The sequence below is a fragment of the Urocampus carinirostris genome, chromosome 2 (assembly GCF_059441175.1).
Source record: "Urocampus carinirostris isolate Australia breed hairy pipefish chromosome 2, RoL_Ucar_1.0, whole genome shotgun sequence".
In the NCBI taxonomy this organism is placed as follows: Eukaryota; Metazoa; Chordata; class Actinopteri; order Syngnathiformes; family Syngnathidae; genus Urocampus; species Urocampus carinirostris.
In genome coordinates this window covers 3,069,616-3,136,280 of record NC_142350.1, presented here as the reverse complement: position 1 = coordinate 3,136,280, position 66,665 = coordinate 3,069,616, and the positions used below count along the sequence as shown (strand labels likewise).

Sequence of the window (66,665 nt, the reverse complement as noted above, 5' to 3'; positions counted from 1 at the left end):
ATAAAAAGCTAATTCTGCAGGTTTTGAACCAGAAAATTGTTCGGAAAAATATGGTGAGCCATGTCGTTAGCATTTAGCACGCCTTGTTCAAACTGAGGAATAGAAAAGACTGCCAAACAATATGCATTGCTGGGAAATATTACACACAAAATGTAACAATCATATATATATATATATTAGCTAAAATGTATTTAAAAAGGATATTTTTTGTCTTGTAGCACTGGTAGCATCTAGCATGTCTTGCTCAAACGGCAGAATGCAAATAATTGCCAAATAATTAGCCAAAAAGTGGAGATTCTATTGGCTAGCAAGTATAAAAAACAAAGGGTTTAGCTTGTGATTCAGCATTTCAGGAAGGTTTTGAACCAGACAATTATTGCCAGGAGAGATATGATGTGACATGTCGTTAGCATTTAGCTTGCCTTGTTCAAATTTAGGAATTTGTATGGTTGTCCAAGAGTTTAGTTTGCATTGCTGGATAATAACTTTACCCAAGTACCAATGCTAATCATAGATATTAGCTAGCAAGTATAAAAAGAAAATATTTTAGCTTGCAGTAAAATAACAGTATGTATTTTAGTATGTATAATGTATTTATACATTATAATTATCTGCTGGTTCTGTTTGACAGCATTGAATATTAGCATACGGCTAAGATAGCTAACAACTACCGTGGCAAACACTGGGGACTTTCTTTTTTTTTTGTTTTGTTGTTACTAAATTGTTAAAACGCCAACAAATCTCCTGGAATTTCAATTTGAATTTATTTTTAATTTAATTCAATCTCACATTTGGTGCAGTCTGAAAAAAAAGAGTGTTCTGTTGGTTTTGTCTGACAACAAAGGATTTTAGCATGTGGCTAACTTATCTAGCAGAGTCGTCGTTTTAAAGTCGCTGTTGTTTTTTTTAATTTTGGGTTTAATTCAATGTGACGTTTTGTGCAGTCTAGAAAAAAACACGAGATATCTGTTGATTTTGTCTGATAACATTGATGTTTGAACGCAGCTAACTAGGCTATCAAGGTAATAGAGTTTTGTCATTTTTGTTTTTTGTTAATGAAAATTGTTTAAATGCCAACAAATCTCACATAATTTCAATTCAAATTCAATGTTATATGTTGGTTTTGTCTTAAGGTTTTTGATGTTAGCATGCGTCTATTAAAGCTAGAAGAGCTTTCATTCTGGTGGTTATTTCATATTATGTGTTTAATTAAATCTCTCTCTTAGTGCAGACTGAAAAAAGTATACATTATCTATTGATTTTGTCTGATGGCATTCGTGTTAGCACGTGTCTTACATAGCTAACAGAAATGTCAGGCTAATGGGGATTTTAAATTTTTAGTTGATGAAAAGTGTTAAAATCGCAACAAATCTTCCGTAACTTAAATTCAAATTGAATTTTAGTTTTATTGAAATTCACCTTTTGTGTAGTCTCAAAAAATATGAGTTATCTCTTGCTTTTGTCTGACAGCATTTGTTGCTAGCATGCGGCTAGCATTGTCAAGTCAAGTCAAGTCATGTTTATTTTGTATAGCCCTCAATCACTGAGTCTCAAAGGGCTGCACGGACCACAGATTATTGCAAACAACAGACTATTATGACCCCATCCCCTGATCTAAAACCTAAATGAGGGCAAATAATACACAGATATTGTCAACATAAAATATAGGTTATTCATATGATATAGAACAGAAGTTTGTTTTTAGCTTAGATTTAAACATTTCCACTGAGGTTGCAGATCGAATCTCAGGGGAAAAAGCATCCCACAGCACCGGGGCCCGAATGGAGAATGCTATTGAACCTGCAGACCTCTTCTTGGCTCTTGGGATCACTAGTAGATCGGCATTTTCAGAGCGAAGGCTCCGGACCGGAACTTAGGGGGAGAATAAATCTGATCAATATGAGGGAGCAAGTCTCTGCAGGATTTTGTATACTACCAACAAAACCCTAAAATCACATCTTAAGCTAACAGGTAGCCAATGCAGGTTAGCTAAAATCGGAGTAATGTGCTCAAACTTTCTTGTCTTCGTTAAAAGCCTCGCTGCAGCATTTTGTACCAGCTGAAGGCTCTTGATTTTTGACTTCGGGAGACCGGAGAGTAGTGCATTACAGTAATCGAGACGGGAGGTGACAAACGCATGAATTATAATCTCTGCATCTGACTGAGACAACATAGGGCTCATATTAGCAATGTTGCGAAGATGGAAAAAAACGGTTCTAGTAATATTCTTAATGTGTGTTTGGAAAGACGGATTGGGTGTCAGAACCAGAACAGACACAGGACCCAATCGCGTGACGTCCTCACACAAGGCTTTTATTTTACGGGAAATGGGGAGTCATGCACGTTAGGAAGCTGGTCTGCCGTGGAAGGACAGGAAGCCAGAGACCGACGAGAACGATTCCAATTGCCCGAGTGATATAGGACAGATGGGGTCGATACAGGACAGGAAGGTACAGACAGGATTGACAACAATTTAGGATATTGATAACTAACAGGAGAAACTAGACGGGAACGAAAGCTGGAGAAAATAACAAACAGGACCAAAATAGACGGAAACAAAACTGGAACCAGAAATTAAACAGGACAAAAATAAACGGGAAGGATACCAGACTGAAGATATCAACAGGAAAACAAGACCAAGTCCGAACCCACGTCTTGTGGGGCAGAAGTTCGTTTGATGGGCTGACAAACTAGCAAGAGAGCGCTGAGCTTAATATAGAAAGAAAGCCAATCCCTCAACGAGCTGCAGCTGGCACCACATGGGTGGGGCCAATTGGGCCCTATGGCAAACGTGACACACATGGGCGCGGCCAATTGGGCGCCATGGCAACCATGACTTTGGGGTCAAATGTGGCACCTAAATTTTGGACTTAGTCACCCTGGGTGATATTACACCTGTCAATATTCAGAGCAGTTTTCAAGAACAAGTCACGGCATTTAAATGGACCAATAACTAACATTTCGGTCTTTTCAGAGTTAAGGCACAAGAAGTTGAGTAACATCCATTCTTTTATCCCAGTGAGGCAGGCCTCCAAATTTCCACAGTTTTGTGTGGCAGATTCCTCCATCGGAAGATATAGTTGAGTGTCATCTGCGTAGCAATGGAAACTGATATTCTACTTGCGAATACTATCACCTAATAGAAGCATGTATATGCTGAAAAGAAGGGGGCCAAGTACCGAACCCTGCGGAACACCACAGGTAACACTAAAGGGCTCAGATGTCATTTTACCATATTTAACACAGTGCGTCCTATCTGAGAGGAAGGATCTGAACCATAAGAAGACGGTTCCTGAGAGACCAATCAATTTTTCCAACCGTTCTAGTAAGATATTACGGTCCACAGTGTCAAAAGCAGCACTAAGGTCCAGCAGCAGCAAAAGTGATGAAGCGCCAGAGTCCATTGCCAGTAGGAGATCATTGGTTACCTTAATCAGGGCAGTCTCAGTAGAGTGGTTAGCCCTGAATCCTGATTACATAGCTAGCAGAGCTGTTATTTTGATAGTGATTTTGTATTTTGTGTTTAACTCAATCTCACTTTTTGTGCAGTCGGTAAAAATATATACATTATTAGTTGGTTTTGTCTGATTGCATTGGACGTTAGCATGCAGCTAACATATCTAGCTGAGCTGACATGCTTTAGGGGATTTTTGGGGGGAGATGAAAATCGGTAAAATGCCAACTAGTCTCATGCAATTGCAATTAAAATTGTTTTTAATTGAATTCAATCTCATTTTCTACTGCAGTATTGAAAAAATACGAGTTATCTGTTAGTTTGTCTGACAGCATTGGACTTGGCTACCTAGCTAGCAGAGTAATTTTTTTTTAGAATTTTGGTTTAATTCAAATTTACTTTCTATGCAGTCTGTAAAAAAATTAGTGTTCTGTTTGTTCTGTCCAATGGCATTGAGTGTTGGCATATGTCTAACCTGGATAGCAGAGCCATCACTCAAACAGGGATATTTGAGACAAGAGATGAATGAGACGTGATGTAATGAGTTTCGGAACCTGAGGTTAAGCCATTTTCCAAGAACAACAACAACGGCTGCAGACATTTTGTTAGCTTGTTGTCAACAATTATTGACGGCACAGTTGATCATACGGAACATCGGTCAGTGGCCGACTTTCTTCAGTAATTTTATCTTCAAGTGAACAATTAACACAAAGATCGTAAATCAAAGTTCGGCCACCTCGTAAATCAAGTGAATCGTTTGAAGACACCCACTTTCAAAACTTTACTAAGCAATGTTTGTTTTTCTAATATTGTTTGTTTGGAGATGGACATTTAGACATGGTTGAATTCTATGTATTTGTCTTTATTTAATCTATTTTTTTTTATTTGCAATTGTATTCGTTTATTCATATCTATGTGTATCTACTTTCAATTTTATTTATTTTTAATTTCATTTAATTGTATGTATTTTCAAACACCATGTTTTTATTTTCGTTTGTATTATTTGTGGTTTTATGTCTGTATCTTATTTGTAATTCTATGTTTATTCCATTTTTATCTATTTTCTACTTATATGCATGTAGGTACATTTGAATATAATAATATAGATATTTGTTATGTATATATTTGTTTATTTTTAATTGTATCAATTTATTTTATTTGTTTTCAATTATTTAATTATTTCATATGTAATTTGTGTAATTGTCTGTATTTATTTTCTTATTTTAATTCATGTATTATTTGTTACATTATTAGTTATTTTTTATTTATATTTTTGTATTCAGCATTTATTTTTTGTAAATTTTCGTTTGTATTTATTTTCAAATTATTTATATTTATTTTATTATGTTTATTATTTGTAATTCTATGTGTTTATTTTACATTGTGTTTATGATTTTTAATTGTATTTAATCATTTTTAACGTATTTTTTTTAATTGTATGTGTTTATTTATTCATTATGTATTTTTGTATGTATATTTTAAATTTGTATTTTTCTTTTTGGGGTTTTCGTTGTGCAATGAGACACAAGGAAGATCAAGGAAACCCTCTAAGTTAAACTTGATGCAACTTGTTATGCATTATATAATATAATAATAATAATTTACTTGTATTGTCATTCTTTGTAACAATGCACACAGAACGAAATGTCGATACACCTGACCCGTACAGTTAAACTGTAGCGAGCCGATGCATATATAATTTTAATCACATTTAAGTCATTCAGCATTTATCATTCTAACGTCATGTACTGGTACAAATCACAATCATAGTTTTATTTTTGTGTAATGATCATTTGTTTGTTTGAAACAAGCATATATTGTATTTACATTTTTACTGAAAAAATAAACTTCAATTATTATTATCCTAATGCATTTATTTTGAAAGGTTCAACCTCCATTTGTGCCTACGTTTTGGTACGTTTTCCTGCGGGAATTTACGTTCATGCGTTTACGTCCATTTTTGTGTGTATTTACGTACGTTTTTGTGAGTGTTTCCGTACGTTTTTGTCTGTGTTTACGTTCATTTTTGTGCGTGTTTACATATGTTTTTGTGCCTGTTACGTCCGTTTTTAGGGCCTGCCTCTTCCATACCTGTCAACCTCCACGGCTCCATGCCCTTACTAAATGTTTTCCCTTACAAAATACAAAAAAATCTTACACCATATTTTTTTTTCCAAACGTGTTTATTTATGTAGTTTAACATGCTATATTGTACATGTGTTTCGTTATATAATTCTGTACACATTCTTTATAATAAAAAATAAAAATAAAATAAAAAAATCAGGAATAACTGTTATCAGCGTAACTAAATTATCCATTAATAACACTTTAAATTTAAATTTGTAAAGATAATTTTTGGAGGAAAAAATGAGTTTGCATTTCTATTTTGAAAACCAAACCACATTATCAACCATTGATGCTTGTATTCTAAATTTCAAACAGACTTTTTAACAGGGACAGAAAATACAAACCTTTGCAGCCTTGTGACTGGGAAACATGTTTTTCATAAGCCTTGTGAAGTGATCGGCAACTGTTGAAGTTATTTATGTTGTGCTCTACAGTGAAATGGCAAAACATCAAGCAATCGTATTCTATATAATAAGCCTATTAAAACAATAAAGCTATTGTCGGAAGTGCAGCAGAATGCGCGTTCACGCGAGGGTGGGAGGATTTTGCAAGGGAGTCGAAATTAGGCACTACAGCGGCAGACGCATGCGCACAGTGGCATCAAATGCTCGTTTCGTTTGCAACTAAAAAAATGATACTGAGATAGAGGCTACCGCGGCGAACTCGTTTGACTTGATTGATTTGCTGTTTCGTGATAGTCGGTGTATACCGGATGGTACCCATAATTGACAAATTTGCGTTTTTCCGTACAGATTTTCTTGTACGTCGTACACGTCTTAAAATGCATAATAAACGTACTTTGTACGGCAAAAACGTACAGGTTGACAGGTATGCTCTTCGTGCCTCCATTTTTGTGCATTTTTGTGCGTGCACATCTGTTCATGTGTTTATGCACATTTCTTGTGTGTGTCTACGCAGGCTTTTGTGCATGTTTACAAACGTTTTTGCGTGTGTTTACATACGTTTTTGTGCGTGTTTATGTTGGTTTTTGTCAGTGTTTACGTTTGTTTTTGTGTGTGTTTACATATGTTTTAGTGCCTGTTTACGTAAGTTTTTGTAAATTTCCACACACGTTTTTGTGCGTGTTTATGTACGTTTTTCTGTGTTTTTACGTACGTTTTTGTCCGTTTTTACGTCCATTTTTGAACGTGTTTACATATATTTTTGTACGTTTTTACATACGTTTTCCTACGTGTTTACGTAGGCTTTGTTTGTGCTTACGTTTGTTTTTTGAGCGTATTTACATAAGTTTTTGAGCGTGTTTACATACGTTTTTGTGCGTGTTTACGTATGTTTTTGTGCGTGTTTTCATGTTTCGTGCGTTTGCACGTACATTTTTGTGCATGTTTACGGACACTTTGTCTGTGTTAATGATCGTTTTTGAGCGTGTTTAGGTTTGTTTTTGATCGTTGATGTTTACATACATTTTATTGCATGTTTATGTATGTTTACGTAAGGTTTTGTGTACGTTTTTGTGCATGTTTACCCATGTGTTTGTGCATATTTACAGGTTTTTGCTCGTGTTTATGTATGTCTCTGTGTGTGTTTTCATACGTTTACGAGTGTTCATGCACATGCTGCCTATTATTTCATGATATTTTTTAATGTTTATTTCTGTTGCACTTCAAGTGTAGGGTAACTCTGTTGCTGCTGAGGTGCAATACACTAAATGTTACAAGGTTCCATAACATAACTACCTCTGTGTTGTTCTCTACTCAACTGACTTGAATACTGCTGAGAATGTTTCAAATTATTTGACTTACAAGTTTTTAAAAGTCTTTTTAAGTAACAGAAATAGTTACTTTCCCTGGTAACTACTTACTTTTACTATAGAGTAATTCAGTCACTAACTCTTTGGAAGAAGTAGTAAGTAAGTTTAACTAACTATTTTTTTTAAAGATTAACGTGCCCAAAACTGGTCACTGATTTGATTTTTGTGTGTGTGTTTTGTCTTATTTGATCTTCTGGGTTTTATTTTTCCATTTTCTTGTATGTTATTCACAGTGAAACAAATTGCTTTAGTCATTCACTTTTTTTGTATTAATCATAATTTATGGCCCTGAACTCGTGACTATTTGTTGTTCTGATGACCTTGTAAACTTTAACACATGCTTTTGGTGAATAATTATTGACGATAAGGAGCGCAGCCTAGTTTGACCCCGCCTCCAATGGATTTTGTGGGCGTGGCTAACAACCCAGGAGGACGTGAGGGACGTGACTGGACCACCCGGAATCTTGGAGTAGAGGCAGCGACTTTGTGTGGCTAGATGGAGAAGTGCAATTTAAAATGGGCTGATAATGTAAAATTTTCTGTTGCTTTGCCATTTTTACGTAGGAGAGCAATTTTACAACTTAATATAATTGATTTTAATATAAAAATATTTAAAAGTATTTTAACGTCATTTTTTGCAGAGTAAACATTTTTTTATTCGTAAAAAACAATGTAAATAATGCAAAAATCAGCAGCCTTTTTTGTTGTATTAAAACAGGGCTAGGTTAAATAGGGTCCATGGGCCATAACCAGTCTGGCATGCTTTTTTAAACCGGCCAACCGAACGAAACATTTTAAAATTATGACATAATGGTAAATCAAAGTTCCACTAATACAACTAATTTATTTTTTGGGGCGTAGGCTATCTCTGCATTGTCCATTTGTGTGGATACGACAAAAATATGACAACAAAAATGATACAGAAATACTACAAAATCACCAGAAAAACAGAATATCAAAATTAGTGCGTAAACAGGGACCTAATATACTATTTTGGTTTCATTCGGAAAAAAAATATCACAGGATTATGACAAAAATACTACTACACTAATACTATAATACCGTAATGATACAATATTACCGGAAAATTTAATATTAAATGTTGTGCTTTAACAGGGTCGTGCAGTTTCATACTAATCAGAAATTATTTTATAGATACATACTACAGAAATACTATAAAAATACTTCTACAGGTATTATGCACAAATACTACAATACTACAACAAAATTAGATAACAAATGTTGTGCTTCATAATTTATTTTTATAAATGCTACAGAAATACTGCAAAATTATTACTGCAGAGATTCTACACAAATACAACCATCCATCCATTCATTTTCTGCGTCCCTTATCCTCACTAGGGTTGCTGGAGCCCATCCCAGCCATCTTCAGGCAGTAGGCAGGGGACACCCTGAACTGGTTGCCAGTTGCAGGGCACACAGGGGAACAGACAACTCACTCGCTCATTCACACCTAGGGACAATTTGAACCGGCCAATTAACCGGACATGCATGTTTCTGGAATGTGGGCAGAAACCCACGGAAGCACGGGGAGAACATGCAAGCAACACACGGGAGGCAGGGTGCTCTGGTCGCTTGAATTGAATCCTGGCTCTCCGCACCGTGGGGCTGCACGCTAACCACCCAGCTGTCAAGCTGCCCAAAATCACAACAAAATTAGATTAAATAAATCTGTGTTTAAACAGGGACCTATTACTTCATACACTATATTCACAAATACATCCTACATAAACACTACTAAAGGTATACGGATACAGTAATACAACAGACATACCACTAAAATACTACTACAGAAAAACATCTACGGTAATACAGTACTACAAAATACTACAAAAATACTACGACAGTAAAAATATAACACGGAGCTAGTTCTGCAGAAATACTACCACAAAAAAAAAAAAAAAAACAACTACAGAAATACAAAAAGTACAGCCTTTTATTAAAGGGTTCTGGTGACATGGAAGTTCTTTCCCACAATGCATTGCAGAGCTGGCTTAAAGCACTTGGAGAGAGTTTGCAGCATCTGACACTGAAGTTAATCCCAGCAAAACATGTCAACAAACAGATTGTTAACTCCGAAAGGGATTCTTTTCGAAAGATAAATGTTTTCTACTTTTCCCAAGCAATCAGTACATTTTCAACAAAATTTAAATAGGAATTTATAACATTTGTTGTGCTTTATTAATGTGTATTAACATTATTACATGTAATATGTATCAAATAAATACAGAGTATTTGTTTTAATTGATTTTAAAGCCTCTATATTTGATTGTCTGACACAGAAAAATGTAAAGAAATACCATGACGGTTCCTTTTCGTAGGGTTTCGATCAGAGGATGGTGTAAAAATGGTCTGTCGTTTGCAATAATCTGTGGTCTGTGCAGCCCTTTGAGACTCCTTGTGATTAAGGGCGTCGCAAATAAACATGACTTGACTCTTCTCGACGGTTCTCAATCTGGGTCGCTGGCATAATCTGTCGACGCCCCCACTCCTTCTGGTTCCCAAGACAACAGGAGTCACATGGTGAGCGTTATTAGTGTGACCCCGATGGCCGTGTCATGAATTTTGACCACAAAAAAGGGAGTCAAAAATGTGCCTAGTCACTTACTGTCTTGTGCAAAAATTATGGGTCAAAAAAGAGAGTAAAGTAATGTTTTTTTAGTGAGTTGGTTGATTCCAGCTTGAAATCAACCAATCACAGCTTCTCTAGTACATTTTTAAATTAAGCGAAACATTATATTAAGAGGGCAGCACGGCGGCGCAGTGGTTAGCGCGTGTGCGGCACAGTTCTAAGGCCCCGGGAACCTCCTGTGTGGGTTCAAATCCAGCTACTGGACTTCCTGTGCAGAGTTTGTATGTTCTCCCCGTGATTCCGTGGGTTTCCTCCGGGCACTCCGGTTTACACCCACATTCCAAAGACATGCATTTCAGGTGGATTGGCCGGTCCAAATTGTCCATAGGTGTGAATGAGCGAGCGAGTTGTCTGTCCCTGTGTGCCCTGTGATTGGCAGGCAACCAGTTCAGGGTGTCCCCTGCCCACTGCCCGATGATTGCTGGGATGGGCTCCAGCACCCCGCGACCCTACTGAGGATGAGCGGTGCAGCTAATGAGATGAGATTATATTAAGAACAATTGCCATGAAGACTGGATCTATGCCCTGTAAATTTATTTTGATTTTTTTTGTATCAAGCAACACAAACTTGTTCTTGGTTTCATATTAAATGACTGTTGTGATCGTGTTGCAATTAGACTTAAAAAAGTAAATATAGAAAAGGGAGGGAAAATAAAACATGAGAATAACTCAACAAAAATAAAAAAGGTCAGAAATAGTACCAAAAATATTTGTAAAAAACACACAAAAAATAAATAAAGGACGAAAAACTGAAAAACACATTAAATACTTAAAAAGGAAGATGAATGGAAAAGATAAAAATAAAATGAATAAATAATTATAAGTAAAAAGGGAGGAACAAAGAACATGAATAAGATGAATAAATAACAAAATATAAAAAACACACACTGAAATTAAATGGAAAAAAAGAGAAAGGAAATCCCCAAAAAGGGGGTGGGGGTGAAAAAAATATACACACTAAAAATGAGCAAAATAATTCAACATAGCCGAAGTTAGATAAATATATCCAACAATTTTGACTCAGCAAAATAATACAGTTTTTATGTTGCTGATTAAATATTAAAATTGAATGGGAAAAATAGACAAGCGCAACTCACAAACACGCAATTACACTTAATGGCCACATAAAGCGCTGGCTTTTCCGAGTTGTCACAGGTGTACAGTTTTGTCCAGCGAAGAAGTCAGAAGTAAACATTGAACACAGAAAATGACGGACATAAATTAACATGTAGCAGTCGCTTGTAGTTTAAGTTGGATTAAGCTATCAAATAGAATAACTCGAAAAAGTCGTACATCTTTATTTTAGTGGTTTTATAGTAAAATTACCTGGAAAAATAACAATTAGACTAAAACATAATCGTTTCCTGTTGCCTAATAAACGCTGCTGAATTCAAGAAGCCAGTTGCGTACGGAAAATAAAGACGGTAGTAAACAAAGTACAAACCGAATCTTTGCTGAAGTGGTTTAAATTCTTGCACAATGACAGCCACCGTTTAAGATGACCCAGTCCGTCATAGTTCAGGTGGGCCAGTGTGGGAACCAAATAGGTTGTCGTTTTTGGGACCTGGCCTTGCGAGAGCAAGCCCATTACAACAAAAAGGGTAAATACGACGACAGCATCGGAACCTTTTTTCACAATCCTGCGGACGGCGACCGAATCCGCCAGCTGAAAGCTCGAGCGGTTCTGTTGGATATGGAGGAAGGTGTGATCGGCGAGCTCCTTAAAGGTCCTTTGCGGGAGGTGTTCGACAGCGCCCGGGTGCTCACTGGAGTGTCCGGTGCCGGCAACAACTGGGCCGTGGGACACTTCCTTTACGGTTCGGCCTACAGTGATCGGATCTTGGAGCAAGTGAGAAAATCTGCAGAACAATGCTCCTGTCTCCAATCTTTTTTTCTCATTCATTCCATGGGAGGAGGCACCGGCTCGGGGCTCGGGACCAAAGTTCTGTGTCTTCTCAAGGAAGAATTTCCGGAGGTGTGTCGCATTGTGGTACCTGTGTGCCCGTCGGGAGATGATGACGTCATAGTTTCGCCTTACAACAGTGTGCTAGCCATGAGAGAGCTTACAGAGAATGCAGATTGTGCTCTGATGGTGGAGAACCAGTCCCTTGTGGAGATTTTGAAGAGAAGGGTCTCAATAAAAAAAAAAGGCAATGGTGGTTGCATTGTCTCGGAGAAACCTTTCGACGCCATGAACGACATTGTAGCGAACATGTTGCTCAATCTCACCAGTTCCGCCCGTTTTGAGGGCTCCCTTAATATGGATCTGAACGAAATTGCCATGAACTTAGTTCCCTTCCCTCGATTGCACTACTTGGTTCCGAGTCTCAGTCCCGTACAGGTGCCGGTTTGGATCAGCGAGCCCAGCAGACGACTGGATTCCCTTTTCAGTGACGTTTTTAGCAGAACTCACCAGTTGATCAAAGCCGACCCAAGGCAAAATCTCTACCTGGGTTGTGCGCTAATGCTTAGGGGGAAAGTTCACATTTCGGACCTTCGCAGGAACATTGAAAGGTTGAGGGTGCCCTTTGTATCATGGAACCCGGAAGGCTGGAAGACCAGCGTTTGTTCGGTCCCGCCACTCGGGCACACGCAATCCCTTTTAGCCTTGGCCAACACCACCGCCATTAAACCGGCATTGGTAGAGATGAAAGCACGCTTTAACAAACTTTACAAAAAGAAGGCACACTTGCATCATTACCTGCAAGTGGATGGGATGGAAGATAGTTTTTTCTCTGAAGCCATAACGTCCCTCGACTCTTTGATTGAGGAGTATCGGCATCTGGAGGCTGAAGCCGAAACGTTTTTAACCCCCGCCAGATTAAAAATTGCCCAATAAAGTGCTGACTTCTACAACACGGTGTGTGTGTGTGTGATTGTTCAAAAATAAAATATAATTAGAGTACACTTTATTGTCATTGATAACAAGTTACGTGCGGTGAATTGTATGTCTGGTTGAGGCACAGTCACAGATTTACAAATAAATTAACCTACATATTATTCACGAGTTAATTGGCAGAGCAAGATAGCAACAAATAAACTGTAGCATAAAAAAACTTTCATTGTCGTACCTTAACTTCTAAATGAAATCTGAGCTGCTCCATTTGAATAAAAGCATCAATATATATGAAAAATATCCACCAGCAAGTAAAAGAATTACTGGATGGCTTGACTTGTTGTTGGCTTGATAATACTACATCTAATTTTATTGTTAGCGACCGAAACACAAGCATGAAATGAACCCAAAACGACCAAACAAAAGATCAAAAAAGCGACTTTAAAAACCAATGAAAAAGAACCAACAAACAACGTTAAAACAAACAAAAAATATGACCTAAAACTGAAAAATGACTAAAAAATACCAAAAAACAATGCAATATTCCAAAATAAAAAGGAGAATAAAATTCACCGAAAAATGACCACAAAAGAAACCCATCCATCCATTATCTGCACTGCTTATCCTCAGTAGGGTCGCGGGGGTGCTGGAGCCCATCCCAGCTATTTTCGGGCAGTGGGCAGGGTACACCCTGAACTGGTTGCCAGCCAGTCGCAGGGCACACAGGGACAGACAACTCACTCGCTCATTCTCACCTAGGGACAATTAGGACCGCCCAATTAACCTGATAATGCATGTTTTTGGAATGTGGGAGGAAAACGGAGTGCCCGGAGGAAACCCACGCAAGCACGGGGAGAACATGCAAACTCCACACAGGAAGGCTGGTAGCTGAATTTGAACCCATAACCTCAGAACTCTCCTGCACATGCGCTAACCACTGCCCCGCCGTGCTGTTCACAAAAGAAACAAAAAAAAAATAAAAATACGTCATTCACCATTATGGCCTTTTTTTCTCCATCAAACGCTAATCCCAGTTAGAGATAGATCAAATTAGTAATCCTGATGATTATAAAATTGTGAAATATATCTGTCAATTTCCCCAATCATTAATATTCCTTAGTTTTTTAATTAAATAGACTACAAGTACGGAACTTATAAATAGAAATAATAATATACTTGCGTTTTCAGGAACGGACCACCGGCTTGAGTTACACATTCTACCTTCCGATAAGAAACAAGCAGTTTCACATTCAACTAAAGTAGCTGTGGCATTTTTATTTTGTATTCATTTTATGGACAACGACGAGGAGCAAAAGGACGGCAAAGCTGCTGCGCCTTCGGTCATCGAACGATACTTCACAAGATGGTACAGAGCCGGTAAATACAATAATTCCACGGTCCTCGTGTTAGTTTGTTAGCTAGCCGGCCTCTTAAATTAAACCTCATCCGAAAAAACACCCACGTTACAAACAATAAATGACCAAAAACTGCTTTAAAATTACCTCCGCCGTCATAATTGGAGTTAAAGTGCTACTAACTACTAGAGCTCAAATTTGTTTTACATGTTAACGTGTTGAAAACCGCTAATTTGGGGAAAGGAGAAAAATATTCAACCCAAAGCCATAATTAGACTTTTATGTCTGGTGGATTTAGTAATTGGAGTAATCACCTAATTAAGCTCCACGATTTGCGGGTAGCTTATCAGAAAAAACAATAATCACCAAAACAAAAACCTGGTTGTCAAGTCAAGTCATTTTTGTTTGTATAGCCCTTAATCACAAAGAGTCTCAAAGGGCATCACAGGTTATTACACAGACTATTTTTTTCAGACTATTATTACACCATCCCCTGATCTGGAACCAACATGAGGGCAAGGAAATACTTAAAAACCTCAACATGAGGAAAATGAAGAAATCTTGAGAAGGGACCGCACATGTGGCATCCCCCTTTCAGGATTACCAGACAGCAAAGGTTGTTGCAATCACAAATAATACAGAGATATTGTCCAAGAAAAGTATAGGTTATTCACATGCTAGAGTCGAAGTGTGTTTTAAGCTTAGATTTAAACATTTCCACTGAGGTTGCAGAACGGGTCTTAGGGGGGAAGAGCATTCCACGGCACCAGTGCCCGGACGGAGAACGCTCTCGAACCAGCGGAACACTTCTTTGCTCTTGGGATCACCAGAAGACCGGCGCTCTCAGAACGAAGGCTTCGGACCGGAACATAGGGGGAAATCAGATCTGAAAGATATGAGGGAGCAAGTCCATGTATGATTTTGTATAATCCTAAGAGAACCTTGAAATCACATCTTAGGCTAACAGGGAGCCAATGCAGGTTAGCCAAAATCGTCGTGATGTGATCGGACTTTTTTGTCCTAGTTAATAGCCTCGCTGCAGCATTTTGTACCAGCTGAAGACTCTCGATTCTGGACTTCGGGAGACCGGAGAGTAGTGCATTACAGTAATCGAGACGGGAGGTAACAAACGCGTGAATTATAGTCTCCGCATCCGACTGAGACAGTATAGGACGAGTTTTAGCAATGTTGCGAAGACGGAAGAAAGCGGTTCTAGTAATTTTCTTCACATGTGTTTGAAAGGACAGATCGTGGTCAAATATGACACCTAAATTTTTAACTGAGTCACTCTGTGTGATGTGACATTTGTCAATGTTCACAACAGTTTTTGAGAGTAAGTCATGGCATTTAGATGGACCAATAACTAACATTTCGGTCTTTTCAGAGTTAAGACGCAAGAAATTGAGTGACATCCACTCTTTTATCTCAGTGAGGCAGGCCTCCAAATTTCCACAATTTAGTGTGGCAGATTCCTCCAACGGAAGATACAGTTGAGTGTCATCTGCGTAGCAGTGGAAATTGATAGATAGATAGATAGATAGATAGATACTTTGTTCATCCCCGAAGGGAAATTCACATTTCCAGCAGCATCCCTGAGCTGAGAACAATCGAAAATAACACGGGAGCTGCTGGAGTGGCTGCCATTCGTGACGGCGCCGGAAGAAAAGATTCAATTTGAATCATGTACAAACAAACAAACAATGATATTATACTTGCGAATAATATCACCTAATGGAAGCTTGTAAATGCTGAAAAGAAGGGGGCCAAGCACTGAACCCTGCGGAACACCACAGGTAACACTAACACGCTCAGATGTCATTTCGCCATATTTAACACAGTGCGTCCTATCTGAGAGTTAGGATCTGAACCATGAGAGGACGGCTCCTGAGACACCACTCAATTTTTCCAGCCATTCTAGTAGGATATTATGGTCCACTGTGTCAAAAGCAGCACTAAGGTCCAGCAGCAGCAAAAGTGATGAAGCGCCAGAGTCCATTGCCAGAAGGAGATCATTGGTTACCTTAATCCATCAACGGTGTAGAATTTGTCCAGACCTACAAATACCTGGGTGTGCAGCTGGACAACAAACTGGACTGGACTGCCAGCACAGAAGCTCTATGTAGGAAAGGTCAAAGCCGACTTTACTTCCTCAGAAGGCTGGCCTCCTTCAACATCTGCAAAAAGCTCCTGAAAATATTCTATGAGACAGTTGTGGCAAGCGCCCTCTTCTATGCGACAGCGTGTTGGGAAGGCAGCGTCATGAAGAAGGATTCCTCTCGTCTCAATAAACTGGCGAGGAAAGCAAGCTCTGATGTGGGCACAGAGCTGGAAAGCCTGACAACAGTACTTGAGAGACGGGCACTGAAAAAGCTGCGGTCAATCATGGACAATTCATCACATCCACTACACAGCATTATATCCAGACAGAAGAGCAGCTTCAGCGACAGACTGCTGTCACTGTCTTGTACCACGGACAGACTGAAGAGATCTTTTCTTCCTCATGCCATGAGGCTCTTTAACTCCAGCCGGCAGAGTAAAGGCCCACATTAAACCACACCCCCTACATTGCATATTACCATACTTTTATTGCAGTGTGTATTTTATGTAGCACTATTTAAATACTCTATACAACACGCTACAGTGGGTATTTGTATATTGTATTCCTTTTGCTTTATTGTTGTATTGGTCTCAGCGAAGGGATGCTGCTGGAAATGTGAATTTCCCTGCGGGGATGAATAAAGTATCTATCTGTCTAATCAGAGCTGTCTCAGTAGAGTGGTTAGCCCTGAATCCTGATTGCATTGATTCAAAAAGATTGTTCTCGGATATGAAATTATTCAGCTGCTGTGCCACTACTTTTTCAAGTACTTTAGAAAGAAACGGTAGGTTTGACACAGGTCTATAATTACATAAGCTTTCTAGATCAAAGTTGTCAATGCCCATGAAACCTCAATGAAGGCTTAATTGAATTTAAGCAGTCATGATTGAATTTATTGCATCTATTTAGTAACACAGTTTTTGTAACAGACATGAAAGGAAAGCCATGTGAAGACCATTGCATCCTTCAGCATTCAAACAGGTAATTGATGATTATTCTTTTTGTGAATATTCATTGTTTCCTTTTGAGAAAAATGTTTTTCCTTAGAATCTGCGTCATCACCTTGGCAGAAAGTCACCCGTTGCTGCAGAAAGATCGATGTATCGCCAAGATTGATTATCAGATCAGCAACGGCTGTAGCCGCCTGCACAACAAAGTGTCTGGAAAGTTTAAACGGGTGATTGTGCTTCAGTTTCTACTACTTAAAATTTAATGGAGGTTGGCACCATCATTCTGGTGCGTTACCCCCTCAACAGATGATTGTATTGCACAAACGTCATGTATGCCGCCTTGACGTTTTATAGTGTAAAATACAATGTTTTTGGGGCCCTCTTTATTGCATTTTCCCCATTATACTACTGTAAAACGAAATTACTTCACGTGACTAAAACTTACTCAATTTAAAACTTAGTCACTTCTCTAAGATGCCCGTCTGCTATTAGGTGACGTCATATGAAATGATGGTCTGCTTTTGGTTTGCAGAAAAGGCAGAGGGACTATTGGCTGATCCACTTCCAACAATGCCTTTATCTTCATTCAGTTGAGAATCTTGTTGCGAGTTAGTGTGATCACAAACTGTGTGTTTTTTTGTACTGTATTTATTGACTACGGGTCCCAAGACCTGGAGTGATGCTAAAAGGGAAGCAAAAACATGATAACCATGGAAACAAAGCTTATGATGTTCAAGAAATGAAAAGGGGGCATGTGCATCGATACCCTTGCTAAGAAATATGGCCGTAGCCAATTCACGAATGGGACTGTCATTAGAAATAAGAAGGCACTTAAATTTGATAAATAAAAAAAAAAATCTTCCTATTTTTGGTTTAAAATTAGTTTCATTTTGAATCCATCCACCCGCTACTCCACTGTACCAGCTCAAGTCACGTCACCTAAGTGAAATACAATTTCATTTTTTCTTTTATACCATATCTTATATACACGTATATTACATAGGAATTACTTATTATGGATTTTGCTGTTACCTCAATGTTTTTATCTGGGGATTCTGAAGGCATTAGCTAATTAGCATAGGCTTCTATTCTCATTTTATGTTTTTTTTTTTTTCCACTTAAAGATCCTTACCTCAATATCGATTCATGATCTATCCCGGCCGGGGTTGTACTTTATATTACAGTGCGACCAAATATTACGAATCTTCGGTGGTTTACTACCCCAGTTTATAGAAAATTATGATACCTGTATTATCTTTGAAAATACCTGAATTGGAGAGAAAATGAATCAAGCAATTCTCGTTTCGTATTAAAAAAGGTGGTCGTTCCTTGGTTTATAAGCATAAGTGCTGTCTGCTGGGCACTTGCAGTAACACAACTCTTGTGTGATTTATTTAGTTTTAAGAACCACTTTCCATTTTAAAAGAACGCTCATAAACGCCACTCAGAAAAAAAATTCAAAATCCGAAAATTCTATCTGTTTAAAATCTTTTACTGCTCTGATTTTATTTTAGCCAGTCTTTCAACAAATCTTGTGTCCTCCAGGGAGGTCAGTTCCTGACTGAATTTGCGCCACTGTGCCGGGTAACGTGCATGGATGAAAGCGAATTCACCATCTACAGGTTAGTCCTACCATCTTCTTGTGAATAAGGATAAAGTATAATTTACTTTTTTTCTAGCTGTATCAGGGGACGTCTTTTGGAGGTCAACGAGAATATTCTCGAAAGACCTGCACTTTTACAGGAGAAAGTAAGTCCAATTTCGGAATGTTTTCATAATAATTTAAAGCAGGGGATTCAAACTTGCTGCCCTCAGGATGATAGTTTGAGGCACCAGCCCCAAAATTAAAGTTAAAGGGCACAGTGTGTGTATTATTTGACCCCTATATGTCACTGTATTCTGTTGTGTAACCCCAAAACGAGTGCTAAAAATCACTAGTAAGATTAAAAACTATGAAGTCTCAAAGTGACCAAAAGACATAATATTTGTTACCTATTTTTTTGCCCAGCGTTTGAGAGAAAACACGGGCGGGAAAAAAAAAACAAAGAATAAAAAGGCAGAGGAAAAAAGAAAAGAAGCAAGAAAAAGTGGGAAAAAACGGGAAAAAGAGAATAAAAGAAAAAGGAAAGATGAAAAACAGGAAAAAATATTTAGAAATAATGAGGGAAAAGGGAAGAAAAGACGGAAATTGAGAATATAACAAACAAAAGGAAAAGAATGAAAGAAGCAGACCCCTGATTTAAAACGATAATCTTTTTCTTTTTTTTCTTTTTCTTTTTGCACACAGCCATCCACAGATGGTTACATTGCCGTCATCCTGCCCAAATTCGAGGAATGCAAAAGCATCACGGAGAATCTTCTGAGCAGAGACGACTTTGAGAAGCTAATCGCAAAACGAGATGTAGAAAAGATGACTTCGTAACGATAATTCTTATTCAGGAGAAAGGAAACTCAGGATTGACTGCGCCATGCGTGGGAATAATGTGCTCCTTTGTTGCACAGGATGATCTCATGCTTGTATGGTGGACCATCACGCCTTCTAATAGAAGTCCAATTTTGAGGGATTTCTAGAAATAGGAAAGAAAAGATTGGAGATCATTCTAGACCTTTTACACCAGCGTTCCCTTTTACATTGTTTCAATTTTATTTATTTGGGAAAGTCCATTTTTTTGTATTACAGTATGAAAATGATAATCTGTCCTTGTTTTTCTAATTTTATTTATGAACTGTTTTTGGTTTTTATATTACAAGATTATTGCTAAAAATGCCAAATCAAAGATTGTTATGGTTCCTCATTTACAGTATCTTCCGGACTATAAGGCGCTCCAAGAAATAACACAGGAATTAGGGAAGTGCACGGATAAATGTTTATAAACATTGTCATTGTACAGGATTCTTGCTTAAAAATGAAATGTATTTTCTAAAATGTACCGGTAACTGGATAAATGTTTTTGTTTCATATTACAGAATTCTTGCTAAAAATGAAAAAAAATAATTGCACCGTTTACACCGGAAAAGCATCATGGAAATACTGTAACAGTTTGAGTCAATTTTGTTTTAATTTTCATTTATTTTACTGAAACTAGATTTCATCGTACCAGCTTAGGTTCTAGGTTTCGGTCCAATGTATTTTTTTAAACCAGTCATTAGTTTTCTGTGCAGCGTACAGGAATTTTCATTGCTGGCTGTATGAAAATTGTGAGAAAATATTTTGTTATTTTTCCGCCAAAACATTTGTATTTGGATCTGAAAGGTTGCTAATCAACAGTTTTTTTGTTGTTCCTTTTGCACAATAGAAAATGACAACAATCCAATAAAAAAATGTATTTATCCACCACGTCATGGATCCAAAACAAAAGCTAAGATTTCATCAGGTCTGCTCACAAAAGAAAACATGTACCATTGCCAGTAATTGCATTGCACCGCACCAGATCAGAGTAGACGCCCACAGTTCTCATCATATGTGGCAATTCATTGTTTGCTGTATATCAATGGCACAATATGATTGATGTCATAAAACAGACACATCACAAATACAATTGCGTAATTTATGTTTAATGGCAGTAGCTAATAACCTCTTTGTGTAGACTTTTTCCTATTCACCTGACAAAATAACCATTGTTTACGATTCCATGCAGGCATTATTCTAGTTTCTGGCCTGCCTAGATGGTAAGGCGCCCGCTTTGAGACTGGGAGGTTCGGGTTCGCGCCCCGGCCGAGTCATTCCTAAGACTTAAAAAGTGGTCGGCGGCGCCCTCTCTTGGCTGCGGCTGCATCGGGTCAGATGCAATCGACATTTCGTTCTGTGTACATTGTTACACAGAATGACAATACAAGGAAATTATTATTATTATTATTATTATTATTATTGTCTGCTTTATCGCTACTCCGTGGCTGTCGTGGTAACAACACACTGTTAGCTTCTAAGCTTTTTTTTTTAGTTGCTCTCAAGGAGGTTGAGGCTAGCCAGATGTTGCTCCAAAGGCTTGACAGCAAAGTTGTCCTCTTTGTTGTTGTTGTTTGGCGAGATATCCTGTACGGGCGGGGTGGCGCCCCCAACAGGTGTGGAGGTGTCCCTGCGCCAGTCTGGCGAGGAGCTTCGGCTGCTCCGCTCCGACTTGGACTGGCAGGATAAAATTAGAAATTTAGACAAAATATGAAATATAGTAATTCCATTTTTATTTTTATTTTTTTAAATCAACCTTCAATTTGACCTTGTTGCACAACGAAAGAATGTTGAGGACCAGGGTCAGCATGTCCCTTGTTGTCTGAATGCATGAGTCCACCTTAAAAAATAATTATAATAAATACACGAGAAAAATCAGCATCTAAACCAGGGATGAAGCAAAAACATTTTTCACCTTCTGAAAGGTGGCGCTCTTGCCTTGGGCGGGAGTCCTGGCTCCCGCCTGTAGCTGCTGGCACAACACCGCAAGTTTCTCCACTTCCGACCGCAGCGCAGTTTTTTCCTGGAACACGGATTCAAAATGTCAATTTCATTGCAGTTGTGGTGCCATTTAACAGCGGCTGCTAACAAATACCTGTGTGCAGAAAGTGTGCAGAGAAGAACACAGCTGGAATCCTTCATTTGACAGAACCTGGAGTAACACAAAAAGGGCGATTGAGAAAGAGAAAAGAGTGAAATGTCAAGAAAGGACCAGCAAGAGATATAGAGAGACATGTTCAGAGTCACGATATTGAGAAGGTTCGAGTGATTGAGATCAATCAAGATCAATGGAGTGATCGACCTATTCCTCTTGATCAATCGAGAGGGATAAGTCGAGAGAGAGGAGGGTTCGAGAGAAAGGGGGATAAGTCGAGAGAGAGGGATAGATGGAGTTAGAGGGAGTGAAAGGGAGATCGGGAAAGATCGATCAATCATGAGATGAAGAGGTCGATATATCAATCGAGAGATATCGATCAAGAGAAAAGGTGGGGCAAGGTAAGTAGGAGCACACACCTCAATTACTTTATTCAAAAGAAGGCAAGTGAAAGAAGACACGAACTAATATTCTCAATATATTCTACATGATCCCTTTCCATTCTTAATTTGCTTTATCCGTAAATTCACACAACTTTACAGCTGTGAGTGGGAATTTAATTTTTCCTTCCTGAAGAAAAAAAAAAGCAAACCTCTGCTTGATGAAACAAATCCAGTGTGGTCTTGAGAAGCCCCTCCCCTCTGGGAAATGAGAGCACAGATGGGGAAAAAAATAAAATAATAAGATCCGCACACAGAAAGTTTACCCTGCCCCCAAAGAAGATATTGACTCACCTGGTGAACAGGTACATGCTATACGCCATGCTTGCCACGCCTTGACTGTGTCTGACCACGCCCATTTCTTGTTGCCCCTCCCACTTTTCCAATTCAGCGTCCACATCGGACGACAACAAACGAAGCTCCAGAGCCACTTTGGCGACGCCGCTCTGCTCCTAAAAAGAAATTAATAAAAAATAAAGTTTGGAAAACGGATTTCTTTTTTGGGGCGAATCACAATCAAGCTCACCTCAGCGTCCAGCTTGACAGGTTTGGCGTTTTTCAGGTTAGTAGAAAGTTTCTGAAAGGAGGAAAAAGAATAAAAAAGACTTGACAGAGGATAAAGTGGGCGGAGTAATGGTGGCAAGGGGAGTGAAAGGTTACTCACGCTGGGTCTGGGAAGGGACAAATACGATCGTTTTTCTCCTGCAAACAGAAAAGAAAAATATGTTTTGTTTTTGTATTCAGTTAAAGTGTGAAGTTCCACTTTGATCCACAAGTGGTAGTGGTGAGCAACAAAAGTATCTTCTGCATGTTCTACCTAAAACATCTAAATTGTTTTTTTTGTTTTTTTTAAATATGAAAAAAATGTCCCATCGGCAGAATATTTCAACCTTTTCCGTAGTGCAGTGTTTAGCACATTCGCCTAACATGAGATCTTTTTGTGTCAATGGGCTGCCATAAACTGACATAAATTCTTCCATTATGCTTAAAAAAATGCACCGCTTGGCTACGTCACACTTCTTTACAAAGGGCTCTATAGATGTCGCGTAATAATGGAGTCCAATACAGAAGACAAAGAATATGAACCGTATGTATAAAAAGCTGAAAAATGAGCCAAATTTGGTCTCATTGTAATGACATTGATTTCTCCAAAGCAGAGTGCCTTTAATCTTTCAATCTTAGAAATTGCTGATCTTTTGCTTTTGTTTTAAAACATTTAATTTATATTTATCGTTTTGCATTTTCAGGGATTTTGAGTTGTTGTTTGACTTTAAATCTGTTCAGCGTAAAAAGCTAAATAATGTTGTAATTTACCATTTTTTTTGTAGATCTGTGAATATTTTCATTTGTTTTCAGGGATTCCTCAAACTTAAGAATTGACTAAGTACAAAACATTTGGTGCATAATGTTTTATTATTATTGATAATATATCAATAAAATAACACAAAAATCAGAGCAGCCGTTTCAGAGCTGAAAGACCAAGCTCCTCTCTGCGAGCCAAGCCAAAAGAGCCGATTTTCTAAATAGAGCCCCTTGGGTGCGACCGGTAAGGGGCAGCGGCACTTTAAATGACCCCATTATGTGTAAGCGTCACTGTCACGCACTTTTTTTAAATCTATTTATTGGATGATATATTGCAGGGGTGGCGAACAAGTTTGACACAAAGAGCCGAAATTTTTAACTGTGAGAGTCAAAGAGCCACCCCACGCACTGACCTGCCCGGACAGACAGACACACACAAACACACACAATTAAAAACTTATTATTTCCCATAACACACTCCTCTTCTTTTAATACAACAAGTATTGTTCTTGTGTTGATTTCAAGGAAAGTGTCCACCCTCAATACACACAAAAAAAACTACACATGAAACAAGGCAAAGAGCCACAGTATATAGAAAATATGATGAGGCAAAGAGGCGCATTCTTATTGGCCAAGAGCCGCATGTTCGCCACCCCTGATCTATAGAGTAAGACATGAAGATTGCAACAAGTTCAAGCACTTTTAAGCACTTCACCCAAAATTCAAACATTTTCCTGACCTTGAAAACACCACGTTAAAATTCAAGCTATACGTTAAAAATCACCCATATGAACCTGCATTTGCCGTTTATTGTCTGCTCATAGAACAATATTGGATCTGATTTTTGCAGCGTGCACATTTTTTATGTGAATCCAACTGTGATATCGGCGTACCCGTCTTGCCCTCGGTGATGGCGTCGATTTCTGGCAGCAGCAATGATATGTCGGCCATTTGCGACTCCCAAGCCTCGCAAAACACGTCCAGGTTCTCTTTGGCAATCTTGCTAGATGGGTGCAGCGCCAACGTTTGCGCTGCCGACATAATCTGCAATCACAAAACTCCATCTTAAAGCGACAGTTTTGGCCTAGAGAGGGATGGGCGCCGCCACGCTTTACTTGCCTAAGACACACCACAGGAAATGGTGCCCTTAAGACCCTAGTGGTTAAGGCATTCTCTCTTTTCTATTTCTTACTCGTTTTCTCTCTTGTTTCTCTCATTCTCTTCTCTCTTTCTCCTTCTATATGTCTTTCTCTGTCACCTTTTTTCTCTCTTCTTTCTTTGTATTTCTTTCTCTACTTCTATTCTCTCCTCTCTGTCTTTTTCTTTATCCCTGTCTTTCCTCCCATTCTTTCTCTCACTCTCTTCCTCACTTTCTTTCTATTTTTCTCCACTTTTCTGCCTCTTTCTTTTTTCTGCCTTCCTTTTTGGCTTTAAACTTCTTTTTCCCACTGTTTCCTTCTCTAGCTACTCATTCTAGGTACTTGGCTGCAGCTTATAGCCCACCACTCAGCAATTTTGTTAGCTGCTCCCTGTCAATTAAAGCTTGCTTTGGCCATCCACAGCTGCTCGTGATTTTTCCTGTGATTCAAGCATCTTCAACATTGTTCCGTCTGTTTCTTTCTCTAACCACTCAAAATACTTGGCTACAAGCTATGGTTCACCATTAGCCTTCCACAACTGGTCGTGCAAGCAAACATTGCAGAGTCCCGGAATTCAGACATCTTTCCACTTTTTTAGCTCTTTGTTTTCTTCTCTAGCCACACATTGTAGCCACTTGGGTGCAGGCTACAGCTTACTGCTAGTGTTTTTGTTAGCTCCTCCATGCAAATTAAATTTGCTTATTCTACACATAAAAACTCTGATTCAGGCATCTTCAATGTTTTTTTCCACCATTTCCTTCTCTAACCACTCATGTTAGCCACTTGGCTGCAAGTTATGGCTCACCACTAGCTGCTCTTGTTAGCTACTCAGTCTAAATAAAGCTTGAATAATCAGTCCACTGCTGCTCATGCAAGCAATCGTCACAGAATCCTGCGATTCGTGCGCCTCAACATTTTTTCCCCCCTGTTTCCTTTTCAAGCCACTTATGTGAGCTACTTGGCTGCAGGCTATGGTTCGTCGCTAGCCGCTATTGTTATTGTGAGCAGCATGGAGTAAACAAAACTTGCAATTTGTTCCACAGGAAACAAGGTTATCTTTCAGAGCTGTTGTCATTAAGAGCCAATTAGCCTGGCAAGCTAACGGCATTATCGACTGCCTGACTTTGCCCTTTCAGCTTTACCGCTGGATAATTAGCGCCGTGGACAATTTCCCAGCGCAAACCTGATTAGCCGAGGAGGTGTGTGTTTTTCCCGCCCATTCACCTGTGGTCCAATCACGTGAAAGGTGTCCTCGGCGTGCAGACAGGTGATTTCTAGTGGTTCCGTTCCGGACACATGGCACAGCAATCGGCAATTCTGTGGGCGGGGGCACCTTCAATGCCATTGTGGCCACGTCCACCACAACGTCATCAACATCAACGCCACGCCCACACACTCGTACCTCAACCAATTGCTCTTTCTGTTCCGTTAGCTCCCGGCAGTATAGGGCCACCGCCTCCAGGTTTCCTTCCACGCCAGCAGACTTCAGCGCCCCCAGTGGCGAGTTTTCAGCGTGCACCCTCAGCAGCTCCGAGGCACGACCCACAGCCACTTTGTGAAGCTAGCGGACCAAAAAGTCAGGATAAGGGATTACCACGCTTTTAAATCCAGGTTGTAATATAATATTCTATATCATCTGCAAAGAGACACCAATGATTGAGAGAGACAGACAGACAGACAGATAGATAGATAGATACTTTATTCATCCCCGTAGGGAAATTCACACTAATGCAGTTGTAGATCATTGATTGCTTTTATACAGGGGTGTCATACAATCAAATAAGATACATAATGTCCCTTAAAACATGACCTGTAGCTTGAAATATGTCCACTGGGTAACGCAAAAGTATTCCCACATTATTCCAAGGCTTTCCACTACATTTTTGCGCTTATTAGTACAGTTTCATACTTTTCAGTACTTTTTCATACTATTTAGCCCTTTTTTATTTTCATACTTTTCAATAGTTGTTTTACTTTTGTTTTATTGACTTCTATTCAGTTCTTTTTTTGTACTTTCATACTTTTCAGTACTTATACTATTCAAAACTTTGTCATGCTTTTCAGTATGTTTTTCAAGTTTTAGATTTGTTTGATTCATTTTTCAGTACTTTTAATTACTAATTAATGTATAACTTTTTCATGTTTTTCAGTACCATTTCATGTTCTTCAGTACCTTTTCTATATTTTCATACTTTTTAGTACTTTTTGATACTATTTAAAAAGTTTTACCAATTTACAGTGCATTTTTAACTTTTTTACATTTCTTTTAAAACACAATTTTCAGTACTTTTGCTATATTTTCATACTTTCCAGTAATTCTTTCACTATTTTTCATGTGTTTTTTGACAGCCTTTCTGTACTTTTAAAAAATATTTAGCAAATTTTCATACTTTTGCAGTATTTTTTCATATATTTCCATACAATTGTCACCCTTCTATGTTTAAAATTTTAGTATTTTAAGTGTTTTTTTATACTAATTGATTTTTCCACTACTTCTCAGTACTTTTTTATATTATTCAATACTTGTTCTGTATTATACCTTTCAGTACTTTTCAATACTATTTAGAATGTACTTTCAAGTTTTTCTGTATTTTTTAAACTTGTCTCAATACTTTTTTTCATACTTTTCAGTACCTTCTCATACTTAACCAGTTTTTGTACATTTTCCATGCTTTTCAACACTTTAGTATATTTTGATACTTTAAAGTACTTCCCCAGTATTTGTTGTAATTGTGTTTGACTTTTCAATGACTTCTTTTTTTTTAGTATATGGCCCTTGACGAAAAATGAGTTTGACACCCCTGCTTTACTACCATTTGATACTAGTAAATCTGAATTACACTAGTATTGGCTGTCCCCTTGTGGTCATTTTAGTAATAGAATTGTGTTATTCATATGCATTTAATTAGGGAAAATGAAATTTTGGGATACAAGGGCAGATTTTGAAAATCATTTTAAAAAATTGTGAACTATTTTTTTTTAACTCTTGTTTTTGAAATATGTTGCTGCTAATGTCATTGCAGTTTGTGGCTCGTGGACCGCAAATAATAGAAAATTAAAACACTGTGTTGTGAATTTTCAAAATTATTTGATTACCATTTCTCCCTTAGAAGGTGCTAACCTGGGGGGACCGGCTGGAGAATGCCCATCTGTCGCTACATCTGAAGTTCATTATTCAAGCTCTTTACTACTACTTTTTGGTATGGGTGACGTAATATTGTTTACTCATTCTGGTCTCTACGTATCAAACATCTGCAGGTTAAAATACAAAATTTAGTAATATATTATTTCATATATAGATATATATTAACAAAATAACTAGAATGAGCGGTTAGCGCGTAAACGGGACAGTTCTGAGATCGAATCCTCCTGTGAGGAGTTTGCATGTTCTCCCCATGCTTTCATGCGTTTCCTCCGGGCACTCCGGGTTCCTCCGGTATTCCAAACACATGCATGTCAGGTTAATTGTCCAGTCCAAATTGTCCCCAGATATGAATGAGCGAGTGAGTTGTCTGTCTCTGTGAGCCCTGCGACTGGCTGGCAACCGGTTCAGGGTGTCCCCTGCCCACTGCCTGAAAATATTTGGGTTCCATCACTCTCGCGACCCTAATGAGGATAAGCGGTGCACAGAATGGATGGATGGATAAACAAAACTGAGCATCTTACCTCACGTCTGAGGTCATCAATACTGTGGCAAGATTTGGCGATAGCTACCTCCAACTCCTCGCTGGTCTCAGAATGCTGTCCAAAGACACATTATATTCCATCAAAATTAAAAATTAAAACACAAAAGTATAGCAATGTCATGCACATACAGATAGTGCCCAGACATGCAGCAGCTGCTGGGCGTCCTGACGGGCCACTTGACACAAGCCTAGAATGGCCAGGCGCTGCTCGTGGCCTGTATAAGGCGAATCGGTGAAGTCCTCAGTGCGTTCCAATAGCACCTCCAGCTGGTGGACAAGGGTATCTGCCGGCCAATCAGACGGGTCGGAGCGTAGACACTCAATGCTGGTCTACGCCAGAAAGAGGAAACAAGTAACATTCGTTTCAGAATAGAGCTTCAAAAATTGTTGAAAGGTGCTCAGATGAAATGTATTAAAGGGAAAGTGTGTATGATTTAACCATTAGTGGCTGTATTGTGTAGTGCAACGGAAATCATGCTCAAAGCACAAGAATATAAAACTACGGAGACTCAAAGTGGACCAAAAGCATGTTTTTTTTATTTTAATTTTTATTACCAAATTTGACAAATTATGAATATATATTTATTTTGATTATTATTTAAAACAACATCAATTATTTTTAACAATAGAAGCTACTAAATAATACGCTGTCCCTTTAACCATAAACAGGATACAGTTATTTTAGAATGCCATACACAGAATTTCCTTTTTGTGTTTTTGTTTATAAATGTGATCAGTTCAGGATTACTGTCATTTGTATTTTTATTTCATTTTTTACATGTTCTGTGTTCCTCTGATACAAATGAGCTTGTAGCTAATACATTTTCAGGCATTAAATTAAGACATAAAAATGTTTTATTTATTTTTACAAAAACGTCATTTTGATGTAAAAACTTTATATTATAAGTTTTTTTGTGGGTTTTCCAAATTCGAGATTATTTATTTATGTTAATATAATTTCACTTAACTATCATAAACATAGCTACTCATTTTTGCTATTAATAAATAAAAACAATTACACTGATTAAATAGTTTACAAACATTTGTAACTTTTCTGTGACAATTCTAATTTCAACTACAATATTTAATTCAAAGAAGGTCAGAATTTTAGATCCATAACAGTAAATGTCGGATCTCTCCGGCTCTCATGGACAACAAATTGAAAGTTCTGTACACTCAAATTGTTTCAATTTGGTTATGCTGATGATAATGATATGCCCAGGGTTGGGTAGGGTTACTTTAACTTGATTACTTTCAATTACTTTTGGATTACTCCAATACCAAATATGCTAATAAAAAACAAAAGAAACTAAATATGAATAAAATTACTACATTTTGTGCAGGCTTGGGGAGTAACGGAATACATGGAACGGCAAAAATGATGTTGGCAAGCTGTTTCATTTTGTTCCTGTCGCATTTTGTTAGTTTTGCCGGAGATCAAAGCCAGGAGAAAAAGCTTACCACGTGTTGTGAGTCATAATTTTATTCAAAGAGAAATGGGCTTATAGAGTAAGAGAATCAACTCTGCAGGACACATCTGGATGTGTTTGTAACTGACTTAACGAAACTTAACGTCACTAAGAATTTTGTGGAAATATTGTGGAGAAACATTCAGCAATTTTTCAGGACACTTCTTGTGTTACATAACTGACCTGAGGAACGGCGAGAGAGAAGCCCGACCGGCCCAACTTAATGACTGACCTTTTTAGCCCAAATTTAGAGCCGGGTAGGGTTCGGGCCCAACATCTTAACCCTCGTATAAGCGTTATGTAGCCAAATAAACACTAGACTAATTCAAATAAACATTTTCATTTGGCTTTGAGGACATGCCTATTTTCTGACCCAATACAGGTCTTCAATTTCGCTTCAATTTTGTAGCGATCCTGCACAACGTTCCCTCTAATCTTTCACGGGTCTGAGCGTTCACACAAAGTCAGTGAGCAACGCTTGAAACAACAGTGAGCAACAGCAATCCCAAGTGTGGCAACTAAATCAATATCAAACATGTCCAAAACTGGACATCAATTTATATTTTTTTTTATTTTGAGTTTCCGGCAATGCAAAATTATTTTTCACTTTTGAATGAATTGACTAATGTACAATTGCAAAGATTGTAGGGCCTACAAAAGTCATTTGTTTTTACAATTCTTTCACAAGATTTAAATTTTTTTTTCCTAGTATCTTTTGTCGCATAATACTAACATTTTGGGGGGCTTATTTAGTCTGTTGCACGATACAAAACTGTATTTGATCACATTTTGTAGTGGAAGTACAATGTTGGCAACAAGATTGACTTGATAGAATTGGAAATTATTTTAATGCAACACAAACTTTATTTTTACCTGTTTTTTTCTCCTTTTTTAAAAAATTCCTTTTTAAAAAAATCTCATTTTCCTAACTGTTACTTTTTCTTGCTTTTTTTGTTCTTTATTACCTTTTTTCCTGTATTTGTTTCTTTTTTTCATTTTTTTTTCTGAAATTTTCCTGCTCTTTTTCTCTCATTTTGTTTCTTCTCAGCTTTTCACTACTTTTTCATTTTGGTATGTTTTTTTTTTTGCTCTATTTCCCCCCCTTCCTTTGTCATTTTGTGCATAATTTTTACATATTATTTGGTCAAGTAGAGGTTAAAGAAGCAAAAACAACCTGAAGAGCTTTTGGGACCCGAAAGAGACGGTCCTTTTCAGTGAGCCGAGCTGAAGAAGCCGGTTCCCGAAAAACTCTACTGACTTTACTCAACTTAGTTTTACTTTGACATTGACTTCAAAATACCGCATTTAGAACACAGCGTCAGGGCAACCCGTGTATTTTTACCTACTTGCACCGTAACTTTGACTTAATTTGTTTCTTAATTAGTAATTTCGAACCCTGATTTTTGTGAGCTGGCAAGATTTTCTTGTGCGCAGAAAAGCTCTGGGTAGTGCGCAATTGCGCACACACGCAGCTTAGAGGGAACATTGGTCCTGCACCTTATAGTCCCTGACTGCATTGTAGACCGCAGCAGGCAGCACAGCATCGGCACCGCCGCGAGCTTCGGTAACGATGTCCACGACTTGCTCAAGGGCACAACGCATCCGATGGAAGACGGTGTCCTTGTTGGTGCAGGCCGATGGGCAGTCCGGGTGGCGCAGGCATGTCTGCGGACGCCAATGTGAAGTATATGAAACGTATAACAATTGCGACCCTTAGCGGTTTTACCTTGGAGGCTGTTAGCAGCATCATGGTGCACTTTTCTAGAACAGCGCGAGCGGCGGCCATGCGGGCTTTCTTCTTCTCATCTTTCAGGTCCTGGAAGAAGATCAAAACGACAAAGCAGATGGGAAAAGTGGCTGGGCTCCAGAAATAAAAGGGATTGTCACAAAAATAGAAAGAAACCCCAATAAGCGAACAAGAACGTTTGGATGAAGGGCAAAAGAGTCAGTGGGCTCTCTCATAATTTAGCAAATAGACAAGGTAATTTCCCAGGAAGTTAGAGTGCCCCTTCAAAGTAACGACACTAAAAAGTGGTTTAGATTTCATATGTGATGGTTACGAATCCAAAAGTGAGGGTTGAGGTGAAAATAAGACATTGCTGACACTGGTGCTTGAAGCCGAGAGCTTTCCCCCATTCTCGGAGTTAAAAATATTTAATCTCCTTTCGACCCATTTGAACTGAGTCAATGAAGTCTTCACTCATCTCCAGTGAGTATATATTTTGTCCATCCAGAGGGCAACAAACCAACTTTTGAGCAGTGCCTCAATTAGCACTACAGTAGCAAAATATATTAAATATCCTGCCACTAGCTAGCTCGGCCAACTCACTTTTTGTACGTTCCCGGTAGGTTGGCAAAGTCCACCATCTCGCTTTCAGAGAGAAAATGAGTCTGTTGACTGGCTGTACGATGACGAATAATAAAATCTCTCTCCAACCCATTTGAGCTGAGTCAATGGGTTCATTCATCTCCAGCCAGCATCTTCGATTTCCAAATTTTTAAATTTTTCGCCATGGCTCATGATACACTATAAAGGCAAAAAATGTCAAAAACGCAGCTACTAGCTAGCTCGGACAATTCACATTCTGCCCGTTTTCGGACAGGTGGGAAAACTCCACCATCTCGCTTTCTGAGAGAAAATTAGTTTGTTGATAGGCTGCAGGAGATATAATGATACAATCTCCTTTCCACCTGGTTTAGTTTAGTCGATTAAGTCTTCTTTCATCTCCAACCAGAATGTACTATTTCCTTTTGCAATGTCCCACTTTACAGTAGCAAAAATGAACTCACATTCTGTCTGTCTCCTGTCAGGTGGGCAAAATCCACCATCTCGTTGCCAAACTGACTGAAGATCTGCACAAAATCCTGGAAGCTGTTTACACGTTCCAAATGCTCCAGCGTCAACAGAACCTGCGGACAGGTACCAAAAATATCCGTTCACACCCGCTACATGAGGTATGTTCTCTGGAATCAGGGTTTAGGAGGGTTACTCTAAAATGTAATCCGTTACAGTTACCCGTTTAAAACTGTACTGTAATTAGAATACCATAATATTAAAGTAATGTAACTTGATTACTTTTGATCACTCAAATATCAAAATATGTTGATAAAATATGTTGTTTGATATAAATGAGCACTGTAACCATGAAATAGAAAATAGAGGAAACCAAGATAATGTCGTTGTTTGTAGTCCACCAAAAAATGTGCTCATATTTTAACCACGTAGTAGTGTTTTGAGCAAAAATAAAACTTTTTCTTTTGCCTGGCAGACAAAATATGCTCTGTATTAGTTCACATTGAGAACCCAAATTGTTTTGAACACACCAGCAGTTCACTTTCTAAATTGCCCGAAAAATCTGGGATCTCTCCCTGTCAGTCTAGTGTTAGTGATTAAAATGATGATGGACACAATATGTCTATTAGCACATTATGTACTGTATAGGTAAATGTGAGAAGTGAATAATTGGATGATGTGGAAAAGGGCATTAACTTGCATTAATCATTTCATTTCATGTTATTGCATTTAAATGTTCATAATCGTTTGTTGATGTTTTCTTGTTCGTTGCACTTTACTTATATGGCACTCTTCTGTTGGTAAGTTTATAGTAATATATTCATATTTTGTACTCAGGCGAGCGCATCAGTGTGTGTGAATGTGTGTGAGTGGAATAAATCAGACTGCAGAGAGCGAGAGGAGCGAACGAACATGGTGATGTTAACAAAACTAATGCGAATGAGTAAACGCATAGAAAGTTAAAACCAACGCACACCGGATTTCATCAATGTTCCCTGACGTGTGCTACATGAATATACTTTTAAATACAATTGTAATCCTACAAAGTATTTGTATTTACTAAATGTGTCTTTTTCTGTAACTGCGGAATAAAATATAATATTTTGGGGTATTCTGATTATGTGAAGTCGTTACATGTATTTCGTTACTTCCCAAGTCTGTCCATAATTTATCCTACAAAAAAACATATGATTTAGTATCCCCTATATTCCAGTAGTGACCTTGTTTCGCGATGCCACGATCTGTTTAACGACGACACGGTCGGCCAACACCAAAACTTTGGTGACTGCCGAAAGGAGAAGACGGGCGGCCTTCACCATGCCCGTCCGGTCGCCCAATGGCGTCTTCGAGGGCGAGGAGGTGGGGAAGGACGGGCACACGTCGGTTAAATGGGCAATGGCGTCTCCTGCAGGACAATTACATCATTAGAATACAGGGAACCCTCGCTATAAAGCAGTTTTGCAAATTGACTTATTTGCATTAGGCATTGTTTTTGCATTCTGATTGGCTAAACAGTCTCTGCAGATATAATAATAATAACGTTGCTATTTAATAAGTACAGTAGACCTCCAGGATACGTCAGATTAAAATAATAAACGACTTAAAACTTCCTGATGTAAGGACCCTTAGGGACTTTGGTTAATCGCCTACTTATTTTTAACAGTCGCAATCTTTGATTGCTTAAGGCTATAGTCAATAATAAGCGTAGGGATTTTTTTGGTTTAAGATCAGGGGATGGTGTAATTGTAACTTGTGCAGTCCTTTGATACCTTTAGTCATTAAGGGCTTTACAAAACAATGAAACTTGACTTTAATTTGTGTGCCATTATCGTATTTTCTTGATCATCGCAAGCTTTGTTTCCAAAGTTAGCATCTTTTTCCCCCCTAAAGCTTCATAGCGAGAGTAACGTTTACTCACTTCATATTTCCTAATCATCACAAACTTTGTTTTCATGATCATCCTGATTTTGATTAACCCTTTAACATTACACAGGGTTCATACACCTTATTTATGGGCAAATTCAAGCACTAGGACTTTCAAAGCCAATTTTAAAAAAATCCCAGTACCATTAAACGAAGAAATCCACTGTTAATCGAAAGAAGAGGAGCCTAAGACTTAGTTTCAAACCCTAATATGGAGCTCAAACTCCAGTTCATAACCCTAAACCTACAACTGATCTTAGCTCTAACCGAGGCCAAAACCCGGTTTCCAAACGTATCCCTAGCTCAAAACGTGTTTTGGAGTGCTACATTCATTTTTGAACCCTAATATGGATCTCAAACTCTAGTTACTAACCCTAAACCTACACCTAACTCAAGTTGTAATACTAAATCCAACCCTATTACATACTCTAAATTCAGTTTAATACAGTACCGTAATAAGGAGCCTAACCCTTAGTTTATAAATCTAGCCCCCATCCTTTTTTGGAACCATAAAATAAGTTTAAAACCCCTTATTTGAACACCTTACATAAGTAATATGGCAAACATTTCAATCATTTGAAAGCACATAATCTAAAATTCAAGCACTTTTCGAAGCTTGAAAACACGATATTAAAAATTCAAGGATTTCAAGCACCCGTACGAACCCTGATTATAGCAAGGGTAGCGATTCCTGTGCCTTCTTAGTGTTTCCTGTTGATTGCAAGCTTCATTTCCATGGTTATCATGTTTTTTGCTTCTCCCTTTACCATCACTGCACAACCTTTGGCTGGATGCAGTATTGTAATGCCAACTTTATGAAGTTATTCTTAACTTATTTAATGGGGAGGAATACATTGTGGGGGGAGGAAGGTATTGTGGGAGGGAGTTAAGCCAATAGCATGACGCAAACCAATACCAGAACCGCATTTTATATAACATTGATAAATAGCAGACAGGCCCGTTAGACATAACTTGTCATCAGCACAAACACTGTTGAGTTTTGGCTACACAAATTTATTTTTGTTAATATTATTTAGTGTGGAAAATGCAGTAAAAAAGGGACCCAAAGAAAAGACTTTCATTTCACACCATAGAGTACAAAAGGCCGTAAGGTGGGGTCGTCATATTCCGGTGGTCTTCTGTAATTATTTGTATAATAAAGGTAAAAAAGATTTTCTCGAAAAAATCAAGGTTTCTACTTCACGGATTTGACCTACCAGGGGATATTTTGGGGGGTTCACTGTGATAACATTAATGATAATTTTAATAATGATGATATGGAGTATTTTGTAATTACCAGCACGTCGGGCTTCCTGGCAGGCGTGTCCCATTTCGTCCTTGAGTTCATGGTTCTCAAGGGCGATGGCCTCGCCCACCGCCACAAATCGACCAATCGCCATGCTGACGGCCTGGCCCACCCTCTGGACGGCCACCAGGATGCGCTCAGACTTGCGGGGCCGCTCTTTGTGGTTGATCAGCGTGGTGATCTAAAATTAAAAAATTACAATTCACTTCCTTGGTGGAGGTAAACATAGAATGGTGCAGGAAAGGACGCACCAGGGTGCCGCTCACTGCTCCTACTGAGTGTATCAATAATAAATGCAATGGATCATCAATTTCTTATAAATTGCTTTCACTGTGCAGGAAAAAGAAATCAGATGGATGTCAAAGACTACAATTAGCAAAATCAATTGCTAAAAAGGCCCATTTTTCAGCAATTGCTGTTGTTTCACTATCACTGGCTTGGTAGCCTAGATGGTAGGGCGCCCGCTCCGAGACTGGGAGGTCGCTGGTTCAAGCCTCAGCCGAGTCATACCTAAGACTTCCAACATTGGTACTCATTGCCTCCCTGCTCGGCGCTCGGCATTAAAGGTTGGAATTGGGGAGTTTGGTCACCTAATGACTCCAAAAAAAACCCGGCGCTGATCGAAGATGACACGTTACATCGAGAGGTTTGCATGTCAAATGATTTCCTGTATATATCATGTTTATGGTTTATACTGGCTGAATAATTAATAAATACAAAATACAAAAATACTTACATAGTTGAGAAAACAAATTGACAATGAAGAGGCCAAAACATTGTTGTGCAAAAATTGTGGTAGTTTTCACAAGATTGAAGAAAATAAATGTATTGGTTGTGTTATTAATTGAGGAATTAGCAAAAAAGGTACGAAAAATCAATTCAGCTCATTATGTATTGAGGAATGTAAATTTAAAACAGACATAAGCGGATTGCTTATTGATTCCGCTGATTATCTCTCGGTGTTAGCATTTTGGCAAACAAAAATATATTGTTATTTTCTTTCTAGAAAACTTTTTAGCTTTCCATTTTTACTCATTTGACAACACATTATTTGCATTTTTTGGTTACCAAATAGCATCAAAACAAGTACAAGGGTGCCAAGTCCAATCGTGTTGGTGTTTCTGTATTCAACATAAAACGAGTTAATTCTTCTGGTTATTCAAAACAAAAAACTTTTTCTCATTGAATCAGCCCATTTATTTTTCACAAAAATACAATCTTAAAACAGTTTGGTTATTGTACAGTCCCCTCCTGTTCTCATTGCAAGCTAAGAAGTAACTTCTGGTTTCATCTATCCTTATTTTAAGTGTGTATTAAACTATAAAACTTAACAATTGGTCCTATGAGCTTGATTTGAACAAGTGACGAATTAGGGACACTATAAGTTTGTAAGGTCTTCTCCTATTTTTCTCTGAAGCCTACAATTAATTCCCAGTGTCTTCTTGCCTTAATTTAAGTGTCAGTTAAACTATGAACTTAACATTTGGTTCCTTGAGCCCTTATTTGGTCAATTGACTGGATGTCAGTATTACGTTTGTACAGTCTTGTCCTCTTCTCTTTGTAGGCCCAAAAGTAATTAATTCGTGTCCTCTATTGGGGCTGCATGATTAACCAAAATCTAATCTATATCGCAATGTGACATAGTGCGATTGTGTCATGATAAGACACTGAGGTTTTTCAAGGATTTAAAGTTTCAGTTTGTTATTTGAGTGATGGAAAGATTATATGTAGGTAAGTATTGTCACAGTTCGGGTTTTACCAGCACCGGCCAATCAGAGGAACGTTTTAATGGCACTAACCAATAAAAACGAGGCAAATTTTGCATGAGTGTGTGCGCGAGTGAGAAAGGCTGGTGTAAGCTGTCAATGAAACAGCCTTTCAAAAACTAACCACTAAAAAAAAAAAACAGGGCAGCTTGTAGGATTTGGTGGCTGGTCACATTAAAAATAAATTTATCAATTAAATCAGACTCTGAGGAAAGTTATTGAAGAGCGCAAAGAAATTCTGATCACCATCCATGGATTGTTATCATGTCTGGGAATCGACTGAGGCGGCGTCAGAAGGTAACAGGTAGGCTAACAACTCTTAATTCACCACTGCTGAACGTGGCTAGTGTCCAATGCCAGATCCATTACCTATGGAAGAGATGACCTGGAGCTACAATTTGTAGGAAACGGCTAAATTTCCCCCGCTTGTATTTTAATTATCGCGGAGACCTGGATAAAGTTGCGGTTACCCGATACTAGTGTGCAGCTAGCCCGCCTCTCTCTAAAGCGCTTTGTTGCACTGAGTGGAGAATCCCTCCAATTTCGTTGTACTTTTGTCAGAGACAATAAAGACCATTCATTCAATTGCAGTTGTTTTTATTCGTAGATTATAGTTGTTATATTGTTGCAGTTCTATACTCTCAATTGGTAAAAACGTCCCCTTATAGTAAGTTTGCATGACACTATGTTTTCGTTAATAGTACAGAAATTGAGCTCCTTTTTTAAATCGAAAACCGCATCATGATTGCAATACATGTCTGAAAACTTGAATATAGGTATTTTTTCCAAAATTGTGCAGCTTTATCTTCTATCCATATTTGAAGTTTGTGTTGAACTATAAAATTAAAATTAAGTTGGTCTTTCGAGCCAGATATCAATAAACTAGCTAATATTTGTCAGCCTCTGAGAACTTTACATCAGTCATCAGGAACGGCCTCTCAATTAATGAGGAGCGACACGGCTGGAGCATGATCCGCTAAAGAAAAATAACGGGATCAAAAAGAACATTCCGGACCCAACAAAGCCCCGCAACTAATTTTTTTTTTCCCTGGGATAAAGAATGTGCCTCAAGGAAAAAAACTCACACTTTTAATTTTTGAGAAAGATGGCAAGATAAAATTGCAGGTGTGAAGGGGAAAACCCGAACAAAAGGAAATTATTTTTGAAGTTGAGGACCAATCGAGGCCTGCGAAGCATTCAAAGGACTTTTGAAAACTGAACGCTGAGAAGGAATGTGCAAAAGGACCCTCCCACCTGGTGATCCATTTTCAAACCTTGAATGGCTTAATAGCGTCTTGTGACACCACTAGCTTAAATCAGAATTCGTCGTTGCACATTCTGGGTTCCCATGAGGAAATAATTTGTGTATAAACCCGTGAAGATACAAGACTGTAAATGGCTTAAAACAAAGAAACACAGTGAAGTATAGTGAATTTGCATAAAATTGCAAATGTCAGGACCTGGCACATCAATCTACCCTTTAGCAGGCCCCAATTGAGGGGAGTGGCTGGAGAGCGCCCACCTGTGCCTAGTTTATCCCCCCACCTGCACTCACTTAAATCTTGTAACCTTGTGATTGTCAATCTTTTATTTTACTTTTTTTCCTTAAAGTCTTTTATTTCATGTTTATCCTGGAGTGCCGTTTCTTATCTAGTTGTTAACAATGTTTACTACGTTGTTATCAATAACAAAGACGATTCTAATTCCAGAATATCGCGATTTGTTTTTCTGAATCTTACGTTTTACGTAAGTCGAAAGGTGGTAAGTAGGGGAGCGTCTGTACTTTAAAAACAAAAGAAACAGACACCACCGTGTTGTGTGATGCCGTACTACGGACTGTTACACAGTTAACTGGTGCTGATTTTATTACCCAACTTCCTCCCCTCAAACAACCATATCTTTATTTATAGGGAGTGGGTGACTTGTATATTTATAGTTAATATATGTTGTATAAAGAAGTTAAGAAAAAAAGGAAGTAGAAAAGTAGAAAATGAAAAAAAGACAGGTTTGTATTTGCCACAGCCTTGGCATAGGTCCGAGGTTTGATGTCCAAACCGGTGATAATGATGTCATTTATCCTGGTATACTGTTCCAGATCTGCTACGCGTCCTTCTAGCGCAATAATCCTCTTTTCTTTCTCCATGTTTTCGTTTTTTAGGTCTTTGATTTCCGCCATTAAACTTAAAATTGTGTCTTGTTGTCTGGTGACGATATCCATTTTATCCATTAAAAAGCCGAGTGACTTTTTAATTTCCTCGAGTTCTTTATCTCTGCTCGGCATCTTGAAAATTTCACGTTCCTCTTACGGCACCGTCCGCTGGTCGCATCACCCAATCGCCCTCTGAGTCTCAAGTTGTTATTTTCGCCGGACTTAGTTTCCCCGACTGTTGGTCGCTATACAAGTAGCGCCGCCATGTTTGCCAGCGTCAACAATGGCCGATCTTTAACGTTGTGGCGACACGCTTTTGGCGTTATGGCGACTCGCTCTTGACGAAGCACACTCAAACGAGCGAAGAGACGATTCGACGCCGCAGAGTCAACCAAAAGCCGAACGGTCGACGAGCAGGAAAGAAAGCGGCTGCGGGGGAGTGAAGGCGAGTCACGTCCGAGCCGAAGCTAGCTTGACTGCCGCTTCCCCGCACGGAGCCGACGTCGCCGATACAATCTGAAACTTTCCAACAGTTCAAAGACTTTAACTGGCTGGTGTCATAACATATTCTGTGCCTTCCTTTCATATTTTCTACAGTTAGACCTAGTTAGTCTCCTGCCATATTCTGTCTTCTTTGATGTTTTTATTCAATTAGTTAATTAGTAGGGTTCACGGTTAACCCCTTAATGTCAGACAGTTAAGAAGAAAATACATGTCTGTACAAAGTCACCAATCACTGAAATACGCCATATCATTGGAAAGCTTAAACTCTTAGGATTCAAGATATGATATCAAAACATACTGTTCGAGCTGGTTGGTGTTGAAATATGATGTAGTTGTTCAATCCAAACTTTAGTATGACCTTTTTGTAACTTGTTTCGTTAGAAGCAGTTGCTATTCAAACGTATTCTGCGTCCTCTTTAGTTTTATGTTTTGTTGATTCAGAACAGGGGTCTCAAACCTTTTTCAAGGCAAGAGCTACTTTTTGTTACTAAGAAGTGCAAAGGACACAGTTTGATATGCATTGCTAAAATAACTTATTATGTTATCGCTATATCGTTACTATGTTATTACCAGGTTAATTATTAGAATTGAGGTAAATTGACTTAACCACAAAAAAAAATTTTTTTACTAGAAAATAATGACCTAGCTGTCGTGAACTATTTTCACAATAGATCAACGGGCACTTCAGCTATCCTTAGGGGGAAAGGGGTTTGAGGCCTTTTATTTAGAACTTGTCTGGAACCTGGTTTGAAGGACCAAGAGTTGATGATTTTAAGTCTCCAGTTTGGTCTAAATTGAAAGAATTTAATTATGAGTGTTATTTCTTGTAAAGAGGAAAATTCTTCAAGTTAAGAAAATAGTGGTAAAACTTACTAAGATAAGAAAATGTTTGTTATTGTGCGTTTTTCTTCTCTCCGGGTCCTTTCCGTCTCAGATAAAGACATTATCTGCTTGACATTTGGGATGCTAGGTCTTAATTTGCCTCTGTTTTTTTGCAACATTTATTGGAACACACATTTTCACGGAATTGCAGGGCGGCGGACATCAAAAAGAGCTAGCGGCACTATCAGGAAATGATAAAAAGTAGACGCCCTAGAATCTTGTTCTCATTTATTTCCACTCACAGTATCAGTACTGTTTCCAAGCTCGCCTCCCAGGAAAAAACTTGGTTCAAGTACCATGACAAGAATGGGGGCGGGGCTTAAAGAAGTGGTGGGCAAACAATAGCCAGTGCCACGTATGATGACAATATAAAAAAATAGTAAATGAAGTACTACTAACTAATTTTTTGTGTCAACTTTGTCCATTTTACCCTTTAGTGCGGCTACAATAAAGATACTTTTAAAAAAACACTTAAAAAGTTACTACTAGACTAAATACTTAAAAATGATTTACTTTCATTCTGAAAAGTAAAAAAATACTATAGAAATATTAAATAAATATTACAACAGAAATACCACAAAAATATAACTACATTAACTACAAAATTACAAAAATAAGAAAGAGTACAAAAATAATATTATGGAACTACAACATAAATTCTACAGAAATACTACTATGGAACTACTTCGAAAACACATCTGCAGAAAAACTGCATTAATACCACTACAATAATAATAAAATACAAAAATAATACTACAAAATACTATAAAAAATATGGAAGTTAATATGACAAAAATACCACTGTAAAAATTTCACAAAATTCAACAAAATAAAATTACAGTAATACAGCAAAATACTACAATAACAATACAAAAATCAGACTGCAAAAATACCTAAAAACAAATACAAATACAGTAATACTATGAAACAAAATATTGAATTTAGCGCCTAAAATAGAGACCAAATATATATTTTGAACGCTTTAAAACCATTTTGATTAAACTAATATATCTGTGTATATATTTATCCCTAAAAAAATAGAATAGGTCTCCAGGATGGGCCCCTTGGCCAAATGTTCTAATCAAATTCGGCCCGTGACTCCAAATAGTTGCCCACCCCTGGCTTAGAGGGTAAAAGGCCACCTTGCTACATTAGCTAGATAGCAATCCCTTCCTTTCTGCCCGACAGCTGTGATTGGACAAACGTCCAATACGATTAGCGTCATAAAGTCGCTAGTTGGAGTTGTTTACACAAAACAAATGATAGCATGGTTCGCAAGGAGGCACATTCCACAAAAAAAGGATTTATTTTTGTGGCATAAATTAGCTTGCGTGCCGATGAGGCTAAACGCCGTCACTTTGTGTTGACCCCGAGCAAACATTCCTTTGCTAGCGCGTTCCCGCTAGCGCACAAAAGACGACTGTCTCGGGAAAAAAATCGAAGGGGGGCACAAAACAACAAGTCCGAACGAGAATCAAATCATTTATGTCGAGGTTTGAAAATATGAAATTCTGCAACAGATACACAAAAAAGTCGGAATATTCTTGTTTCTATTTCCTTTACTTTTAAGAAATTTACAAAGGAATCACATTTATTATATCAACACTATCGGAAAACAAAAGGCCAAATATAGTCGATGTATTATTTTCCTTTTACCTGGATTTTTTTTTTTTTTGCTTTTCATGTTATTGTTTTGTATAATGTTAGTTAGTGTATATATTTTTTATTTTTGAAATGCTCATTTGTTTGGAAACAGTCATATAACTCTTTGCAGGAGCTGTACAAGCAGGTTCGATAAAGGGTGTCCTGTATAGAGCAGAGCTGTGTGAGTATTTTGTGTGTCTTTGTGTGTCGAGGCTCCAGAGGCTTTTTGCATCAAAAAGAAAAATGGTTTAACATGATTTAAAAATAGGAAATACAATTTGGGTAACAAACAAATTAAAAAAAAATAAAAAAAACATGGTAATATTCTTGTTTCTATTTTTTTTTACTTTTAAGGACTAAAAGAATGAATCAAATTCAATTATATTAGTGTTATCAGAAAGACAGAAACTTTATATGCCCAAATATGGTCAATGTAATTTTGTTTTATCCAAAGTTATTTTTTACACATTGTTAATTAGTCTATTATTTATTTCAATTTTTTTAAATGCTCAATTTGTCTGCAATAACAAATGTAAAAAGAAATCTGTTTAATACTGTATATGGTAGGAAAATAGTAAACAATAGACATTTTTTAAAGAAGATGCCTTATTTTCCATCCATCCATCCATTATCTGCACCGCTTATCCTTAGTATGGTCGCTGGTGTGCTGGAGTCCATTCAAGCCATCTTTGGGCAGTGGGCAGGGAACACCCTAAGACTGGTTGCCAGGCACACACGGACGGACAACTCACTCGCTTATTCACACCTATGGACAATTTGGACCAGCCAATAAACCTGACATGCATGTTTTTGGAATGTGGAGGGAAACCGGCGTGCCCCGAGGAAACCCACGCAAGCACGGGGAGAACACGCAAACTCCACACAGGAAGGTTGGATCTCATGACCTCAGAACTGTGCCGCGGATGCGCTAACCACTCAGTGCTGCGTTTCCTTTTTTTATCATTTATTATTTCTTCAAGTACAATGGGGAAAATACTTATGTGCCAAATTATTTGCCATATAATCAGTGTTCTCGTTTGCCCGCGTCCCTGCGTCCTAGACGCATCATTTTTGCTGGGGACGCATAGTCTCATATCAATGTGGGTCCCCGGGTCGCAACTTTTTTGACACAAAATTGTCATTATTACCCGACAAAGATTTACCGCAATCCAAACTTTTTGTCAGGCAGATCCGCCATTGTTGTTTTGGTCTTGCGGTTCGAGTTTTCGTCTGCACGCCGATCTCGGCGTTTCGAGATCACGTCATTGTTGTGGTGGGTGTCGTCGAGGAAGGTGAAAATCAACCCAAAATTGGGAATTTCTTCAGTGTCAGTAATAATTCGAAACATAATGCAGAAAGTGATAACAACGGCAATAATTCCGGCACGAAAAAACGGCGGAGAAATTCATACCTGTCAACCTGTACGTTTTTGCCGTACAAAGTACGTTTATTATGCATTTTGAAACGTGTACGACGTACAAGAAAATCCGTACGGAAAAACGCAAATTTGTCAATTATGGGTACCATTCGGTATACACCGACTATCACGAAACGCCAAATCAATCAAGTCAAACGAGTTCGAGTTGTGTAGTGAAAGGAAGTCCGTCTTTTTTTTAGAGAGAACCGGCTTTTTTGGCTCAACTCATTAAAGAGAGCCGGCTCTCAAACGGCTCACTTACTTTGATGATTGATATTATGAATTATGTTGTATAAAGAAGTTAAGAAAAAAAGGAAGTAGAAAAGTAGAAAATGAAAAAAAGACAGGTTTGTGGTTATCCCTTTAATCGGTATATTACCAACAATAATTTGACGCAGAAAATGAATTAATAATTTGAATAAGAAAATCTATTATTCTACTTAATTATATTTGCATGTATTTTTCCTTCTACGGTGAACGTCCAAGCTACTTAATTTTTGAACCATTTTTATAATAAACCTCATTCATGTCGAGCAACTCAATATCTCACAACAAAATGTTAATTAACAATATATATGACATAACGAAACACATGTACAATATATAATGTTAAACTACATAAATAAAAACGTTTGAAGAAAATATGGTGTAAGATCATTTTGTAAGGGAAAATAAAACATTTTGTAAGGGCATGGAGCCGTGGAGGTTGACAGGTATGGAAATTCTTTGAAAGATCGCGGAGGCAAGGAAAACTCGTGTGTTCAAGCGATCGATTCGACGAAAGAAAATAAACAAAAGAATACTCCTAGCAAGAAAAGGACTTTTCTGCCAAAATGGACTATATTATATTCCTGGTTACGCTATGAGGAGGATGATAATGGATTGGACCTTGAGAAGGCATTACAACTGTGGCGGGACAGCAAACCATGAAGAATATATGAACTGAAAGATCTGAAGTGATAACTGCTTTGTATTACCAATTAACTGATGATTAAAACAGAATGAAAATATGGATTAATATAATTATTTCAGCAATATTATTTTGTATAATGTACAATATTGTTGTGAACTGAAAAATCTTGAAGTGATAACTGATTTGTATTACCAATAAACTATAATGATTAAAACTGAATGAATATATAGATTTTTATCATATATTTGTCACCGATTTACAATTTCAACCACGATAACAATAAATTTTGGGGACCCATAGATCTCTGTTGGGACCCATAGATTTTTGAGCATGCGAGTCCCCGGGACCCATCACTTTTCAGAGGTAAAATGAACACTGTATCATGTGATTTTTTTTCTTAATATTTTACTTGGAAATAAATGATAATATTCATATAAATGATATATATATAATACAATCTGTATTGAAAATATCATACCTAATCAAAACATACTTAAAATTAAAGTAACATATGTTTAGCAATAGGCTAATGTAAATTTGTTTTAGTAAACATGAATTGCATTTATGAAAAAATAGTTTTAAAATCAATTTTCTTTAGAGCATTTTCCTTATTTTATCCCGTAATTTTACCTCTTTATATGAAAAAACAATAATACTTATAATGTGCCAAATTACTTGCCAGATCATGTAAAATTGTAAATAAATTAAAAAAAGCAACTTAAAAATATGTTAGGGTAGGTAAAAATGAAATGCCTTTATAAGAAAAAAACTAAATTTTCTCTCAAGCATATCCTTATTTTTCTCATTTATTTCAACATATTTCTTTATGTGAAATTATAAAAATCCTTATAATGAGCTAAATTATTTTCCATATTATGTCAATTATTATTTTAAAAAAAAAAGATAAATATTAATGTTAACAAAATACAGTAAATTATGTATTGAAAATCTGGTATGTAATAAAAAAGCAACTTAAGAATGTAGTTTTAAAAAATATGTTTTTCTTTCAAAGGGACAAGATTAGATGATATTAAGAATATCATTTTATAGTATTGCTATTCACCATTTCGCATGATAAAATTCCGATAGCAGATTATTTGGCAAAATAGATTCCATTGGTTCTTTCCTGCTCGCAAAAATTAGTCTCAATTTGTTAAAAATATGGATGACGTTTTTTCTTCAGTTAAATGCCACTGATAGATATAGACAAAAGAATTTCCGTTCAAGTGCAAAACAATTGCAAAAATTTGATTTGTTCTTCGGCCTTTTTGGGGTCTGATTTTGTTTCATCTTGTAAAAATATGGACGACATTTTCCCCCAATCATGTGCTGCAATAAACACTTTAGACTGCTGTCGACGTCCAAACTCCATTTTTCACTTTAGTGCCAAAAACGTGCAAAAGTAAGATTTGCGTCGCCCCATTTGTGGTTTGAAATGATCTTAAGATGCAAAAATAAGAAAACATGTTTTCCTCAATCATTTTGATTGCCACTGGCTGCTATAGAAGCCAAAACTCCATTTTACAATTCAATGGCAAAAAAATGAGATTTTGAAATTGTGGTATGATGTGAAAAAATGAGGAAACATTTTTCCTTAATCACGTTGAGTTCCACTGACGGCTACAAACGTCACGGGAGTTTAACTGAGGTTGCGCTAACAAAATCAGACACAAGCCTCATTTAGCTGCTCTGATTCTTCGGAAAAACTCCCAGCCACGTCCGTTCAGATGTAAGCTTGCTGATCAAACAACCCGGTGAGGCGCAAGGAAGTCTGCCTCATTTTCCCGTAAAAAGTATCATGTGATTCCAGGCAGGGTGGGAAGCAGGAAGTGCAAAAAATAGAGGAAATAGAAGAACAAAGGTTTAATAGAGAGTGTACAGAGCAGAGCTGTGTGTGTATGTGTGTGATTTTTTTCGTGTGTGGAGGCGAGAGGGGCTTGTAATTACATGACACTGAGAGCTCAGCTGATAAGAGGACATGGGAATATAAACGTGAAGAAAAAAAGATCAGATATCTCGACGAATTTTCTCATTTCCTGCCTGACAAAAATACAACAACAACACAAAAAGGGGAACATGCCTTGACAATCTTTTCATTTCAGACAATCCTTGAGTCTGCACAGTAAAACCCAGGCATACGACATAAATCGGTTGAAGTGGCGATCGAACAGTTAATTTGGTGTATAGCAGGGAATAGAAATGCAAACAAGCAAATGAATTCCAAACCCCAGATAAAAAAGTTACAAAAATAGCCCTACTTGTGTGTAATATGGGATTACTTAGAATCCTAGATAAATATACATGTACAGTGGAACCTCGGTTTTCGAACGCCTCTCAGTTCGGACAACTGGGTGTTCGACCAAAAATTTAGAGAAATTCTTGCTTCACTGTTCGGTCAAAAAAATCGGAGTTCGAACGCCGGTACGCTAGAGTGCGATGCTGAGCGGCGTACGGGTGTTTTAGCCCCTAATTATGCCTCCGAAGAAGGTCGGTGCAAGCAGTACAGGTGAAAAAGGACAAGTTGTTTGTCCAACTATTGCCTTTAAGAAAGACATAATAGCTAAATATGAAAGAGGTGTAAGAATTTCCGATCTTGCTAGTGAATACAGCATGGCTAAATTTACTATCAGTACGATATTAAAGAATAAGGAGGCTGTGAAATCGAGTGATGCAGCTAAGGAAGTTAGCGCTATAAGCAAGCAACTGCCGCAAGTTTTGGAAGAGGTTGAAAACGATTTTTCTCTCCCCACCTTCCACCACAAAGGTAAGAAATTCTATTCATAATCCTTTTATTATTTTTACACGTTCATGTTAGCGTAATCTTTCGTACGGAAGATTACGCTAACGCGAACGTACGATTAGCCTGGGTTAGCTTCATGTTTACGTTCATGTTAAACATCTAGGGTGTTGGAACGGATTAAAACGATTTTACATTGCTTTTAATGGGAAAAACGATTTTCCGTGATCGACCAAATCGGTTTTCGAACAGGGCTCTGGAACGGATTATGGTCGAGAACCGAGGTTCCACTGGACAAGTAAAATGACATGGTGTGGTGTGGCATGGCTTGAACTGGGCTAGTAGAGTAGCAGGTGGATGCAGAAACAAATTTATTTTAATGCATTCAATCTGAGAGGATCACGCAAAGCTTAATTTCTATGGTTATGATATTTTTGCTTCTTCATTTAACATCACTCCAATACTTGGGATCCATCCATCCATTATCTGCACCGCTTCTCCGCGGGGATGCCGGAGCCCATCCCAACTATCTTCGAGCAGTGAGCACGGGACACCCTGAACTGGTTGCCAGTCAGTCGCAGGGCACACAGAGACAGACAACCGTTCACTCGCTCATTCACACTTAGGGACAATTTGAACCGGCCTATTAACCTAATATGCATGTTTTTGGAATGTGTGGGGAAACTGGAGTGCACAGAGGAAACCCACGCGGGCATGGGGAGAACATGCAAACTCCACACAGGGAAGTTGTGGTAGCTGGACTTTAACCCTGAACCTCTGCACCGTGGTGCTGCACGCTAACCACCCATCCACCTACCTGGGATGTAACCAAGTTTTAATTTTTGGGCTATGCAAAATAATTAGTTGTGTAGTTGGGGAAATTGCTGTAGAGAAGGGCTGGAAAAACATCTAATTCCACACCATAAAAATGTCGTTATCCTGGGGGTCTACTGTAATTGGAACGACTACAAATGGTTAACGGTGTGCGATTTTCCTCAAATCACTCCGACAGTTTGTCTTTCACATTCAAATCACGTGATCGGATGAAAACAAAAAAGTCATCCGTGATTGGTGGAAAAGAATTCTCCCCCTTTTCAAACTGAATGACATCATCATAAACAGTCCTTGGAAAATGTTTCAATTCAGTATGCTGTGTGCTGTTGCCACGGAAACATGATGATGGGGAGGAATGAATAAAAAGAAAAGAAAACATCCTTGAGGCGTTAGGAAATATTAATGCAGAAAGGAAGGATGGAATTGAAATCAATGAAAAAAATATTTGAACTGGCTCACCAACGAAAACGCAACTTTTCTCATACACACAAGTGAATGCTGAAAGTCGTAAAATTCCAGCTCACGACTAATTTGGGAATGAAATAGAGAGATTCGACTTTGAACACGCTCAAGCAAATTCCTAGCATTAAAGTAAAAACTTTCAGCAATTATTGCAAAAATCTGCAGTAGAATTTACTTGTCTGAATGCATTAAAACTTCAGCAAATGACCAGTTCCATACATGAAAAATCCAGAAGTGACTCTGAAATCTTGAGCAAACTCGTAGCATAAATGTGAAAGCTTTCAGCATTTCAATCAAAAATTTTGCAGCACAAATAAGTTGAGTAAATGCTGAGGGTCATGCATTAAAACTGAAGCCCAAGACAAGTTTCAGACATGCAAAATCAAGAGATTCGACTCTGAACGCCCCAAGCAAACTCCTAGCATAAAAATGAATGCTCTCAGCGTTCACTCAAAAAAATCTATGCAATGTTGTGTGAATGCTGAGAGTCCATCATGAATACTCAACCTAAAGACTAAATTCAGACATAAAATTTTAAAACAGCTCTAACCTGAAGGTTTTCAGGCAAAGTCATAGCATGAATGTGAAAGCTTTCAGCATTCACTTGGAAATCTTTGCAGCCGTTTGTATGGTAAGAGTTGAGCATTAAAATTCTGAGCTCTTGACAAGTTTTGAACATTGAAAATCGAATAATAACGCTCTTAAGCAAACTTCTATCATGAATGTGAAAGCTTTAAGAATTCACTCAAAAGTGCTTGGAGCACAATTTAGTTGTATGAATGCAGAGTCAGACCAAGTTTCTTAACTCCTTAACCTTATCGAACAGACTATGGATAAAGAATTATGTGTCTGAACAATGCTACCAGTCACTGAAATACTTCATGCCTCATGTCATTGGAAAGCTTAAACTCTTGGGATACAAGTTATACCATTTTAAAATGCACTCATCACAGAAACATCAGGATCAGTCTGAAACAAGATACCCGAAAACTATTACCCAGGATAGCTCACTAAAAAAAATCCCCTGGTAATGAGATGATTAACTGCAAACATGGAGTCGACCAGGACCATCCAGTGAATCCAACCGTGTAAAATATTTACCCCAAAACACATGATAATGCGGACAGATAAAAAATAATAATCTGCCTAAAATCATTCCTGCATCGTTTGACGATCTTTGTTGTAATTTACAAATAAACAGACTCGTAAAAATTAATTCCAATTTGGCCACTAGCCTATGACCTTTGGATTGACACCACTCTCGGCCAGGCTTCTTTCACGGTCCACAGCCAGCATTAGCCTATAAGGACCTCTATTGATAAAACGGAGATCCCCTCTTTAGCTTCCGATATGTTTAGCCTGGAGTGGCCAATTATCTTCACATAAAGATTGAGATGCAGATGTTTGGAACGTAGTCAGATCAGACCCCAAAATAATTGTGCGTAACGCCACTCGTGATTCATTTTTATGCACCATTATTACGCGCAAGTGTGCACAATTATTGATTCGCCTCTAGAAAGGGAAGTCACACTTTTACAACTCTTTGAAAAAGTCTATATATAAAAAATGGCTAAAGTGAAATACACAGGTTCAGAGGTTTTATAGATGTAAGCTGGTCATCTCCAAATGGCCACTTTTGGAAACGCCTAAACCTACCCTTAGAACAATATGTAAAATACAATGTTTTACAGATTGTGATCAAATTTGACAAGGTACGAGATAATCCTTCAAGCTATTGTCTAACCTGTTTTCCAGCTAAAATGCCCATGCTACACTCTTCTGCAGGCATTTAATTGCACAATAAATTCAGGCGAGACTAAAAACCTTCTATTCCCGTGTGTTCCAACTCAGATTACTCAATGCTAGTAGCACTTGCAGTGATTGGGTACAAAACTTCAAAGCGGTACCTTTCAAAAAAGACCAAAACTGTCCACATTCTCCAAACGGTTCAAGTACAGCATTCGATTTACGTTGGGTACGTTTTGAATGGGGATTTTACGCAAACTTTACAGGAACATTAAGGAGTTGGGATGCAATAATGTCTTCCAAACGAATACGCTTCCTATTGAGCATTTACCCTCCATCCAAGTGATGCAAAAGTAGAGAGTTAATGCTGGGAGTTGAGCATTAATCCCAAAGATGTATGCCAACCACTAGGGCGGCACTTAAGTGCAAACATTCCCCAAATAAAATAAAGTGAATCAGAGAGTCAAGAATTCACATTCATGCTATTGCCTGTCGAAGACATTCTTAGTGTAGAGTTTTGCCCCCCTTTTTACATGCGAAAGTAAGAGTGAATGCTGCGGGTTAAGCCTTTACACGCATACGAATATTCGACAGTCTTTCCGCATTAATGCTGAGATCCAAACAATTAATTACTGAGCCTGAAAACATTTTGCAATTGTATTTGGGGAATTTATTGGCTCATACTGGCAATGTAAAGTGTCCAGTTAAAACATGATTGCACAAATACTAAGAGTTGAGCATTCACATGCTTGTGAAACTTCAAATGAAGTAGTTTTAGTCAAAAACAAGTGAATGCTGGTAGCTAAGCATTTAAATTGTCACTAATGTCCGACAATACTTTCGTGTGAATGCTCAGATCCAAGCAATGACATGCTGAGCTTGGAACATGCACAACATTGTATTGGGGGGATTTATAGGTCCATACTGTGCCAAGCTCGCCGTGTGAAACTTTATTGCGTACATTTTGAAGGTTCAACCCTAATGTGCTTAGGGAACTTGATGTGAAATGGGGAATTGGGACATAACAAGTGACTGCTGGGCGTTTCAGCATTTAAACTCATAAATATATTTGACAATGCCTCTGTGTGAATGCTGGTATCCATGCAATGAAATACTGAGCCAAATGTTTTGGGTGAATTTACAGTGCCAAGCTACGAGTGTGAACTAAAAACAACTTGATTGCGCAAATGCTGAGATCAATCCATGCATCCATCTATCTATCTATCCAATATCTGCAATGCAAATCCTCAGTAGGGTTGCGGAGGTTCTGGAGCCCATCCCAACTATCATCGGGCAGTGGGCACGGGACACCCTGAACTGGTTGCCAGCCCGTCGCAGGGCACACTGAAACAGACAACTCGCTCGCTCATTCACACCTAGGGACAATTTGGACCGGCCAATTAACCTGACATGCATGTTTTTGGAATGTGGTAGGAAACTGGAGACCACAGGAGGCTGGCAGCGGATGCACTAACCACTAATCTGTCGTGCTGCTTGATATCAATCATAGAGACCAGTCATAGATGTGCAAAGCACTTGCTTGTATAAATGCTAAGATTAATCATTAAAAATAAAGCAAAATTTTAAGGAGTTTGAGTCAAAACGCTCAAGCAAAGCCATAGCCATGCGAAGTACCGTATTTTCCGCACTATATGGCGCACCATGTTATAAGGCGCACCTTCAATGAATGATATATTTTAAAACTTATGCCATACATAAGACGCACCCCATTATAAGGCGCTATAAGTGCATGCTGGTTTAAGATCAGGTAATTGTGCAATTTTGTAATTGTAATCCTGTGCAGTCCTTCGAGACATTTTTGGGATTAAGGGCTATTTACGGTAAATAAATGTGACGACTTGACTACAGTAGAGAATGTAGTTACGTTATGCAACCTCTAGATGTTGCCACGCTCAAGGGAATGTCAACAAAAAATTCAAAAAGGTCAAACTTTATTAACAAACAAGCTTTCCACAACTCCATTCACTCCCAAAATAAATAAACAGCCGTTTTATTATTTTCTCTGAGGTAAAGCATTTTCGTGACACATCTTTGAACAACATCGACATATCATTTTATTTTTTGTCCATTTAGTCAACACGCAAAGAAAAAAACGTCTGATACTGTTATTTTAAATGAAACGTTAGTGCAATCGCAATAAAGTGACACTCGTAATGTGCAAAAACAACGAGTGCAAAGCAATAACATAATAACTGTAAAATGTAAAACGTAAACACACAAAAGAAAAACAAAGATCACTCTATAAGCTCCTCATCGACGAATCCCTCGAATTCTTCTTCTGCTGTGTTCGAATTGACCATATCTCAGTGAATGGGCCATCCAACACGTCCGGTGTTTTTGTGCCAGCGCTGTTGCCTTCATACGTATAGTTATCGTACTGACACTTCTGCTTGCCGCTCTTTGTTGAACAACCCACTGTTCAAGTGTCTCCTCTAACTCTGGCCATCTTGCTTTATTGCCACGGAAACTTTGTTGAGTTTTCCTTACTTGGCGGAGCTTATCTTCATCCTTTCTCCACTTCCGTACCATCGATTCATTTAAGTTTAACTCTCTCGCTGCCGCTCTATTGCCGTGTTGTGCTGCGTGACTGATCGCTTTGAGTTTAAACTCAGCGTTGTACGCGTGTCTCTTAACAGGAGCCATTTTTTATACAAATGCACGTATGAAAGAGAATCTCGCTCTCTCTCTCTCTCTCTCTGTCAAACGTGACATTCTGAATAATTCTGCGTTTGTTTAAGGTAAATTGTGCTTTACATCTTCACCAGTCATAACCCTGGATTCAGACAAATACTGTATTTGTTGAATATGAATTAAGCAGTTTAATGGGGTAGCCATTTTGCCACTTAGTAAACAAATACAACACGAGCCCCGGCAACTACCAATCGTTTAATATTTCCCAGTATGCACAGCGCGAAAAATGGAGTCGGCGGCTGTTTCTCGTAGTTGCGAGACCTTGCGAATTTAATATTGAGCCATATATAAGGCGCACTGTGTTATAAGGCGCATGGTCAGCTTTTGAAAAAAAATAAGACTTTTAGGTGCGCCTTATAGTGCGGAAAATACGGTACTTTTACTTATACGTAATCGTGTGAATTCAGATATTGATCATTAAAATTAACTAAATCTCCAAAGCTGGACTCTGAATGCTAAAAAGCAGTCATAGCAGTCCAAAACACTTGATATCGTAAATGCTGAGATTGATCATTAGAAATTAATGCAAAGCTCGAAAGTGCGACCGTGAACGTTATCAAGTAAAGTCGTAGCTTTGCATTGCACTTAATTGTGTGAATTCTGAGATTAATCACTAAAATTAATGCAAAATCTATAGAGCTAGATTCTGAAGGTTATCAAGTAAAGTCGTAGTCGTCCGAAGCACTTTATTGCATGAATGCAGCGAGAACTTGCGTGCTTTCGGGCTTTAGACAAGAGGTTGCTTGTCCATAACAAGTGAATGCTGGTTATCCTTCAATGACGTTGCAAACTTTCCTGCAACTTTTCGGATGCTATAAACAACAAAGAAAATGTGAATTCGTGCGTGTATGCTTGCTTACGTTGTTGTTATGCAATACTGCAGGCTCTGCCTAACAACAGACCGGCGTGCGTAAAACAAAAACTTGCACGGAAAAAAACTCAACACGAGAAAAGTGCACGCACCAAAACAACAACAAAAATAATGAAACGAGCGAGGAAAATAGAACATTAACCTGAGTGACCAGCGGTATTAGCGTCTGCTCCACCGAGCGAGTTTTGATTTCCAGGCCGGAGTCCAAGTTGCCCAACCGGGGCGAAGCCATGCCAGCCGACGCCGGTCAGCGATGGCCGCTTTCCTCGGTTCGTCTCCCGGCGTGACTCACGACGCAATTGCCGCGATCCGAATGACGACGCTTCTTAATTCCAGGCGAGCCCAAACGTGCAAAAGAAGATGAAAAATCGGATAAGTGTGCGGCACGACTGGGGGCAAGCAAGCACACGGAACGAGCGCGCGCACGCACACCTTCGCGTGCACGCTGCTTAGTGAGCTTGTGCACTTTTGTGCAGCGTGAGCACAGTGACGATCTTCCTACTTTGTTTTTGTCTAGGAACCACAATCTTGCCAAAGTATTTTGCTTGAAAATATTTTTTTTAATTCTTATTTTGGCATAATATTGCTGGTAATGTAATTGCACTAAAAACTACCCACAGTGAAACTAAAACAGAGGCAATTGCAGCCCACCAGGATGATAGTTTGAGGCTCCCCACCTTTATATGAAAGTTAATGGTACAGTGTGTTTGATTTCTCTACTAGATGTCGCTGTTTTCTGTCATGCAAATGAAAAGGATTGTTGAAAGCTCAACAGAAAAAACGGAGTCTCAAAGTGAACAAAATGCACTTTATTGCTTTTGAAAAGACGGGAAATAAGAAAATAAAAACGAAAATATTTTTTTAAAGGACCAAAAGAAAAAAAGGCAAAAGAGAAAAATAAATAAGTCAAGTCAAGTCATTCTTATTTGTATAGCCCTTAATCACAAAGAGTCTCAAAGGGCTGCACAGACCACAGATTATTGCAAATCACAGTCTATATTACACCTTCCCTGATCTAAAACCTACATGAGGGCAAGGAAAAACTCAAAACATAGACATGAGGTAAATGAAGAAACCTTGAGAAAGGACCTCAAATGAGGTAGTCCCCCTTCCAAGATGACCAGGCTGCAACGGATTTTGCAATAACAAATAATACACATAAATTGTCAACATGAAATATAGGTCATTCATAAGGTATAGAATAGAAGTGTGTTTTAAGCATAGATTCAAACAGTTCCACTGGGGTTGCAGATCATATCTCAGGGGGAAGAGCATTCCACAGCAAAGGGACCCAAATGGAGAACACTCTCGAACCTGCGGATCTCTTCTTGGCTCTTGGGATCACTAGTAAACCAGCATTTTCAAAGCGAAGGCTCTGGACCGGAAGTAAGACAAAAAGTAAAGTGATAAAAAGAAAAAGAAAAAAAATGAAAAGGAAAAAAGAGAAAATTGCATTTTCCTTTTTTGCTTTGTTTTCCCCCACTTTTCATTTATTCACAATTTCCTTTTGCCTTTTTTAAAATTTCTTCTTCCCTGTTTTTTATTCTTTTTGAAAAAAAAAAAAACAATTTCCCTTCTTTTTGTCTTTCTTTTAGAAAGGCTGGGAAAAAAGTTAAAAAAAAAAAAAAAAGGTGTTTTTTGCTCACTTTTAGTCCTCATAGTTTGTGATCTTCCTTGGACTAATTTTTGGTTGCAATAAACATTACAGCAACATCTAGTCGAAAAAATTTAAAACACTTTCCCTTTAACAACAGCAGAATGCTTTTAATCAGCGCTGTTTTTCTGGAAAACCCCATTTGACCCAACCTCACTCGTATCCTTGCTTAAGTGGCCCCCAACTCAATTGAGTTTGAGACCCCAGTGCTAAAGGGAGAAGCAAGTCTACAAGCAGTACTTTGGAAATGAAATGAAATGAAATGATCTGCATTTATATAGCGCTTTTCAAGTCAAGACTTCCCAAAGCGCTTTACAGTGTGCTTCACATTTCCCAATAGCGGCCGTGCAGCCATGTAAGGCGCTAACCTGCATATTGGGGTTATTAGGGGTTCAGTGTCTTACTCAAGGACACCTCGACATGTAACACGGAGGAGCCGGGATTCGAACTGCGATCTCTTGATCCAAAGACGAGCGCTCTACCTCCTGAGCCACTGCCGCCCACAAATATAAATGTAATAATTATATGTTATTACATAAATAACATAAATGTTGTTTATCCTATTTTTTTTTAACTGTTATTCATCTCTATTTTCTGTCTTTTCTTGTAGTGCCACGTTGTCTAATCTGGTTGTACACAATGTTCACTGCATTGTAATCAAATCCAAAAAGACGATCCTAATTCAAAGTCAAATTAAGTATGTATTTCTCAAATAATCACTGTTATCCTGTTGTTATTGTGCTATTATTGTGTTGTTATAGTAATAAGTAGATCTCATCTGGTGGCAAGATTTTGTTATAACTTTTACACCAAGCTTTCTCGTATTTAATGAAAAGTATATCAACAAAGTGATTCCTTTGGGGTTAGATATAAGGAATTTATAATTCATAAAAAAATGTTTAATGCCTTCAGACTTTTTATTTGGAATTAATCACATCATACAAAGACACAGATCTGTAAATTGACTTTTTCAATTTTTTTTTTTTTAGAAAATCACAATGACCATTACTGGTGAGCTATATTTTACAAAAAGTGCATTTAAAAAATAATCTAAATTAATGATGTAGTCAGGTTAGTCCCATTAACTATTTATTATGCATATCCTGCATTGTCTTCCTTTCAAGTTTTGTTCAGTTAGTAGTTTTGTTCAGAGTAAGTGTGCTTGCATGATGTTCATGTGTTGTTTTGTCGTCATCTTTCATGTTTTTGTTCAGTTACAGCTAGTTTGTGTGTCTGGATTCTGTTTTACAGTCTTGTCGTCATGGCAATCTTGCTGTTGTTCTGGTTGCATCTGGGAATGTTTGTCGTGTTGACTCATTTCATGTTTTGTTCTGTTAGAGCATGTTGGTGTTATACCGGACTGTCTCAGAAAATTTGAATATTGTGATAAAGTTCTTTATTTTCTGTAATGCAATTAAATAAACAAAAATGTCATACATTCTGGATTCATTAAACATCAACTGAACTATTTCAAGCCTTTTATTATTTGAATATTGCTGATTTTGGCTTACAGCTGAAAAAAACTCAAAAATCCCATCTCAAAATATTAGAATACTTCCTCAGACCAAGTAAAAAAATAATTTTATAACAGCAAAACTAAATCAAACATTTGAAAATGTCCATTGATGCACTCAGTACTTGGTTGGGAATCCTTTTGCACGGATTACTGCATCAATCCGGCGTGGCATGGAGGCAATCAGCCTGTGGCATTGCTGAGGTGTTATTGATGCTCAGGATGCTTCGATAGCGGCCTTCAGCTCATTTGCATTTGTAGGTCTGGTGTCTTTCATCTTCTTCTTAACTATACCCCACAAATTCTCGATGGGGTTCAGGTCAGGGGAATTAGCAGGCCAATCAAGGACAGTGATGCCATGGTCAGTGCACCAGTTACTGGTGGTTTTGGCACTGTGGGCAGGTGCCAGATCATGCTGGAAAATGAAATCCTAATCTCCATAGAGCTTTTCAGCAGATGGAAGCATGTAGTGCTCTAAAATCTCTTGGTACACAGTTGCATTTACTCTGGACTTGATGAAACACAGTGGACCAACACCAGCAGCTGACATGGCTCCCCAAACCATTGCTGACTGTGGGAACTTCACACTGGATTTCAAGCAACTTGGATTTTGCTCCTCTCCAGCCTTTCTCCAGACTCTGGCGCCTTGACTTCCAAATGAAATGCAAAACTTGCTTTCGTCTGAAAAGAGGACTTTGGACCACTCTGCAATTGTCCAGTGCTTCTTCTCCATAGCCCAAGTCAGACGCTTCTTCCGTTGTCTTGAGTTCAGAAGTGGCTTGACCATGGGAATACGGCTATTGTAGCCCATTTCCCGGACACGTCTGTGAACTGTGGCTTTTGATACCTGGACTCCAGCTTCAGCCCACTGTCTTTGAAGCTCCCCCAAATTCTGGAAGCGGCTCTTCTTCACAATTTTGTTAAGGCTGCGGTCATCTCTCTTGGTTGTGCAGCGTTTCCGGCCACATTTTTCCCTTCCAACAGACTTTTTGTGGATATGCTTTGAAACTGCACTCTGTGAACAGCCTACTCTTTGAGAAATTTCTTTTTGTGTCTTACCCTCCTGATGGAGGGTATCAATGATGGTCCTCTGGACAGCAGTCAGATCAGCAGTCTTCCCCCATACTTGTGATTTAGTTTACTGAACCAAGCTGAGTGTTTTTAAGGCTCAGGAAACCCTCGCAAGGTGTTTCGAGTTAATTAGATGATTCAGGTGATTAGTTGAATAGCCTACTTGTATACTTTTTCATGATATTCTAATATTTTGAGATAGGATTTTTGAGTTTTTTTTCAGCTGTAAGGCAAAATCAGCAATATTAAAATAATAAAAGGCTTGAAATAGTTCAGTTGATGTGTAATGAATCCAGAATGTATGACATTTTTGTTTTTTTAATTGCATTACAGAAAATAAAGAACTTTATCACAATATTCTAATTTTCTGAGACAGTCCAGTATAAGGGTGTTGTTCTATCCACCTGTGAACATGACCCCTGTATCCTCCTTTCTCTAGTGTTTCGTTCAGTTAGAATCAGTTGTGAGTGCAACGCCTAATCCACAGGTGGCCCGCGGTCCAGATCAGGCCCGCTAAGGGATTGAATCCGGCCCACGAGAAAACACTCAGAGAAGCGCAAGAGAAAAACAAGCTGCAGGTTGAAATATGTCAACTTTATGTTGCAAAGCCAGGTGCCTCTCACAAAGACACTGTACTTGAATTTATTTATCTCTCTCTCTCTCTCTCTCTCTCTCTCTCTCTTTCTTTTCCACCCCTTTTCTCCCTGTCTCTTTCACTCTCGGTGTCTCTCTCTTTCTCTTCCTTTGTTGGTCTTTGTCTCTTTCTCTCTCTATGTCTTTTAACCTCTTTTGCTCTAACTTCATTTTTTCCTTTTCTCTCTTTTCTCTTTCTCTCTTCATACCCTTTGCACTTTCTTTTCTCTTTTCTCTCCTTCTGTCTTTCTATTTCTCTTTGGATTTCTTTCTTCCTCTTCCTTTCCTTTCCCCTCTCTCACGACTTTTTATCTTTTGTTTCTCACGCTATCTCCCTCTCTCTCTTTTTCTTTCTTTGTCCCGCCCTCTCTCCGTTTCCCTCCCTCTTTCTCTTATTTATTTATCTCTTTTTCTTTCCCTTTAATCTACTAGTCCGTCCCCCGACAGAATGTTTGTTCTATCGTGTGGCCCCCGAGTTAAAATGAGTTTGACACCCCTGGCCTAATCCAATACTCCATGTTTTGTTCTGGTGGAGCGCGTTGTTGTTGGAATGTTATGTAGTTGTTTTATCCATGCTCAAGTTTGTTCCCTGTATTCTATTGTCTTGTGTTGTTTTCTATTAGAATCAGTTAGTGTTACAAATTATCTTGCGTTTCCTTTCACGTTAAATTCAGTTAGAGTTATTTTGTGTTTCCACATATCCTGTGTCCTTTCATGTTTTGTTAATTTAAATCTAGTAGGTTTTTGCAGGGATGCATTGTCGATTCTGTGTTAGTGCAGCTTTAATGTCATTGAATTCTGAGTAAACCTTCTTTTTGTGTCCCGTACAGTGTACACTATCTGTTACCTTCTCCTTTACTGTATAATCTTTCTTTCTAAAATCTCTTTTTACTGTCTACATTTATGGGATCTGCTTCTCTGATTTTTTTAATGGTTTGATATTCACACCATCTATTTTGCCTAGCATTTGTTATGGAACTAGCTAATTAGCTTTCTGGATACTTGTCTACTTAATTTTTCATGTTTTAATGATTTTCTTGCACAATTTATTTTGAATAAAATAATTACCTATATTTGTATTGCGCTGGAGAATTTTTTGATTCAACATCTGCTCCTTTTCTGTGTGTTGTTATTACTAAAGCTAACAATGGGGAAACAAATTGCAATTTTTGCAGTATTTGGGGGCATTTTAGTGTGCTGTCCGCACCGTTGTGTTACAACGGGCCAGTATTTACTTAAAAGCCTGCAGCTAGCTAGCTTGTTTACACAACACACACACACATGTAATTCGCCATGCCACTAGGGCTAACCAGATCCTATTTGCCGGTTTTCTCTGCGGTTGCTCTGGCCTTGACTTATCTGGCCTGATGATAACAAGTTTATTGTGTTCGCTGTCCAGTAGCTGCTGGGCTACATCGGAAATTGTTTGCTTTTTGGCTTGGCTTTTTGCGGTGGTGCGTTGGTGCGCTCAAGGTAGTCTGTGTCATTTTCCACAAAAAATGACACTGTGACGTTAGAGTTTGAGGGTGATAAATGCTACTGCCATGAAAATGATCGACTAAAAGAAAATCAATGCTAGTTGAAGAGAAAAGTTAGCATTTTGAGACACGGCAGGAAAATTTGATTTGGGTGTATCAGAGGAGGCCAAAATATGTTGGCATTTCAAGGCGAAAAATGCTAGCGCCATGAAATGGAACACCTAAAAAAATAATGCTAAATGACCGTCGGAAGAGAAATGTTAGCATTTTGAGACCCTCCAAGAACCTGAGCATTTGATCCAGGTGTATTATAGGAGTCCCAAACACATTCGTTGCCATGAACCAGAACAGACTCTCGGATCCAATAGCGTCAGTTTTAAAAGTGCTTTTATTTGAAAGAGTTGTTGGAGCTGGCTTGGGACGTCAACGCTTGTCGGTCGTCAGCCTCTTCGGGCAGAATGGCAGCTCTGTGACGGGTGGACAGAAAGTACAGCTGAGCGGTAAGTCGATGGCCGGGACGGGAGAGTAGGACGCAAAACGTGGAACGGAAAACAGGTCAAAAACGGAAGGCAGGCATGAATCAGGCAAAAGGAGTCGTGGGTACCTTGTAGTCTTGCGAAGCACTCAGGGATACAAAGAGTATACCCGGACGTCCATCTCTGGACGCAGACCACTTAAGTGGAGAACATCAGCCAAACAGGAAGTGCGCTCCAGCGCGCCAAACGATTGCCCCAGGTGACTTCACTTAAGCAATCACGACATTCATGTTTAAGGGTAATGAATGCTACTGCGATTAAAGAAGCATCTAAAAGAAAATGAATGCTATTTGAAGAAAAATGTTAGCCATTTGAGAAACTCCAAGGACCTAAGCATTTGATTCAGATGTATCGGAGGAGGCATGTTAGCGTGTGAGGGCAACAATTCATAACAACAGGAAAAGGAACAACTAAAACCTTAAAGTTTTAATAATCTTATTTGAAGAGAAAGATTAGCATTTAGACTCTCCGGGAACCCGAGCATTTAATTAAGGTGTGTCGGAGGACCGAGTGTAAGAAAGAGGAGATCGGAAGGATGATGACTAAAAGGAAGGTTGATGTGTTAGCCTTGGGTGAAACAATGATAAAAGGAAAGGGTGAATTACAGCTTGGAGGTATGTTTGGTAGGAAAGTCTGGAGTTACAGGTGCACATGCCAGAGAAGGAGTGGCTGTGCTTGTGAGTTAGAAAGCAAAGGAAAAACTAGTGGAGTAGAAAGATATCTTCGAGATTGATGTGGGTGAGATTAAAGTGGGGTGTAGAATTATGGATGTTTATAAGTGCATATGGACCTGGTTCAGAAAGAAGTGTTGAGGTGAGAGAGGACTTCTGGAAGGATTTGTCCGAATGTGTGGCAAGTGCGAAAGAAGGGTGGAAAGTGGTAATACTAGGTGAACTGAATGCTAGAGTGGGTGATGGAATGGTTGAAAATGTGGTTGGTAGATATGAAGTACCAGGAAGAAATAAGAGTGGTAAGAAACTGATTGAGTTATGTGTTGAAAATGAGTTGGTGATTGCAAATACAATGTCTAAAAAAAGGGACGTGAATAAGTATACCTTTGTCAGAGTGGATGGTGGTGAGATGGTGGACAGAGCACTGATGGATTATGTAGTGGTTAGGAAAGGGATGTTAAGTAGATTGTTGGATGTGCATGTTTACAGAGGTATGTCTGATCATTTTTATGTGGAAGGAAAACTGAGAATACATGGATTGTGGAGGGGCTTGTTATAGGAAGAGTGTGAGGGAAGAGGTGAAAATGTCAAAAGTTGAATAAGGCAGAAGAAGAGAAAAGGAGTTTAAAGAGGATAGGAGAAGAGTATAAAGGGATTAGTAGAAGGGAAGTGGAGAGTGTGGAAATGAAATGGAAGTGGTTTAAAGAGGCAGTATTGAGGAGTTCGAAAGAAGTGTGTGGAATGAAAAAAGTTGGTGAGGTATTAGGAAAGGAAGTGAATGGTGGAATGATGAGGTCTCAGAGGCTGTGACCGAGATGTGCCTTTGAGGAGTGGCTACAAAGTAAGAGGATGTGTGGATCAGGTATTTAACGTACGAAAGGTGTGTGAGAAATATTTTGTAAAAGATAAGGATGTTTATTTGGCTTTCATGGACTTGGAAAGGCGTATGACAGAGTCGATAGAGAGGCGTTGTGGCAGGTGATGTTAATGTATGGAGTGGGTGGAAAGTTGTTGGAAGCATTGAAGAGTTTTATGTGAACAGCATGGCACGTGTAAGAGTAGGGAGTGAGACAAGTGAGTGGTTCCCTGTGTTGACTGGTGTGAGACAGGGGTGTGTGATGTCGCCATGGCTGTTTAATGTGTACATGGATAGTGTGGTGAGAGAGGTGAATGCAAGAGTATTTGGCAGAGGTGTAGAGATGATGGATAACATTGGAACGGTGCGGCAGGTAAGTCAGTTGTTGTTTGTAGATGACACAGCGCTTGTAGCTGATTCTGAGGAAACGTTGAGAAGGTTGGTAACGGAGTTTGGAAGAGTCTCTGATAGGCGTAAGCTATGTGTGAATGTTGGAAAGAGTATGGTGATGAAGTGTTCATGTGATGGATAGGGCATGGCGTTGGAAATAAGGTTGCATGGGCGGGTGCTGGAAGAAGCTGAAAGCATTAGGTACTTGGGTTGTGATGTGGCTGTATTTGGTGGAATGGAGTGCGAGGTATGGCACAGAGTGAATCAACGAATCAAGGTTTTGGGTGCTTTGAGTAGAGTGATGAGTAAAAAGAGTATGAGTATAAAGAGAGGACTGTATGAGAGTGTAATTGTGCCGAACGATTTGTATGGTAAAGAGACTTGGAGCCTGAACGCAGATTTGAGAAGGAAATTAAATGTTTTTGTAATGAGTTGTTTGAGGAGTATGTTAGGAGTGACAAGATTGGAGAGGATAGATGAGGAGTGAATGTTGAAGAGGATCTACAAAGCAGATCCTCTTGAAAGGAGACAGAGAGGAAGGTCACGATTGATGTGGATGGATGGTGTTATGAGTGCATTGCAGGAAAGAGGTCTAAATATAGTGGAAGCTAGAGCTTTTGTTGGTGATAAGAATGAGTGGAGATGTATTGTAAAAGGATAGTTGGATGTTTAGACGTGTTCTACGGGATAGGCAGGGCACCTGAATGATGCGGCAGGGGTAAACCAGTAAAAGCTGTCGGTGCCTGCTGTTGAACAGAAGAGAGTGTTGTGTCACCCTGACCCAAGTGACATGGCCACTTTCTTGAGTCCCGTTTCATCTGGAGGGACGAAAATATGACTAACTTGGGTGCGGAGGTGCTTAACTTGTTTGGGCATTTGGGTTGGCCATGGTCAATTTTTTTGTGTTTTTTGCGACTTTTTCCTCATTTTCTTTTTTTGTGTTTTTGTGTTTTGTGTGTCTTGCTGTCGGTCACCACTCTCAAGGGATATGACCAGGGTACATAGATAGATAGATAGATAGATAGATAGATAGATAGATAGATAGATAGATAGATAGATAGATAGATAGATAGATAGATAGATAGATAGAGAGAGAGAGAGAGAGAGAGAGAGAGAGAGAGAGAGAGAGAGAGAGAGAGAGAGAGAGATAGATAGATAGATAGATAGATAGATAGATAGATAGATAGATAGATAGATAGATAGATAGATAGATAGATAGATAGATAGATAGATAGATAGATAGATAGATAGATAGATAGATAGATAGATAGATAGATAGATTGGCGCACCCTGTACATTTAAATCCCCAGCTTCCGGTAACACTTTGTCCGGTTGTACTATGCGGTCTGTTGCCATCTGCTCAGAAAGCCCGTACCTCCGACTCTTTGCCTGCCTCCTGTTTTTCTACCTGATCTCCGTTGCTGACCCGTTTCCGAATTTGCCTACGACCTGCCCTGACCACCTGACTCCTGATCCCGTCCTCCGAAACCTCTCGACCTTCCCTCGAGGTGCATCTCTTGATTGCTGGTTCCCCACAGAGACTTTCCGCGCCAGTGGATTCCGGGGCCGAAGCTAACATTTTGGACCTCTCCCTCGCCCACAAACTCAAGATCCCATTGAATTCCCTCGCTACTCCTATCACCGCCCGAGCACTAGATGGCCATCTTCTGGGCACAGTTACCCATGTTACCGAACCAATCGAGATGAGACTTTCTGTCAATCATAGAGAGCAAATTCGGTTCCACCTGCTCCCATCCCCCGGCCAGCCACTCGTTTTGGGCCATCCATGGCTGGTACGGCACAACCCTCACTTTGATTGGCGTTCGGGGTCCGTCGTGGAATGGGGCGTCGAGTGCCATCAAACCTGTCTACGTTCTGCATATCACCCTGACCGACCCGTGGTTCCAAGTCTCCTCCTGACGTGTCCAAGGTCCCTGCCTGCTATCACCACCTACGGGAAGTTTTTAGCAAAGCCAAGGCCACTTCCCTTCCTCCACATCGCCCCTATGACTGCGCTATCGACCTTCTGCCTGGCTCTACTCCCCCGCGGGGTTGTCTCTATTCCCTTTCTGCACCCGAAAGACAGTCCATGGAGGAATACATCCTGGAGGCCTTGGCAGCCGGAATAATTCGGCCATCCTCTTCCCTGGCTGGAGCTGTTTTTTTCTTTGTTGGCAAGAAAGATGGTTCCTTACGACCGTGCATTGACTACAGGGGCCTTAATGACATAACAGTTAAGAATCGCTACCCTTTACCACTGCTCGCCTCCGCCTTTGAACTGCTGCAAGGGGCCACTGTGTTCACTAAACTGGACCTCAGAAACGCTTATCATCTGGTCCGTATCCGGGTGGGAGATGAAAGGAAAACGGCCTTTAACACTCCCATGGGGCACTACGAATATTTAGTCATGCTTTTTGGTCTAACAAACACCCCCGCCGTCTTCCAGTCCCTTATCAACGACGTGCTGCGTTATGTGCTCAACAAGTTTGTGTTTGTCTACTTGGATGACATTCTGATTTTCTCTAAATCCCTGGAGGAACACACGCAGCACGTCCAACTTGTCCTTCGACGACTCCTGGAGAACTCCCTCTTCGTTAAGGCTGAGAAGTGTGAGTTCCACGCCCAAACCGTGTTATTCCTGGGGTATATCTTCGCGGAGGGGAGATTGCAGATGGATCCTGCAAAGGTGTCGGCAGTCACCCCCTGGCCTGTCCCCACGGATCGCAAGAAGCTCCAGCAGTTTTTGGGTTTCGCCAATTTTTACCGACGATTTATTCGGAACTATAGCACGGTAGAGGGTCCCCTGATGCCTCTCACTAGTCCCAAGGAAACATTCAGATGGTCTCCTGCGGCCGACAAAGCATTCACCACCCCCAAGGCTCGAATTTCGACGGCTCCCATCCTCCAAGTACCTGACCCGGGACGTCAGCTAGTCGTTGAAGTGGATGCCTCGGACGTAGGAGTTGGGGCTGTTCTCTCTCAAAGGTCGACCGAGGACCAAAAGATGCACCCCTGTGCATTCTATTCACGTCGCTTATCCCCTGCCGAACGCAATTATGACGTGGGGGATCGTGAGCTGCTAGCAATAAAATTGGCCCTTGAGGAATGGCGCCACTGGCTGGAAGGGGTGCCAGTTCCGTTCCTAGTTTGGACTGACCACAAGAATCTTGAATACATCCGTTCTGCTAAACATTTGAACCCGAGACAATCCCGCTGGTCACTCTTCTTCACCCGTTTCAACTTCACCCTTTCCTACCGCCCCGGGTCCCGCAATGTCAAGCCAGATGCCCTCTCTCGCCAGTTTCAAAAGGAGGACAATCATTCCCAGGGTCCGACAGCCATCCTTCCTGAGTCCCGGTTACTGGCCACTCTCACCTGGGAC

At 38.9% G+C, this 66,665-nt stretch overlaps 3 protein-coding genes across 5 annotated transcripts; 2 read left to right on the top strand and 1 right to left on the bottom strand.

Moving 5' to 3' along the window:
* The first annotated feature begins 11,173 nt into the window (after positions 1-11,173).
* On the top strand, positions 11,174-12,920 carry tube1 (tubulin, epsilon 1). The gene has a single exon (XM_088328371.1). It carries the CDS (start codon positions 11,504-11,506, stop codon positions 12,842-12,844), a length of 1,341 nt encoding a protein of 446 aa, XP_088184497.1. The 5' UTR covers positions 11,174-11,503; the 3' UTR covers positions 12,845-12,920.
* Positions 12,921-14,043: 1,123 nt separating this feature from the next.
* abitram (actin binding transcription modulator) lies at positions 14,044-20,581 on the top strand. 2 transcript variants are annotated; one of them, XM_088328369.1, is made up of 6 exons: positions 14,044-14,218; positions 17,224-17,275; positions 17,342-17,471; positions 18,790-18,866; positions 18,924-18,993; positions 19,532-20,581. In XM_088328369.1, the coding sequence occupies exons 1-6, from the start codon at positions 14,134-14,136 to the stop codon at positions 19,664-19,666; spliced, it is 549 nt and encodes a 182-aa protein (XP_088184495.1). In that variant the 5' UTR covers positions 14,044-14,133; the 3' UTR covers positions 19,667-20,581. The 2 variants fall into 2 exon arrangements, with proteins under 2 accessions (XP_088184495.1, XP_088184496.1); XM_088328370.1 differs by having other exon boundaries at positions 14,048-14,207.
* ctnnal1 (catenin (cadherin-associated protein), alpha-like 1) lies at positions 20,554-54,943 on the bottom strand. Of its 2 annotated transcripts, none has more exons than XM_088328366.1 (20): positions 54,624-54,943; positions 35,836-36,025; positions 33,836-34,020; positions 32,612-32,731; positions 31,548-31,637; positions 31,319-31,486; positions 28,482-28,682; positions 28,333-28,407; positions 26,069-26,227; positions 25,891-25,983; positions 24,421-24,571; positions 22,890-22,927; positions 22,752-22,802; positions 22,520-22,677; positions 22,378-22,426; positions 21,786-21,842; positions 21,606-21,713; positions 21,447-21,530; positions 21,111-21,367; positions 20,554-20,904 (listed from the first exon to the last, which is right to left on the bottom strand). In XM_088328366.1, the coding sequence occupies exons 1-19, from the start codon at positions 54,711-54,713 to the stop codon at positions 21,182-21,184; spliced, it is 2,253 nt and encodes a 750-aa protein (XP_088184492.1). In that variant the 5' UTR covers positions 54,714-54,943; the 3' UTR covers positions 20,554-20,904; positions 21,111-21,181. The 2 variants fall into 2 exon arrangements, with proteins under 2 accessions (XP_088184492.1, XP_088184493.1); XM_088328367.1 differs by having other exon boundaries at positions 21,459-21,530.
* Positions 54,944-66,665: the final 11,722 nt, after the last annotated feature.

Coding starts and splice junctions, on each gene's coding strand:
- ctnnal1 (XM_088328366.1), bottom strand. CDS start 54,713: ATGGCTTCGCCCCGGTTGGGCAACTTGGACTCCGGCCTGGAAATCAAA. Junction 28,683..31,318: donor ATGCAGTCAGGGACTATAAG/GTGCAGGACCAA, acceptor TTTCTGGCGTAG/ACCAGCATTGAGTGTCTACG. Junction 25,984..26,068: donor AGAAAGAGCAATTGGTTGAG/GTACGAGTGTGT, acceptor CCCCGCCCACAG/AATTGCCGATTGCTGTGCCA.
- abitram (XM_088328369.1), top strand. CDS start 14,134: ATGGACAACGACGAGGAGCAAAAGGACGGCAAAGCTGCTGCGCCTTCG. Junction 17,276..17,341: donor ATCCTTCAGCATTCAAACAG/GTAATTGATGAT, acceptor GTTTTTCCTTAG/AATCTGCGTCATCACCTTGG. Junction 18,994..19,531: donor CTGCACTTTTACAGGAGAAA/GTAAGTCCAATT, acceptor TTTTGCACACAG/CCATCCACAGATGGTTACAT.
- tube1 (XM_088328371.1), top strand. CDS start 11,504: ATGACCCAGTCCGTCATAGTTCAGGTGGGCCAGTGTGGGAACCAAATA.